Genomic DNA, 72,089 nt, shown 5'->3' with positions numbered 1-72,089 from the left:
TTTTTCATTTAGTCCATGAAGATACTGATTCTTTTAAATGAAGGATTTCTAATATACATAGCACCTAAATACATAATATCATTTTACCTTTTCCTAAAGACTTTCATCGGGCCTTTCAAAACTATTGCTGATTAAGGTTTGTTTTACATCGAGCCAAGTGGCTATTTCAAAGGCACAGACACCGCAGTGTACTTCCCCATTGCAACTGTCAAAAACTGTGAAGAGTCTAAGAATTTACCCTAGTTTAAAATAACAAGATAAGCTGCCACAGTTTTGCAGAGGATGTGCGACTCCTAGGTTAGATACAAAGGACCTTATTACTCGTAGTACAGCAGGTGGCATGGGCAACATGTTTGCTGAGATAGTACCAGTAATTCCCTAAATCCCACAGGGGTGATGAAATTAGATCTAGGTGGAGGCATGCACCCTTGGAGGGTTTATAGGACAGGATTCATGAATTTAAAGAAACTAAATTGTTTATAGTGGACAAGAAGCATGCCTGCTTGTTGCTCCAGAAGGAAGCACTATTTTTCCCAAGGCAATTTGCTATACAAATACCTTGAAAAGATAGTCAGAAACTAAGGGCGGTCAGTGCCTCTGCTTACAAGATGTCCCAAACTGTGAGAGACCCTGTGGAGAATTATCTACCCCCTGTTTCTCCATGGTATTGTTTCCTGGTGAATTTTCCCATGAATATGCCACTTCACTGTCCAGTCTGAGTGCTGTGACCCACAGAGGTTGGGACTATATCCCTTCAAATTGCCTCATGTGGGATGAGGCCAACCTGCGGCAGTGACTTATCCAGGCCCCAGCATCCTGGGTCCAACCAGATGGACAAATCACATAAACCAGGAGTCAGCAACCTATGGCACATGGCCTCACAGCCATGCTTATTACTTTAGGTACATGTTTTCTATGGCTGCTATTGTACTATAATGGTAGAGGTTGTGGCAGAGAGCCATGGACCACAAAAGTCTAAAATAATTACTCTCTGGCTCTTTACAGAAAAAAAGTTTGCCAGCCCCCACCAAAAATCTTCAAGATCTACTATAGAAATACAGGTAGATTTCTACTTAATTTTCTATATTGCCCCTTTTTTAACATGTTCTGAGACATTAATCCAAGTATAGCAGCATGTATTAGCAACTGCATGGACTCCATCTGGCCACAAGAAAGACTCCAGGCCAGTTCTATTATCTATATCTGTATCTATATATATATGTGCATCTATCTATCTATTAACTATATCAATATCTATAGCTACAACTCTGGCCAGTTGAGTTGAGCCTGACCTGAATGCCTTCCCAGGTTTCATTGATCACTTTAGTTAAAGCACAGAAGAATTCCTTAGCATTTTTTTAAACTGAAATATTTCTCCCTGCATAGATAACAGTCTGCAGGGCATGCTTAAATAATTGTCTGTCTCTCTGGGAAACTCTCTGAGTAGTCAAAGGTAGCCTCATTTTTGAGCAATCTCCACAGTCATCTGAGAGTCACATTATCTACTGGTGACATTTCTTTAAACTCCTGAAATAACCCCTAGGGAGAAAGTTACTGTTTGGGGAAGGAGGCAAATCATTACCTGGATTCCACACAAGTCTAGTCCCTGAGGTACAGGTTGAGAGTGCTTCCAATGTGGCCTTCCTGCCTCCTGGTGGGTCTTAGAGAACCCAGCTCAGTTCTCATAATTGAGTCTGCTTCTTGTTTTTTGAGGGACTGACAGAGTGTTTTGTTCAAACTGTCTTGTTTGTCTATACCACCAGCAAGATCTCATTCATCTACCCCATGAAATGACTGAGAGATAACTATAGGAATGGTGCAGAATACACAAAGTTGTCACTAAGTGCTTTACATGAGTGGTTGTGGGAGTGGGGCTCTTGCCTGCTTTTTCCAACAGACTTCTCATGAAGATAAGGGGAAAAGCCATCAAATAGATGTCAGAGGCACCTAGCAAAGGGAATTTTCACTAAGATAGGCATGGAGGCAGCACTGAAAAAGGAAGAGCACTATTTTTTGTCAGTCTTCTGGACCTCCTGATATCTAAGCTATTCCATCTCCAGCTTCCAGGGTTGTTGTTATGGAAACCAAAACCAAATCCATATATCTCATTCCAGGAGCTATAACTTCACCTTTTGTCCAATCATTCCCTACTAACATCTAGATTTTGCTCAAGAAAGGTCAGGTGCAAAGGAGCAAAAGTGTTTTATAATTACAAAGCCTCATGTACCCCACTTTGTCTTGTCTGGCCACTGTAGGACCTCAGTGACCAGTGTAGTCAAATGGCCACCATCCTTGCGGTCTGGGAACATGTCAATTCATCAAGGGAATCCAGGTTACTGAACCAGAATTACATTTTAATTCCATAAGCTCCCTTTTAGTCAGATTTCCATCCAAAGATATATGAACCAGGCCAACTTAGTGATTATTAAGGAAAAGGTAGAAGTATGGTACATGAGAATGGTCGGAGTGAAATCTCAGATTTTCAAAATAAGTTTATAAACATTCTTTCATCCTGATCATTACCTAAGAAGCAGCTGAGAGGAGCATGGTTCCTTCTGGGGACCAGCTGTGTTCTATGACCAAACTGCTTTCCTAAGATGTGCGGAACAGGAAGAGGTGATGAAAGTAGAGTAAGAAACATTTCTGAGTCATCCTTTAAAGAGGCTTTCCAATAATCAAGGATACCAAGAGAGTAGATAAGGAGCATGGAAGGGCTATCAAATATCTTGACTGTTGGCCCATTATTGAATGGTTTTTCCTATAAAAGGTACATCTTTGTCAAACTAGAAGCACACCAGAAAGATGAAATGGCCCAGATTAATTTCAATCTGGTATTTAACTTCAGCATAGTATGGCCAGACCTAGCTGATTGGACTGGAAAAGAAGCACCATAATCTGATAAAGTATCATCAGTGTTGAAGCAAAACTGACATCCTTGGAAAGAGGTCTAATATTGGATAGAGTCACTCTTCCAGGAGCAGTGGGGACAAGAATCCATGCAAGGTAGCTTCCTTCACTGAGAGACAGTCAGGCTATGGCAACAGCCCAAGATTCAGAAAAAAATATAACAGGTTCCATCAATGGGAGATTTGGCCAGAGTTATGAGAATGGCTTTGAGTTTTTCCCAGTGAACAGAGTGACTCTGTTCATCTTGAGTCCTTCTTGTCTGAGGCAGGTGCCTCTGACTTGCCAATCAATAGTGAAAACTTGGAACATCAGAGACCATAGACACTTGCACTCAATCCTGATCCACCCATTAGTGACGAACAACCAGGGGAATTTGTCCCACTAGCACTTCTCTACCTATGTCTCTTCCTGATTATGAAAATTCCCTTTGGCATGTATGAGACTGGGAAATATAAGCAAGCATATAGTACTTTGATTCCTACAATACACTCAGATATAGAAGCAACAGCAACAGAAATGGCCCAAAGGCTCCCACCCACAAGATCATTTTAATAGCTCAACCTCATAGGACCAGGTAGGGTGGAGACTTCAGAGCCTATACCTATCAAATGGAGCCATAGAAGTTTGAAACTTTTCCCTTACTTTTCCATGAAGTACTGGTATAGAAGTGTGTGGTCTTCAGTCCCTCCTGGGGATAGGAAGACCTATCACCTCCACCCCTAATCATCTTAAGATGGATGCTTTAAATGCAGTCAACACTCTTTAGTGATTCTTTAGATGATTTGTAGAAAACAAATACCTCAATATTGACCAAAATTTTAAGTAAATGTGCATAACTAAAGACAGATATTTTACACTTCTATATCTCTAAGGACTTTTTTTTTCTTCATTAATGATGATAGGGACTTTTTCATTAGGGAAATTTATTATCTTAATGTAAACTATAAGTTCAGTGACATCAAGGGATTGATGACTTTGAAGATGCATACACATTCAGGTTCTAAAACTCTCTGTTCTTGGGTCAAAAATAAGTAAATATCTGACTTTAAGTTCCCATAGGAAAAATTAAGGGCAATGCTATGTCATAGGGATATAACAGGTCAATGGACACCACCCTGCCTCCCCAAAAAAGAGAGAAAGTTTCAACAAATTTAACACTTCATACTCATAGGGTCAAATATATCTTAAACATTTGAAATCAACATTGTTTTATATTTGATGAATTCTTATAATAAAAAAACAGTTTTGGTTGCAATATATTTGAGGTAGTGGTGAGTCATCTAACTTTTCTCTCCTATCTTCCTGCTTCTTTATCCCCATGTTTAGAAGGGATAGAAATATGTTGAAGATTAAGCAAAGCTCTAGTTAAGTACATTAATGTAAAAGTCTAATTAACATTTTTCTTTGGGCAAGACTAATTAAGAATTTAAATGAATATAACTAACAATGTTTTTTTTTTTTATAAGTTATGCTCCAACTTTCTCAGGTTATGTCTTTTTTCTTTATAGAATTGTTAAATTCTGCTTTTTTTATAGTGCTTGTCTGAAATATGTTTTTAAAAGTAAATTTTTCATACTATTTTTGTTTCAAGTTGGTGTTAGCATGTAGCCCAGTTTATTACTGTTCTTTGAAATCAGGTCTTTCTTGGTTAACATAAGTGAATAGGGAATGACTAAATTGGCTAAAATCTGAATCAGACCATAGGTAAGGATGTTTTAGTGAGATGAAAATTGGCTCTGCTGACAAGGATACTAAAGTATGGCTTATGCAATCTTCTCCTAATAAAATAACAAATGTAGTTCTGCACTGTTAAAAAAAATTATTCTGTGATCAACAAGGTAAGACCTTAATCCTAGGGCAATCTCTTTCCCAGAGATGTTCAGACTTTTGTGCCTGTCAAAGTTACAGTAGATTTCAGAGAGCTAATGGCTATAAACCTGTAGCACAGCACATTCCAGCCTAAACCCATTCAGCCTTTATTGCCATCGTTCATTTGACCTCTTTACAAATTATTTTTTCCACCCACTTGCCAATATCACCTTGTTCTTTTGTAGGCTGTGTTTCAACCGTCTTAAACCTTACTAACAAATGAGGTGAAATCCATATCAGGAGGAATCCAAGGCATTTTGAATTGAAATAGCTTGCCTCAGGAGCAGCAAATTAGGTGTGGAACAAGAAATAGAACTCCAGAGTGCACATTTCCAGTCATTTGCTTCAGCAAGGAGCCAGCATCCTTCAATGAATCAATCAACATTTACTTAGCCGTCCCCTACAGCAGTCTTTGCAAATCGTTTTCAAAAATCATTGAACCACTAACAGTTTATCCACTCTGCAAAATATAGACAGTGTCTTCTAATATCTACCCTAGTAAACCCCTCTCAACTACAGTCAAGTCTTTTGATTGCTCCTGATTTCAATAAACAGAGAATATATACATCTGCCTAGGGAAATTACCCTTACCACAATTGCTTCTCATTTTAAATACCTATGAACACCTCTCAAAAAAAAAGAGTGGAAAGGATGAAGCATAGGTTTCCCCTCAACTTAAAAATAACTGTCTGAAAAAGGATATACCCTTGGAAATAGTCAACACTGTTTTTGCTTCTTCTTTAGCTTGATGCCTCTCATGATTCCACTTTCAATGAAATCACTCACAGAATCTCTATCCCTACCTGAGCCTCTACCCCAGCCCCTCAAATGCATTGAGGATCCTGAGAAGTGCTTCCTTCTCTTCACTTTAGTCTTGAGCTGAAGCAGGTAGGAGGAAATCCTGAGCAATGCTGAGCTTTTAGGCTTGGTTCTCTCTTCCTCAGCAGCACTGGGACTTTGTGCAAGTTTTCTAACAGAGCTCTACCTTCAGCTGCAAAATGAAACTGATATTTCCTGCCTCACAGTGTTCAAATACTAACTCCTTCCCATTTATCCACTCTTCTTTACCTTTCTACTATGTTGATTTATTTGCATGAGGAACTACAGATAATCTGTTATTTTGTGAATTAGCCGAATGAAATTGGTACAGAAGGCCAGCCCATGCATTTAAGAAGTGACTAAAGGCCATGGTTCCATTTTGTAAGCTGACTAAAAAATATGGCTGTCAGCAATAGTCATATCTTTTGATTAGTTATGGCAGTCACAAGAGGATATATGGGGATGTACATATATACATATATATATTGTGTTATAAGGTCTTATACAAAATAAATATGCAAAAGTCTGACATCTATGTTTTTAACATTTTTATTGTGAAATATAACATGTGTACAAAAAACCAATAAATTTCAAAGTACATTTAAACGAATAGATATAGAACAGGCTTCAAAGTTTGGTATGAATTACAGTACCACAGTTTCAGGTTTTTCCTTCTAACTACTCCCAGACACTGGGAACTAAAAGAACTGTAAGGATTCGGCAGTCATACTCATTTGTAAAAAAAAAAATTGTAAAATCCTACCTTGTGTTATAGCCCCTCCTTCTTCTCTGATCCTTCTCCCAATCTTTAGAGGTATGTGGGCTATGCCCATTCTAAGTTTTTTATGTTCAAAAGAGGTGCCAACAATATGGGATGGGGGATGGAACCATTTGATTTTCCTGGAAAGACTGGCACCTCTGAGTTTCAGGACTTATCTGACCTTGGAACCATCTGGAAACTTCTGGAAGAGGTAGGTCTCAAGAGAGTAAACTTAGTGCATGAAACTCTTATAGAATCTCAGATAGAGTCCTAGGTTCTCTCTAAGTTTAACAGAAATGATGTTGGTTGGGGTTTGGCAAACTATCCAATTAGCAATATCTAGCTGAAGCTGAAAAGTAGCCTCCAGACCAGTCTTTTGAATCTATTTTAATTCCCTTAGCCAGCGATACTTTCTTTTGTTATATTTCTGTTTCTCCTTTTGGTCAGGTAGGAATTGTTGATCTCACAGTGCCAGGGCCAGACTCGTCCCTGGGAGTCATGTCTCATATTGTCAGAATGACTCACACTCCTGGATGTCATGTTTCACTTAGTGGGTGGGTTTCTTTGGACAGTTGAGTTTAGAGAGTGAGAGGCCATATCCAAGCAATAAAAGAGGTTTTCTGGAAATAATCCTTTGCAATAATTATAAGTAGGTTTAGCTTCTCTGCTTCAGATATAAATTGCATAAGAGTAAGCCTTGAGATCTAGGGCTTGGCCTATTATCTTGAGATGACACATCCATTTTCTAGGATGCAAGCACAAAAACAGTCACAGAATCTGTTTATGTAACAAAGGCTAATCCTTATTCTCTGCCATCTAGTTCTGCATCCAAGCATGTGGATACAGAAACATTCTTTTGGTAGGACCAGCCTCCTTATGTAACAGTGTGGCAGTCATCTGTGAAGTAGAGACCCATCAGATTAAGTACACCCTAGACTGCACTGAAGGTTAAGGTTCTGGAATGTCAGGTGTTTATACAGTCTTCCTAAGTAGACACTATCCCAAACATCATTTGTTTTACCAGTAAAAATATTTCTGATATCCCTTATGCTTTTTTAAACAAATTTTATGATACACATTTGCATATTTGAATTGCTGAGAAACAACTTCTGCAAGGTCCTTGATTAGGGCACTTCGGGATGTGGAATAAAGTTAACTTGTACACAAATACATATATCATAGCATTTAGGCTAAAATATTTTTAGCATTTCAGCTGACAATGACTCTGTCCCATGCATTTCCAGCAGTTCCTTGCTGATAAGCACTAAGATGAGGCAGATGAAAGTTTGACTTCATTATAAACTTATGGGAACTGTCTGGTTTAGGAGTAGAGCAAAGAAATCAGGAGCTTAAAAAGAACATTTTTTTGTGACTTTGTGGTAATAAAATCAGCTTCTCCATATTAAAACAACATTAGAAGTGATTAGTTAAAGAAGAAAAATGAATTTCAACCAAATGATGGGTCCTTTCTTTTATGTGACAGATGTTTTTGATATCCCTTGGCATGTTTTAAGTAGTCAGCTTGACATTTAATTATGACACAGAAACCTTCGCTTTCCCTGCTGTGTATCATGAGATCTCATTTCCCTTTCTTCAATGTCATGAGACCTCTTTCTCTTCTGTGTCCTAAAGGTAAGTCTAGACAGGAATCTGTCTTTGTTTTATAGGATGTCGTAACAAAGTGTCATAAACTAGGTGACTAAAAACAAGAGAAATGCATTCTCTCATGGTTCTGAAGCCCCTAAGTCCAAAATCAAGGTATCAGCAGGGGACACACTCCCTCTGACACCTGAAGGGGAGAAATGTCTTTGCCTCTTCCAGCATCTGGTGGTTTGCCAGCCATCCTTGTTATTCCTTGGCTTGCAGGTGAAGCACTTCAGTCTCTGCCTTTGTCCTCAAATGGCCATCTTCTTTCTCATGTCTGTCTGCCTGTTTCTGTGCTCAAATTTCCTCTAAACCTAATATTGGATTAAGACCCATCTTAATCCAGTTTGATTTCATTTAAATTAATCACATCTTCATAGACCCTATTTCCAAATTAGGTCACATTCATGAGGGCAAGAGTTAGTACTTGAACCTATTTGTTGGCGGGTGGGGTGGGGGACACAGTTTAATTTAAAACAGGATTCTACATTGCACATGAGTGTAAAAGTGACGGTACTTTTGATGTCTTAACGAACTGTGCTGTGGTTCTTTTCATTGCCCAGCTGATTAGGACTTTCCTCTTTCCTTGCAGAAGTAAGTTTTTATAAGTGTCAGACTCTTTAAAATCCTGTATCTATGGTCATATCTTCCATAAACACCACAGAATTCCAATCAGAACATGAACTTTATAAAAGCATTGATCTGGGACTCAATTTATCAGATGATTCGAGAAATGTGTCTAATGATGAGCTTTAAGTTGTTTTTCTAGTGATCAGTTCTCAGGATCTTCATAAATCCACTGATGTCCGGCCTTCAATAGCTACCATAGACTGAGAATAAAGTAGACGGGGTTTCCCCAGATTAGAAGTTTCTTGCATTTCTTTTCTGTACATTCAGAGGCAAAGGTCTGGAGGTTCCAAAGTGAATCTGGTAGTGTGGCTCTGGCTGGTCTGATGCTACAATAAAACTAGGATCACCTGCCAAAACACATGAAAAGTCTACTACTGCAATGTGGAGAATGAGAAGTAGAGAGGAGAGATGAATCAGTGGGACTCTACTACCTGCTTACAAGGACAGCTAGTTCCTAGAAGAGATCTGAGTGTATTCCTTATTGCTGTAAATGAAAATTAACATCAATAGCATTCTTAAGGTAAACTGTGACAGCTTGGAAATTGACCCATACATTAACATGCTTTCTCAGGGTTCCCAATGTTCTACAAAATGTGTTTTGGAAATTCCTCCATTCAAAAGAAGAAATCTGATCTACATCTTTCTTCCATAAATTAATTTATTTAAAAATAAACCTCATTGAAACATAGTCTCTATAAAATTATATGAATTACATATATCACAATCTATATTATCTATAGATTATAAATATAATTATATTAAGTAAAAGCACATGTTTTAAATGTGTACATTGATGTGTTTTGACAAACATTATTACCACCTTGTATTAATTAGGGTTCTCTAGAGAAACAGAATCAACAGGGAACACATGCAAATATAAAATTTATAAAAGTGCCTCATGTGACTGTGGGAGCACAGAGTCCAAATTCCACAGGGGGAGCTGTGAAGCCAACAATTCCGATGGAGGGTCTGGATGAACTCCACAGGAGAGGCTTGCCAGCTGAAGCAGGAAGAGAGCCTGTTTCTTCTGAATCCTCCTTAAAAGGCCTCCAGTGATTAGATTAAGCATCACTCATTGCAGAAGACACTTCCCTTGGATGATTACAAATGGAATCAACTGTGGATGCAGCTAATGTGATGATGACTTAATTCTATGAAATGTCCTTATTGCAACAGACAAGCCAGCACTTGCCCAACCAGTCAAACAGGTACCACCACTTGGTCAAATTGACACATACATGACACACCTCAATCCAGATATAGAGTATTTCTAGCACTTAAGAATGTTCTTGCATGTCTGTTTGCATTCAATTCACATACGCCATCCCCCAAGGCTACCAGTGATCTAGTTTCTATCACTATCACTTTTGCATATTGTAGAGCTTCATATAAATAAAAGATATTACAGAACTTCATATGAATAAGTCTGTTGTGGCTGACTTCTCTCACCCAGTTTAATGCTTTGAAGATTCATCCGTGTTGAATATATCAAAGTTTGTTCTGTTTATTGCTGTGTAGTATTTAATTATATGAGTACACCACAATTTGTATACTCTTGTATATAATTCTGGAAGAAATATATACAGGCATGTATTGTATCCAGGATATGTTTTTAAAACCTCACAAGTCAATAATGAGAAAACAAGTCGTGCACGTCAATAAAAAACTAGGAGAAAGATTTGGATGATTGACAAATGAGGATATTCAAATGGCCAAAAAGGATATGAAAAGATGTTCAACATTATTAATCATCAAAGAAAGATACATGCCTGTATATATTTCTTCCAGATACATATATAGATATATATTTATATACAAGAGTATACAAATTCCCTTGTGGACATTTGAGTTGTTTCCAGTGTTTTGCTATTCTGAATAAACTGCCATGAGCATTGGCATATAAGCCTTTTGGGACCTGTTTTTGTTGTGTTTATTGTGCTGTTGCCTGAACTTAGGTGAGTACATTGGGATGGAATTTCTGGCTCATACAGGGATTTAGTTTAACTTTATAAAATACTGCATAATTGTTTTCCAAACTGGTTGTAGGAGTTTATACTCCCATATGGAGTTCCACTTGTTCTATATCCTCATCAACATTTGGTATTGTCAGCCTTTTTAATTTTAGTCCTTTAAGGATTGCAAGTGCTATCTTGATTTTAATTTGCTCTTCCTTTGGTTAATAATGTTGAACATCTTTTTCATATCCTTTTTTGGCCATTTGAATATCCTCATTTGTCAATCATCCAAATCTTTGTCCTAGTTTTTTATTACGTGCATGACTTGTTTTCTCATTATTGACTTGTGAGATTTTAAAAACATATTCTGGATACAATACATGCCTGTATATATTTCTTCCTGTCTATGGCTGCTTTTTCATCTTCTTAAATGTTTTGGGAGAGCAGAAGTTTTAAATTTTAATAAAGTCCAATTTATCTTCATTTTCTTATTAATTCACACATTTTGTGTCTTTTCTAAGAAGTCTGTGCCTATCCCAAGGTTGCAAAGATTTTCTCCTGAGCTTTCTTTCAGATTTTATAGTTCCATCTTTGATCTATTTTAAATTAATATTTGTGTATGATGTGAAGAAAAACTTGTGCTTCATGTTTTCCTTTTATATGCCAACATATTCCAGCACCATGCATTGGAAAGATTATACTTTTCCAATGAATTATCTTGACATTTTTGTCAAAAATCAATTGACCATACATGTGTGGATCTATTTCTAGACATTTTATCCTTTCTCCTTAAATTTCATGTCCATATTGTCTTGATTAATTTAGCATTACAGCAAGCGTTGAAATCAGGATGTAAGTTCCGCAACTTTGTTCTTTCCTTTAAATTTTTTTTTTGGTTATTCCAACAATCTTTTTTTTTTTTAATTTATTATCATTCAGGTGGAAACTTTAAGGAAAATTTTTTTTCATTTATTCTTTGATACGTGGGTTATTTGTAAGGGTGTGAATGTTTTGAGATTTTCCAGATACCTAATTTTCCAATTTAATCCTCTTGTAGTTAGAGAATATATTCTACAAGATTTCAATTGTTTGAAAAACATTGAGTGTCATTTTAAGGCTCTCTATATAGCCCATTTTGATGAAAATTACACATACAGTTGAAAAACACGTACATTTTGCCTTTTGAGGGTGTAGTGTTCCAAAGAATATATCAACTGGATCAATTTAATTGAAAGCGTTGTTCAGATTTCCTATATCCTTAAAGGTACTTTGTCTAATTATTTTATCATTTACTGATTGGGAATTTGTTTATTTCTCCTTTTAGATAGTTTCTGCTACATGGAATTTGAAGCTTTGAAGTTCTGCAATTAAGTATATGTTTATTTAAGATTATATATTATCTCGAAAATTCCCTCAGCCTCTTTAATACTCTACATTTAGAAGTCTATATTCATAATACTATAGATATGTAAGTTTTCTTATTTTTTCTTGCTTGGGGGTCTTGTTTTCCTAATAACTCAACCTATTTGCATCCTTATATTTAAACTGAATTTCTTCTAGAAAGCATCTATTTGTGTCTATTTTTTAAACCAGTCTGGAAAATTCTGATTTTTAAAGAGATTTTTTTAGTCCATTTGTGTTTAATGAATTATTGACATAGTTAGGTTTAATTGTGCAAGTTTGCAACTGGTTTTTCATTAAACTTTTCTATTTGTTTGTTTTTCTTCTGTTGCTCTTTTCCTGTTTTCTTTTGGGCTAAGTAGTTTTTTTTTTTTTTAAGTATTCCATTTTATTTGCTCTATCATAATACTTTGCTATTTCTTTTTAAAATCATTTTTAGAGATTTCCTCAGGGCTAATAATATGAATCCTTAATTTATCAAAGATTATATAAAGCCAATATTTATCCTTTTACAGTTTATACTTTTTACTTTCCAATTCACATATCATAATGTATGCTTACTACATCTTACTTCACTCCTGATATTTATTGCTCCCCATTTTAACAAAGTAAAGATCCAAGAATATCTTTCTATTTACCTGTCCACCTATCACATATGATATCTTGTTGTATCTTTTAATTTTAGACATATTACACACCTCACTTTATAATATGATCATTTATAAGTTTTGAAAACAACTTAGAAGAAAAATATTTTATATTTTCCAATACATATAACATTTCCAGTATTCTTCATTCATTTTTTTGCACATCCAGGTTTCCAACTGATATCACTTTCCTTTATTTTGCAGAATATCATTCAATATTTCTTACAGTTCAGATCTATTTATAACACATTATCTCAGCTCTTATTCATCTGAAAATGTCTTCATTTCATTCTTGGTTTTGAAGGATGTTTGTATTGGATGCAGAATTCTGGGTCATTGCTTCTTTTACTTTTTAGTACTTAAGTATGCCATTTCTCGACTCAATTGTTTCTGTTAATTTAACAGTAATTTATATCATTTGCTCTTGAATGTCATACTTCATTTTTCCTTTGTCTGCTTTCACATTTCCTCTTTATCTTGGACAATGATATTACTGGGTGTGTTTTCTTTGTATTTATTCTGCTTGGATCTGAATGTTTTAGATAAAATTTGGGAAATTAAAAACCTTTATTTCTTTGATTATTTTTTCTCCCATTTCACCTCTCTTTTCCTTATAGGACTCAAAATGCACATATGCTGGTTTTTTAATGTTTTCTCACATGAACCTGAGGCTCAGTTAATTTTTTCTTCAAATTTTCTTCTTCCTTTCTCTTGTCCAGATTGGATAAATTCTATCAATGTCTTCAATTTACTGATTCTTTTTTTCTGCCAAGCTCATCTGACAGATTTTAATTTCTATAAATGTACTTTTAAATTCTAGAACTGCTATATGGTTCTTTTATATGCTTTCCATTTCTTAGCTAAGACTCTATTTACTCATTGATACCACATCTTCCTTTAATTCTTTGAAATTATTTATATCTGCCTTAAATTCTTTGTTTCCTAAATCAAACATCTGGACCACAAAGTTGGAGTTGGTCTATTTTTAAGAAATTATTGCTTTTCCTTGACTGTTGGCTATAGTTTCTTATTTCTTTGTATATCTAGTAAGTTTCTTATTGTTTCCTGGCCATCATGACTGATACTATGCACAGCCTCTGAATTCTGTTCTCATCCAATGAAAACCATTGATTTTTGTATCAGTGCTAATTCAGTAACTGGTTGATCACCATGAACGTATATAGGCTTGATTGAACCTTTTCTCAGGGTGATTTGTAGAAAGGCATGTCCCAGGGCTCTCTAGCTTGGGCAACTCAACTTCCGCTCTCTCTCTCTCTCTCCCCTAAGATCCTATTGCAACATTGGTTTAGACTTTGTTAAGGGGGCAGTAGAGCAAGTCTTACTCTAGGATGTGATCTTCGCGCCTAAGGTAAAGTCTTTCTGGTGTGTCAGTTTTATGCCAGGCATGATGATGAGACATTGTTCCAGTTTGCTAGCTGCCAGAATGCAATATACCAGAAACAGAATGGCTTTTAAAAAGGGGAATTTATTAAGTTTCAAGTTTACAGTTCTAAGGCTGAGAAAATGTCCCAATTAAAACAAATCTATAGAAATGTCCAATTTAAAGTATCCAGAGAAAGATACCTTGGTTCAAGAAGGCCAATGAAGTTCAGGGTTTCTCTTTCAAGTGAGAAGGCACAATGGCAAGCACAGTCAGGGTTTATATCTCATCTGGAAAGGCACGTGGCAAACACGGCTTCATCTGTTAGCTTTCTCTCCTGGCTTCCGGTTGCATGAAGCTACTCAGGAATCATTTTCCTTCTTTATCTCCAAAGGTCACTGGCTGGTGGACTCTGTACTTCATGGTGCTGCGGCATTTTCTGCTCTCTCTGAATCTCTCGCTGTCTACAAAATACTTCCTTTTTTGTAGGATTCCAGTAAACTAATCAAGAACCACCCAAATGTGTGGAGACACGTCTCCACCTAATCCAGCTTAACAACCACTCTTGATTGAGTTACATCTCCAGGGAGGTGTTCTAATTTCAGATTCAAATGTATAGTATTAACTAGGGATTTTTCTACCTTTATGAAATGGGATTTTGATTAAAACATGGCTTTTCGAGGGTACATACATCCTTTCAAACCAGCACAGATGTCTACAGTATCTTTCCACACCTGCTGGACTGGAGTTCTAATGCCCCTCAGCATATCTCTATCTTCTCAGCCCTGTAGCACTCGGGTAAGATTTAAGCAGTCTCATTCTGAGTATGTTCAGTCCAGCCCACAACCAAGGATTCATGAGGAGCTCCCGTATGGACTTCTGCAGCTCCTTACATTTCCTTCCTCTGCTGCCCCAAAAGAGCCCAGCATCTTCAGCTTTGCCAAGCTCTGACCTTTGCCTTCTCAGCTCAGTCTGGTTCTCATTCTGTACTTGAACATCAACATCCTGCACTTATTTTCACAAAAATAGCTCATTCAGAGTGACAGGGTGATCATGGGACTCACTATATATTTCCCTTCTCTCAGTGACCATATTCGTATAATGCCCCCAATACTCACTTAACATATTTTGTCATATTTTACTTTTGTTTGCAATGTTAGATTAATTCAGTAACAATTACATTTTCATAGTAAGATAGATTTAGAGGTCTTTTAAACATTAATATCCTACAAGACACAATAGTTTATACATAGTGCATATGTTTTATGGGCAAATTTTGTGTTAAACAATTTCTTAGCCTCATCTCATTAAATCTTAATATCAACCTCAGAAATCAGGTTGTCTTACTCTCCACATTTTAATGATTAAGACTAAGACTGAGACAAGATGGCTTATTCAGTATTGTACGGTAATAAGAGGCACAGAGTTTATTTAAAGCCCATTTTAAATAATTATAAAACCCATGCTCATAAGCATTTAACATGTGTCCCACTCCAAATATGTATGCATACATACTTTTTACAGCTAAATATCATGTAATGAAACAGAACATGTGAGCTTGTGAAGATCCTTTACAAAAATGCTCCAAAAAAACTTTCTGAAGCTGTTTTGGAAGAATTTCCTAAATAATTTTATTCTTGAATTCATGATTGCCAATGACTGATTCTCTACAGAAAAGTAAATATATAAAGACAAACAAAAGATAGGAAAATTTTTCCTTAAGAATCTCCTAGAAATGAATATATAATTCAGAATAAGAGTCTCTAATCATTTCATGAAGAAATACTCATATCAGTTTTCTTGAAGCTGAAAATGATTTGGCATGGTTGTTATATCAGCTGTGGGAAACAAATCAGCAGTCCCAAACAAAGAGCATGGGACTGTAGCTCAGTTACAAGGCACCTTATGAGTTCTACAATTCTAAACTGATCTCCAGAATTTGAACTACAGGCCCCAGGCTGTCAGTTGAGTTCAGGCCTACTGCATACATTTCCTAATTTTAGAGCCATGGGCTACCTGGAATATGCTCTTCTCATGGCACTTCCAAGAAATGCAAGATGCCTATCAGACTTCCAAGAAGTTCCTAGATTTTTGGAACAATCCAATCCATTGGCTAAAGCAATTTCCATGACCAAATCAAACATCACTAGAGTAGGGATGTGTACTCTGCCTATTCTGTTGCACTGAAAGTTCACACAGAGAAGGTAAAATGTAATGGAAAATAATGACAATGATTCAAATTTCTCCATGGGATATTACTGTTTATTGATAGAAATTCCTTTGGTAAAGCTAGGTAAAGAAATCAGAGTCATGTCTGTTCAACTCTTGATTTTTTCTTTAATTTGGAAATATGAAGAATGGTATCTTGAAAACCTACCAAGTAATGTTTTGGGAAATATGAATTAATGCCAGTTCCATTAGTTATTCTGGGAAAATTGATGCAGTACACTAAAATTCAAATATTCTGTGAACAGATCAATAAGATTGTTTTTACTCTTTCAATCTTTTTTCTTTATTTTTAAAATCTTTTTTCAGGATTTAAGATGATTGCAGTAGAAAGAGGATATGGAGTAGTTTTCGAAGTTGACATTTTTGAAAAGTGAATACAGCTGCATTTTAAAAGCTATAACTAAAGCACATTACAATTTGAGGCATTGTTAAATTAGATTAACAAATGAACTCCTGCTATATTTGCATTTTATAAAAAGTAGGAAGTAGATTTGATCTTATTTCTTAAAAAAAAAGAAAAAATATATTCATTTTTAAATGTTTAGAGAATAGTAGCACATACTTTCTATTTCTTTATACTCTGCATATTTTAAATCAGAAATTTCAAGTCCAATTGAATTGTCTAATTTCCTGCTAAAATGAAAAGTCCCCTTCCCACATCCTTTAATCAGAAGGCGATAATCTATTTAATTTCTTTCCTACATATGAGTACAGCTTAAAAGTAAATGGTTTAATTATTTTATTCATGCTTAAATGTGTCTAATATCTGATCACTCCTAGGAACTTTTATAGTATAAGCTACTAGTTCAAAATATCATTCTATTTTAAATAAGGTAAGATATTTATTGAATATAGGCAACAGTTCAATAATTCAAGTCTTATATTTCTCTTCTCAGAGTAAGTTGATGTCAGTAAAGGGCAGATTTATGCATACACAGTTAACGAACAATAGTGTATTTCAACGTCTTTGACTCATTTTGGAGGATTCTGTAATTCAAGGGAAACACTTTCAATATGAAAAACTTCTTTTAACAGTGTATATGTACTTATCCAAGACTTTGTTGACAATTTCATGTCTTTTACATAAATATTAAGAAAGCTTTAATAGAATTTTTAAAGACTTTAATCTTTACCAGACATTCATACAGTTTGGTTTGGAAAAAAAGAGAAATAATAGGATCTGTGTTTTTTGGGCATCAGCAAGATAATAATGAGGGAGGTTAGAACAGAACAGGAAGGGCCATTCAATGAGAGGCAAAAATTCCTTCTCTTGAGAAGAGAAGTGTTTCTACTTCACTCTCAAAGTTTAAAAAAAATGCTCTCAGATGGAATGCAATGTACAATTCTTCAGAATGTTAACAAATCATAAATCTAATAAGCAGATTTTCTTTCTTCAAGAATAGAGAAAAACCTTAACTTGGATATTCAAATGAATTAGAACATTATTTAGGTTCTTTTAAAAATCTGTTTAATATTTTAAACTTGAGAGCTTAATAATGCTAGAGATATTAACTTATTCAATAATTTAATGAAATATTCTTTTTAGTCTATATCTTAGTTTCTCAGTGGTGATCACAAATTTCACAAAATGATTTGTTTTAAACAATGGGGATGTGATGACTCATGGTTCTGAGGTTAGGAGAAATCCAAAGTCACGGCATTGGAAAGAGAATACTTTCTCTCTGAAGACTGCGGCATTCTGCAGCTGGCTGCTGGTGATCCTTGGCTGGTCCTTGGCTTTTCTGTCACATCTCGACTCAGTAGGGTTAAGGCATAGCCTCACTTAGTTGGGCAGCACCCTCACTAAAAATAACATCTTCAAAAGGTCTTATTTACAATAGGTTTATATCACAGGAATGGATTGAGATTAGGAACATTGTTTTTTCCTGGGTTACTTAAGACAATCTACCTCAGTCCAGAAATGTAAATAATAAATTAACTTGATAAAAATAGCTTAGAAATATTTTGCTTTATGCGTTATGTTTTCTTGTCATACTGCCAGAAGTTAAAAATGTAACCAATGACAGGAGATAAGCTTTTCTTGATTTCAATACCTCTTTTCTAAGACTTGATTCTTTTGGTTATGCTGATCTCCTCTATGAATCTTCAACCAGGGTAATTTTTCTTTTGTCTTCAAATAGATTTTGTTATATAAGAAAAGACTGAGCAGCTTCTGGTATATATTCTCAGAACACAGAGTTTATCAATGATATTGATATTTTCTAAATTTATTAAGTGCATTATATTGATAATAGTTTCTTAATTTTTTAATTTCACTATAGTGAGCACTGATCTACATGGTTTTTGTGTATCAATTCATGACATTACTGTGCATAGTGGATATCCCTTTAGGACAGAGGTCCTCAGTCACATAAATTTTAGGAGTGAAGATGTTGACTTCTCAAAACTGGGCCCATCTCCAGGAATTGCCCCAGACCTGAGAAAGCAGCCTGTCTCACGGTTACACTTTCTCCATAGGGCAGTTCTCATCCAATGATGCACTGATGAAGAAAACAAAAGCCTGAACCTCTCACCTCAATTAGAAAGATCTCTGAGGGGCTATGGGCCATCCCAGTTCCAGAGATCCTGTATTTTAAGCGGAGGCACCCCAGTTTTCTTTCCTTTCTCATAAGTGTTATTTCTGAGAATTCTCCCTAATAAACATGCAGTTGTGTAGCCATCATGAAATCATCTTCCTGGAGAACCTGACCTAAACAAAGCCTGACAACATATTCTAAAGAATATAGATTTCTTTTGTCTTCTCAACGGAGAGAATTAAGAGCAATTGTTGGAATTTATAAAGAATCAGATCCGAGGGTAGCATATGCTTACAATTTCTAGTAATTGTATTTATCTCAAAATGGTAAGAACAGTTCTACAAGAAAATCAGCTTTCTGTTGTCTGGAGGGATCAGTGATAACAAAAGGGGATTAATGAACTCCTAGGAGTAGTTAAAGCTTGTCAGAGTTATTGTAGCTGTGTCAAGAGTTTGAGAATCTACATGTATTGAGATTTGTACATTTTTTAATTAAAGAAATTGTGGGTTTATAGAACAATCATGCATAAAATACAAGATTCCCATATACCATTCCAACACAAACACCTTGTATTGGTATGAAATATTTGATGAGAGCAGTTTTCTGCATAATTTTACTTTTTTTAAACAATAGTTACCATTGTTATGGTTGACAAAAAATTATTAAAATGCTACTATTAACTATTGTCCATAGTTTACATTAGGTGCATTTTTTCCATATACCACCTGATTACTAACACCTTGTAAAATATACAAAACTAAATTATGTATTTTAGGCAGAAACAGTACACTTTAGTCAGCAGTATTCTTATAAAGTAAGTCCTCCTCATATCATTTATATATTTGGAAAGTTGGGATTGAATTGGTGCTTCTGCCTGTCTCATCCTAATAATGAAAAATTGTCACTCACTTTTATATGAATTGATTGAAAAAATTCCAAGTATATATCAATACTAGATACATTTATGAAAATATTTTACTTTTTGTTTACTAATGATTTATAAAAATACTAACTTAAATTTAAAGCAAAATCAAATGTTAAATTATAACATTTATGCTAATGAATTAATTCTGTATCAATAAAATACTATAATGGTATGTGAATCCAGAAGAAATTTTACCCCTTAGAGGCTTATGATAACAGAGACTTACGGTAATGGAAATATGCATATGTGTTTTTATGGTAGTGAAATAATAGAGAGATCCCCAAAGTTTTGTGTGTGTGTGTGTGTGTGTGTGTGTGTGTGTGTGTGTGCATGGTCCAGGAATGGAACCCTGGTCTCCTGCATGGAAAGTGGGCATTCTAACCACTGAACTACTCATGCACCCTCCACATAGCATTTTGAAGCATAAAAATATTTATATTAGCTTTTAATTCTGTGGGAGATATGAAATAACCATCATATTCAAGGACTAGGAAAAATGACGTAAAATACCAAACAGTTGTTTGAACATGCTTCTGTATATTTTTCAATGAACAGTGTACAATACAAAATCTTTATTTTTTTAGATTTTGTTAGGAAAATTTAAATACATGGAATTACTTTTTTTATTGGGTCCTTTTATTTTTAAAACTCCAACTTTGCTGATCTGGAAATGATATCCTTTGATATTATTTAACTAATGATGACATCTTTTAGTTGCAAATTAACATTGTGTAAGGAGACATATGTTTTTAAAATATCACATATGTATACACATAAGTATATATGTATACATATGTATAGTTATTATTAATAATGGAAAATATAATATCACCAAGAAAATCCATAGGAGATAATAAGAGAAGCTAAATCTTTGGAAGAAATACACGATTAGTTCAGACAGTGGGGCAATTTAGGAATGCTCTCTCCCAGGTCATACTCTAAACCTTTCAAATCCATAGGAATTCTGCAGCACCCTTCTGATCGCTTTTGACAGTCCTGACAAGATACAGTGCAAAGGTTTGATGAGATTCATATAAATAAAACTAATAATGAATTAAAAAGCTACAGAGTATTATATGGTACACTGCTATTTTATGTATACTTTGACATCAAGTCTTTCCCTTGGTTTAGAAAATAAATAAAAGAACTGTTTAAGAAAGTCATGTTTTTCCCCTGTCTTAGAGATGAGGCAATTTAAGTAACCTGATGCCTCAAAATGTCGAATTTGAGATCTAATTTCAGTATTGTGGATTATGAATGTCATTCTCTTTCCACAAACAATTCTGAACTAGTAGTTCTTGCTTCATTTTTCTCTCATTCCATGTCCTATTAAATCTGAGGATCTATGATGCTAATACCACAAGCTTTAGTCTCATGTTTCCTTGGTATTTGCCTTGCTAAACGGAAAGAACAAGGAAGGATTTTGTGAGATATTTGCCTTAGACCCAAAGCTCCAGCTCAACCGTTCCTTCCCAACCATTAGGTGACTTTGACTTGAACTGCGGAACATGCCTTCCAGCAGGTGGACGCTCTCTGTTCAGTGGAAAAGTCCATGAGAAACCTGCAGAAAGCAACCCTTCAGGTATTAATGCATGTTACGCTCAATTAAAACCGACAATCTGGCATTCTGTGTCCTTATAACTGACCCTACTCAGAAAAACATCCTTTAGCTACAGGCAAAATATTGCAGGTTGCTTTGTGAATCATACTATTCTTTTTATTATTTGACCTCCCACCTTCTTGAGATACTTATTTGTTGGCCTTGATTACTTAAAGGATATTAAATATTTACAAGTTTTCATAAAATAATTTTATTTTTCTCTAAAATGAAGCATTTTAATTCCCATTACCATTTTAGCTGAGATCTTTCTAAAGTAAATGTGACAGTGGAAATCAATTTCCTGAACATATCTTTAAGGAAATGAGAAACACAGGTAGAGTAAATTTCTTCCCACAAAATTGGGAGGTACTTTAAATCAATATTTTCCAAGATAGGGCCAGGAGTGATGTGTCCAGGATAAAGGAGGCAGAGGGAAAAAGGGAAGCAGAAAATAATTCCATCCTGATACAGGACAATGAAAATTTTGATGCCAAGCCTCTAACACATCATTCTTAAGTCCAATCAGGAGGAACCACTTTTGCTCCCTGTCAAGAAACATCATTGGGGTTTGAATTAAAAATGATTTAATCCACTGCAGAATTCTGGAAATCCATTTATTGTCAAGAATGGGCCAGTGACATTATTTGATGAATTGGCATGATCATAGGATTCTACTGTTTAACTGGTATTTGTGGCAATAAACACTTAAAACATTATCACTAGAGTATTTCTTGTGGGTTCCCTAAGGCTTCATACTATAATATTTTTGTTCTTACTGGCTTTGTAATTTTATCAGACCAAACTTTAAAGCTGAATAGACATGTTTTTCTTTCTTCCACTCTTCCAGCTGGAATTGTTGTGGGAGTTTTATTCATATGCCAAAACTTAAATTGGCAGCTGTATCTTCTCAAGAGAGAATAATAATAAGAATCGCATCCAGAACAAGAGACAAAACAATGACTCATACTTAATTGTTATAATGAAGTTCTTAAATAAGAGTTAGTCAATATATGCATGCATGAAAAGAGGAAAAAGCAAGTAGGATATGACACATAGGTAGACATACTATCCACTTCTGAAAGCAAAGGAGTTTAGCATACCCAAGTTGATTTGGAAATAATTGATGTTAACATTTAGAGCAAAGACATGGCAATAAGAGTGGCAAATATGACCAATATGAGAGTGTAAATGAATTCAGACAGATGATAATCAAAGGTTAGGAAGCAGTAATAACAATGATAAAAGTAATCTATTTGTTCTCTTACAAGGATTTCAATCCTATGTGTTTCAAAATTCAGAAAGCAAGCCCTTACAGATGTTTGGGTGAAGATATTACCATAAGGTGATTAAAATATGCTTTGAGTTCATAATGGAACTTATATTTAGAACGAATAGAAGAATGCATTGCATGCAATCAGAACTCACCTGTTCTAGTTTGCTAGCTGCTGGAATGCAATATACCAGAAATGGAATGACTTTTTAAAAGGGAAATTTAATAAATTGCAAGTCTACAGTTTTAAGGCTGAGAAAATGTCCCAAATTAAAACAAGTTTATAGAAATGTCCAATCTAAGGACATCCAGGGAAAGATACCTTGATTCAAGAAGGCCAATGAGTTCAGCGTTTCTCTCTCAAGTGAGAAGGCACATGGTGAACACAGTCAAGGTTTGTCCTTCATCTGGAAAGGTACATGGTGAACACAGCATCCTCTGCTAGCTTTCTCTCCTGGCTTCCTGTTTCACGAAGCTCCCCAGGAGGTGTTTTTCTTCTTCATCTCCAAAGGTCGCTGGCTGGTGGACTCTCTGCTTCTCATGGCTATGTCACTGATCTCTCAGAATCTCCTGGCTTTCTCTCTTGCTGTTCTCTTTTATAGGATTCCAGTAAACTAATCAAGACCCATTCAAATGGGTAGAGACACATCTCCACCTAACCCTGTGTAACAATCATTCTTGATTGAGTCACATCTCCAGGGTGACGCTCTAATTACAGTTTCAAATATGCAATACTGAGTAAGGATTAGGAGAAATGGCTGCCTTCACAAAATGGGATTAGGATTAAAACAGGGCTTTTCTAGGTTACATACATCCTTTCAAACCAGCACATCACCTGATAAGGCTAGATTTATATATAATGTTTTATCTAGCCAGGTCCAAAATATGAACTTTTCTTACTTCCACTGTCACTAAGTGTAAATCTTAACTTGCTATAAAACTAGAACCTATGCCTATAGAAAGCTCTCCTACTCTGTAGCAGAGAGTTTTCTCACACTTGCTTAAGTGAAGATTCATTTATTTTTAAGATTTGAGATTTTTCTTTTGCAAAAATGCATTATAGTTATAACATTTTCCAAGAAGTAATTATCTTAGCATATATTGGCTACTTCATCTGGGACCGATAATAATCTAAGTCATATAGTCAGATATGTCAGATATAAGAGTTTGTTCTTTTTTTTGTCTGTTTTTCTTTTAAACCTATTCTAATTAGTGTCAAATTGCTAATGTACTAAAAATGAACTAGAATGATTTTTTTCTAAATTGACTTCTTCATATTTCAAAATTTTCACAAATGGTACCTCAAACAAATGAAAAGTGCGTGCACTGGAAATGCTTATCTTCACATAATTGTTATGTAATCTTAAACAAAATAATTTCTAAAAGACTTAATTTCTGCAAAACATCTTAAAGTCACAACAAAGAATAAAAGACCAGTATTTTATGGGATAACATGCACAAAAGGTCCAAAGAAAACATTAGGAATTCTGTTGAACAAAGCAGTTGCTGTTCAGAGCTCCAAACTATTGGGTGCCGTAAGAAATTAATTTAGATTAAAATTTATTGATAGCACAATCATTATTATTATTTTACAGTTGATGAGGCATTCCCCTTGCTGAAAAGGAAACAGGTTGCATATGGTAGATTTGGTTTTATTTTATAGTGTCATGCTCAATTAGTATGCAATAACTAAATCGATAGCTGAAAAGGATTCTGAAAATATATTATAAACCATTCTTGTTAGATTTCTACAATACTCTCCTCTAGTAGACATTGTATCAGTTTGAATTTGTTCTAGAAACCCACATTTCTAAAGATATATGAGATAGCACAAATGATGTTTTACATCTTGTTTCCTGTCAAATTGATGACATCAACAACCAATAATGCTCGTTGACAATTATAAAAACCTGACATTTGTTGATATGAATAGAATGTAATATCTATCCTTCTCTTGCTGCACCTAATATGGGAACATCTTGGTCTTTCTTCTCTCACTATCTGTACATTACCTGTGGAGACTTCCTTAATCACCTTTGTCTAAACAGATCTCAATTGCTTCAAGTCGTTTTTTCAATTCAACGTGTCTAAGTTCATAAAAACTCAAAAATATGTCAAACATGCTACCCTTTATGTGTTTCACAGAGAAATTTTCATAGACAAACATAAAGAGTAACTTGTACAGAATTACTACTTTAAGCTGATGATAAATAGGTTTAGAAATGGTCGGTGGTGATGGCAGCACATTATTGTGAGTGCAATAAAAAACATTGAATGATAAGGTGAATGTGGTTAAAAGAGGAAACTTTATATATATGTTGTTTTTGTTTTTATGTATGTTGCTTTTTACATATGCATATATATAACAAAAATTAAGAGATAAAACATAGAACTGTACAGCACAGCAAACCCTATTGTAGAGGATGGACTATAGTTAATAGTACAAGTATAAGAACACTCTTTAGTGAGCTATAGCAAATGTATGATATTAATGGAAGGTGGCAGTAACAGAGTGGTGTGCTGGTTTGAAGCTATTATGCACTCCAGAAAAGGCATGTTTTAATCCTGGTCCAATCTTGTGGAGCTGCTGTTTCTTTTAATCCTGATTCAATATGCAGGGTGGAAATTTTGATTAGATTACCTTCGCAGAGATGTGACATGCCCAGTTATGGGAGTGACCTTTGGATGAGATGGAAATGTGACTCCAGCCATTCAAGATGGGTCCTTATTAGTTTACTGAAGTCCTTTAAAATGGGGAACATTTTAAAGAAACCTCAGAGCTGACACGGATGCAGATGCTTAGAAATCAGTTGCTTCAGAGCCCAGCAGAAGTGCCTTCCCATGAGATGTTAAATAAACCCAGATTTATGTCCTGAAAGAGCTAAGTGAATGCCCACTTAGAGTGGAAACCACTGGCATCAGAAGCTGGAAGTAATGGGACTGGGAACAAGGACCAGCAGATGCCAGCCGTGTGACTTCCTAACTGACAGAGGCGTCCTGAACAGCATCAGCCTTTCTTGAGTGAAAGTACTTCGGACATTTTCTCACTGGTGCCTTAATTTGTTCATTTTCACAGACTTGGAACTATAAACTTTTAACTTATTAAATTCCCTTTCTAAAAGCCATTCCATTTCTGGTATAATGTGTTCTGGAAGTTTAACAAACTAATGCAAGTGGTATATAGGAAAAATATACTTACTGCAAATAATATAAATAATGAATTGTAGATAGAATTATTTTAATAATCTTTCATCACTTGTAACAAAGATAAAACAGTTATAGAAAATAGTGCAATTATTTTGAAAAGTGCTATCTTAATAGTAACACACATCCCACACCAGTGCATGGTGGTGCATTGGAAACCTGTATTTTATGCATAATTGTTTTGTAAACTCACAGTTTTCCTAATAAAAAAAAATCACCCAGAAACTGGCAATATCAGGAACTTGTTACAAGCTTCATGCCTAATGGGGTAAGAAAGAAAGAGTGGTTGCTGGAGCCCAAGTGCAGTAGTGAGGCAGAGTGCCAGGGGACAAGAGTGTGGCCTCCTGGCATTAGGGTCTCCAAATTCCTTGAACCCAAGGTCACAGGAATGGGAAGCAACATTTTTTTTCAATTGTTTTATAAGGTGTAATAACGAGGGGGCCTCTCCCACCTCTATCCTTCCTTTGGTTCCCAGATATGCCCATTTCAGGTGTGAGGGAATTGATATCATAAATTGCTGATTTAAAGCACATACTGCATTCTTGTAGGACAGCACCTTAAAAATGCAGGGTGCTGTCTCCCAGGTCAGGTGCCATAAGTGAGTTGTCAGCAGGTTTTTTTTCACTTTTTTATGTTTCTAAATGATGAAGCACATAAGAAGACCACTGAAATTATATTTGCCTATTTACTCATCAGTTTATGGTTGGCTGGGAAATTCTGTTGATGTGGACTGGGGATAACTATTCTCAGCTGGGCTGACTCATTTCTCTGCGGTCAGCTCATGGATTGTCTGTGAGCCGGCTGGTCTACTGCGGTCTCCTGCTGAGATAATTCAGTTCCCCTTCACATATCTTATCCTCCAGGGGCTGGTCCAAACATGTTCTGATGGCAGTTCCTGGGGCCCAAGAAAGAGTGGATACACACAAGCATTCTTCAAGCCTCTTCTTGCTGCATATTTGCTTCTGTTCCACAGGTCAAAGCAAGTCAAATGGCCAAGCCCACAGTCAGTGTGGGAGGAAACAAACCATGGGTATGGACACAGAGATATGAGATAAATTAAGACAGTTAATGCAATCAATCTACCATAGGTATGTTGGCTTCAAAAATCACATTGCCAGTTTATGGAATATTTCTAGCATTTATTTCTTAAATGCTTGAAGTAGTCATCAGTGAAGCTATGTAAACTGGGGTTTTGTTTGATGGAATATTTTTCAATTATGGAGTCAATGCATTTAGATAAAGAATAATTCCAAGTTTTTATTTTGATAAATGTTTCTTTTTTATGAATGCTGTCATCTATTGTGCAAATATTTGCCATAAAGCTATTAACTTTTTTGAAGTTATCTAGGATTTGTAGTGATAAGCTACTTATCTTTTTTAGTATTTTGAATATTTGAATTTATATTTTCTGTGTTATTTCTTCATCAATCTTGCTAGGGTCTTATCAATTTTATTAATCTTTATATTTTTACTTTTTTGGGGTGAAGTAAGGCCTTGAAGTATAAAGGGGGATGAAATTAGGATTGAGCAGAGAAAATCAACAGATTTTGATGAAGATGAGAAACCTTTGAAATTGGTTGAAAATAAATTTTACAATGATAGGTATAAACTCAACTGTATCAGTAGCACATATGTATAAGAAGGTTAAAATTAATTATTAGGAAGAAGGATTGATTAATGAAGGACTGTTTGATGTGGAAATTTAGAAAGACTTGAAAGCTATCCTGAAATAATTGAAAAGCTTTTATACAGAAGAGATATTAATTTTGTTCTGTGCTTTCCCAATAAGGGTAGGGTTTACTGAACGTATAGGGAGACAGATTTCAACTTAATTGTGGAAGACCATCATTGCTGTTCCAGGACGGGTGTCTTGGCTTAAGGCCAACATGCTGGCCACCTGCCTAGTGGAATTAAGAAAGAGCAGTGGTTCTCAGACTGTGGTATCTCTGAGATCTTTCAGGAATTCCACAAGGTCAAAACTTTTTGTGATTATACTAAGACATTGCCTTTTGCGTTGCCACTTTCACTAGTGGTAAAAAGCAATAATGAATACAGCTACTGATGGCTTAGCACAAATCAAGGCAGTGACACAAACTATAATACCAGTCAATTCTACTTTTCACCATCAGCACAGTGAAATAAAATAAAAGCACCGACTTCACTAAAGAAAGTCCTTACAAAGCAGCAAAAACAAATTAGTTTTATTAAATCTCGACCCTCATACATGTATTTTTAATATTCTGCATAAAGAAAGGGAAACTATACATAAGGCACTTCTGCATACCAAAGTATGGTCTTGAGGAAAATCACTTGTGTGATCGTTTGAGTTATGATCTGAAGTAGTTAGGTTTTCATGGGACATTGTTTTGACTTGAAAAAATGACTAAAATAAAATCTTTATTTACTCAGCCTTGGATATTTGGCAGACATTTTCTTGGATGGAATAAACCAAGCGTCTGTCTTCAAGGAAAACAAGTGACACTACTTGTTGACAATAAATGTTGAGCTTTTAAGTGAAAGTTAGAATTTTGGGAAGCTTGTACCTGCTACTGTGGTCTTGACAACTTAACTGATACTTTTCTTATGATATTAGAGGTAATAGTATAAATATGGATTTTTGATATTACGTAGTTAATACTTTGTATATATGAATTTCTTCTTTATTAGAGAAGCTGTAGGTTTACAAAATAATCATGCATAAAATAAAGGATTCCCATATGCCACCCCACTGCCAACACCATGCATTGGTGTGGAACAATTGTTAAAATTGATGGTAGCCCATTTTTATAATTGCATTATTAATTAAGGTCTATGGCTTCACTTAGGGTTCACTGTGTAATGTTGTTTCATGGATTTTTAAAAAAATGTGTTGTTACCATATATACAATCTAACATTTCCCCTTTTAATCATATTCAGATATATATTTTGTGCTATTAATTGCATTCACAGTGTTGTGCTGCCATTACTAGCATCCATTACCAAAACATTTCCATCAATGCAAATAGAACTCTGTACCTTTTAAGCCTTAGCTTTGCATTTCCTAACCCTATAACCTGATAACCTATATTCTAAGTTCTGACTATATGAGTTTATTCATTCCAATTATTTCAAACCAATGAGATCATACAATTTTGGTCCTTTTGTGTCTGGCTTATATCACTCAATGTGATGTCTTCAAGGTTCGTCCTTCTTTTCATGTGCATCAGGATTCCATTCCTTTTGATGGCTGAATAATACTCCACTGTAATATATACCACATTTTATTTAACCATTCATTGGTTGATGGACACTTGGGTTGCTTCCATCTTTGGGAAATTTTGAATAATGCTGCTATGAACATCAGTGTGCAAATATCTGATAGAGTCCCTGCTTTCAATTTTTTAAGTATAAACCTAGTAGCAGGTTTGACAGATTATATGGCAATTCTATATTCAGCTTCTTGAGGAACTGCCAAACTATCTTTTACAGTAGCTGCACCATTTTACCTTGCCACGAGCAATGATGAGTCTTCCTATTTCTCTGCATCCTCTTCAACACTTGTTATTTTCCATTTTATAGTAACAACCATTCTAATGGGTGTGAAACAGAAACTTATTTTGGTTTTGATTTGCATTTCCATGATGGCTAATAATGTTGAACATCTTTTCATGTGCTTTTAGTGATCTACTACCCATTTTTAAAATTGGGTTGTTTATCTTTTTGTTGTTAATTTGATGGATTTCTTTATATATTCTGGATATTAAATTTTTATCAGATATGTGGTTTCTGAATATTTTCTCCCATTGTGTAGTTTGTCATTTTACTTTCATGATAAAGTTCTTTGAGGGACAAAAGTTTTTAATTTTGATGCGGTCCCATTTACTTATTTTTTCCTTTTGTTTCTTGTGCTTTGGATGTAAAGGTTAAGAAACTATTGCCAAATATGAAGTCCTGACAATGTTTCCCTATGAGTTCTTCTAGGAGTTTGATAGCTCTGTCTCTTATATTTAGGTCTTTGATCTATTTTGATTTGATTTTTATATATGCTGTGAGGTAGGGATCTTTTTTTATTGCAAATGGAGATCCACTTTCCGCACCACAATTTGTTGAAGAAACTGTTCTTTCCAAACTGAGTGAACTTTGCAACCTTTTCAAATATCAGTTGGCCATAAACGTGAAGGCTGATTTCTGAGCTATCAATTTGATTTCATTGGTTAAGATGTTGGTCACTGTTACCTGTACCATGCTGTTTTAATTACTCTTCCTTTGTAACAAATTTTATGATTAGGAAGTGTGAGTCCTCCAATTTCATTTCTCTTTTTCAAGATGGTTTTAAGTTACTCTGCTACATAGATTTGATGAATGGTTTTTCCATTTCCGTAAAGAAGGCGTTTGGAATTTTTATTTGGATTGCATTGAATATATAAATTGCTTTCGATAGGATTGACATCCTAAAGATATTATCTTCTAAGCCATGAACATGCAATGTCCTTTCATTTATTTAGGTCTACTTTAATTTCTTTTATCAGCGTTCCCTAGCTTTCTTGTAGAAGTACTCTACATCCTTGCTTAGATTTATTCCTGGATATTTGATAATTTTCATTGCTATTATGAATTGATTTTTTTCTTGATTTCTTTTTATTATTGGTTATAGTTTCTGTACAGGAACACTACTGATATTTGTGTGTTGATCTTATACCCTGCCACTTTGCTGAATTAATTTACTGACCTTAGGAGATTTGTTGTTATTTTCTCAGGATTTTCTGTATATAGGATCATATCATCTGCAAATAAGGAAAGTTTTACTTCTTCCTTTCCATCCTGGATGCCTTTTAATTCTTTTGCTTATCTAATTGCTCTAGCAAGAACATCCGGTACTGTGGCTGGCTAACAGTGGTGACAGTGGGCATAATTGTGTTGTTCTCTGATCTTAGAGGGAAAGCTGTCAGTCTCTCACTATTAAGTAGGATGTTACCTGTGAGATTTTCATATATACCCTTTGTCACGCTGAGGAAATTTCCCTCGATTCCTAGTGTTCTAAGCACTTTTAACGTGAAGTGGTGCTGGATTTTACCAAATGTCTTTTCTGCATCAATTGAGATCACGTTTTGTTTTTTTTTTTCTTTCATTCTGTTAATGAGGTGTATTACGTTAATAGGTCTCCTAATGTGGAAAAAAAAACTTTGCATACCAGAGATGAGTACAACTTGATCTTAGTGTAAAATTCATCTAATATGCTGTTGTATTCTGTTTGCTAGCATTTTTTTGAGGAATTTTGCATCCATATTCATAAGAGATATTGGTCTGTGGTTTTCTTTTCTTGTGGTATCATTATCTGGCTTTGGTGTGAGAGTTATATTGGCCTTTTAGAATGAATTAGAAGTGTTCCCACCTCTTCAAAATTTTTGGAAGGGATTGAGCAGAATTGGAGTTGTTTTCTTGGAATATTTGGGAGAATTCCCTTGTGAAACCATCTGGTCCTGGGTTGTTCTTTGTTGGAAGATTATTTTTTAAATTCCTGATTCAATCTGTTTACTAGTAATTGGTTTGTTGAAATCTTGTATTTCTTCTTGAGTCAATGTAGGTAGTTTGTGTATAGACATTTGTCCATTTCATCAAGGTAACCTAATTTATTGGCATACAGTTGTTCATACTATCCTCTAATAGTCCTTTTAATTTCACCAGAGTGGTTATAATGTTCCCCCTTTCGCTTCTGATTTTCATTATTTGTATCCTCTCTCTTTTTTTCTTTGTCAGTCTAGCTAAAGATTTGTCAATTTTATTGCTCTTTTTAAAGAACAAAGTTTTGGTTTTGTTGATTCTGTGTTTTGTTTTTGTTGTTATTTTCTATTTCATTTCTCTCCACCCTATTCTTTGTACTGCCCTTCCTTCTGCTCACTTTGTGTTTGTTTGCTCTTTCATTTTTAGTTCTTTCAGTTTTGAAGTTGGGTCTCCCATATGATGTCTTTCTTCTTCTTTAATATAAGCTTTTAGAGCTATAAATTTATCTATCACCTTCACTGCATCTTATAAATTTTAGTATTTCATATTTTAGTTTTAATTTACTGCAAGATATTTCCTAATTTCAGTTCTGATTTCCTCTTTAACCTATTGGTTTTTTAACAGTATGTCATTTAATTTCCATATATTTGTGAATTTTCCATTTCTCCCTCTTTTGATTTCTAGATTCATTTTATCATGCATGGAGAATATATATCATATGATTTCAATATTTTTAAATTTATTGAGACTTCTTTGCTCACCCACAATATGGTTTATCCAGGAGAATGATGCATATGCATTTGAGAAAAATGACTACCAGTTTTTGTTGGATGAAGTGTTCTACATATACCTGTTAGGTCTATTTGGCTTACAGATCATTTAATTCTTATACTTCCTTATAGATATTCTGACCAGAGTTCTATCAATTGTTGAGAGTTGTGTATTAAGTTTTCCTACTATTCATGTAGAACTGTCAATTTCTCCCTTCAAGTCTATCAGTATTTGCTTCATATATTTTGTGTCTCCATTGTTGAGTAGATATATATTTATAATTGTTACATCTTCCTGTTGAATTGTCCCCATTTCATAAATAATAACCATCTTTGTCCCTCATAACTGTTTTTGACTTAATATCTATTTTTTCAATATTAGTATACCTGCCTCAGCTCATTTTTCACTTTTTTTTTTTTTGCCTGGGCAGACACCTCAGCTCATTTTTGATACTAATTGCATAGTATTATTTTTGCAGTCTTTCACTCTCAACCCACTTGAATTTAAGGTGAGTCTCCTGAAGACAGCATATAGTTGGGTCATACTTTTTACTTTTTTTAACCATTCTGTCACTCTCTGCCTTTTGACTGGGGAGTTTAATTCATTTTCATTTAATATCACTATATATTGATTCCTGGCCCACGCACTTCCCCAAAAAACAAACAACCAACAAAAAGAAACAATCAAAAAAACAAGCAAATAAAAATTCAACAAATGGTACTGCACTAACAGAATACTCACATAGAAAAATAATGAAGTGTGACCCTGCTGTACAGCATACAAAAAACAAACAAACAAAAAACAACCTCTAAAATCACTATATAATTGCAGGACTTTCTTCTGCCATTTTGCTCTTTAGCCTTTGTTAATTTTATACCTTTTTTGTCACTCACTTCTGTTAATGTCTGTTTTTATATTTATTTGATTATATTTATTTGATTTTTTTTTCATATCATGTAAGTGCCTTCTCATTTCTATTTGGGTATATTTTTCATTTATTTTCCTCATGGAAAATTTAACATCCTAAATATATAAAAATCTTGGTGTGACACCATCTTAACTTCAGTAGCATGTACATATACTTTTCCTATACCTCTCTGTCCCCACATTTTTTTTAACTTGATATGACATATCATTCTACACTTTATGCCCCAAAACATAGATTTAACATTATTTTTATGCATTTGTATTTTAGCACTTGTAAGAAGAAAGAAGTGAAGTTATATTCCAAACAACACAAACAATAATCCTGGCACTTGTGATTAGCCAAACAGTTACCTTTACTGCAGGTCTTTGTTTCTTTATACCACTTTGGACCACTCTCTTTCATCTTTTCTTTTCCTTTCAGTCTGAAGAACTACCTTTGGCATTGGCTGTAGGATGGGACTAGTGGTGAGGAACTTCCCTAGCTTCTGTTTATCTCACTTTTTAAAGAAAGTCTCGTCAGGTATAAACTTCTTTCTGGCAGTTGTTTTCTGTCAGTACATTAAATATTTCAACCGACTGCTTTCTTGCCTCCATAGTTTCTGATGATAAATTGACACTCAATTTTATTTGGACTCCCTTGCACATAACACATTGCTTTTCTCTGGCAGCTTGCAGTACTCTCTCCTTGTCTTTTGCATTTGAGAGTGTAGCCAGTAAACGATGGGGTACATTTTTCTTCATATTTATCTTGTTTGGTATTCTCTGAGCTTCTTGGATGTGCATATTCAGGCGTTTTGCTAACCTTGAGAAGTTTTCTGTCATCATTTCTTTGAATATCCCTTCTGTCCCTTTCCTCTTTCTTTTCCTGCTGGGACTTCCATAATGCATATTTTGGTGTACTTGATGGTATTCTAGATGTGTTTTAGGTTATTTTCACTTTTAACACATCTTTTTTTCTTTCTGCTTCTTAGCCTGCTTCATCCCAAGTGTCTTGTCTTCAAATTCACTTAATCTGTCTCTGTCAGCTTGAATTCACTCTTGAAAACGATTCTGGGCATTTTTCATCTCAGTTATTGTGATTTTCCACTCCAGTTATTTGTTTAGTTCCTTTTTAAATTTCTTTTTCTTTACTAAGACTCCCATATTGCTCAGTCATTATTTCCCTGATATTCTTTAGTTCTTTCTTTGCATTTTTCTTCATCTCCTTGATCATTTTTAAGGTCTTTTTAAAAAGCCTTGTTGCATATGTCCACATTCTTCAACTTTTTTGTTGGTGTATTTTGTATTTTTATCCTCTTCATTTTGATGGTCCATAATTTCCTGTTTCTTTGCTTGTTTTGTACTCTTTTATTGCAAATTATACATTTTAATATTTAACATGTTAACTCTGGGATTTACTTCCTGGGATGTCTTCTTCCTGTTTTTGTAGCCAGCTGGTGATAAGACACAAATATTTTTGCACATCAGTCTGACTAGCAAAAACGTCTGCCCAAGGTGAATGCACTGTGCAGTTTTCCCTGTCTTTCTGGGCAGTTTTTGATCCTGGGCTTTTGCTTGTTAGTTGTTTCAGAGTTCTCCTGTTCATGGGAGTTCAGTTGTCTCCTCTGTTGCCTTGGAGACAAACTTCCCCCTTCCAGGTGTTTGAAGCTTGTAGACCTTTTTTCCAGACCAACCATGATTCTGTTTGCCAATGTCGCTAGAATGTAATATACCAGAAATGGATTGGCTTTCGTAAAGGGAATTTATTAAGTTATAAGTTAAAATTCTAAGGTCATGAAAATGTCCAAAGTAAAGTACCAACAAGAAGATACCTTCTCTCAAGAAAGTCTGATCATGTCCAGGGTTTCCCTGTCACATGGGAAAGCACATGACCATGTCTGTTGTCCTCTCTCGGCTTCTGGGTTGAAACAGTTCTCTCAGCTGCTTCCACATCTCTAGACATCTGTGTCTTGATTTCATCTCTCTGCTCTCTGTGTCAGCTCTGAGCTCTCTCGTTTCCCGTCTTTTTTTTTTTTTTTTTTTTTTTAAAGGAAAGACAGAGAGAAGGAAGGAAGGATAGAAGGAAGGAAGGAAGGAAGAAAGGGAAACATTTTTAAACATTTTCTTGTTTTATTGTATTCTGTTTCTCCGTTTTTGTTACATGGGCTGGGGCCGGGAATCGAACCGAGGTCCTCCGGCATAGCAGGCAAGCACTTTGCCCGCTGAGCCACCGCGGCCCGCCTCCCGTCTTTTATACTCATCATAGAGGGCCCTGGTAAAAGGATTAAGACCTTGCTTGAATTGGGTGGTTTACATTTCCACAGAAACAATTTGATCAAAAGGTCTCACCCACAAGAAGTGTGCACCCACAAGATTGGATTAAAAGAGTACATAACAGTTTCCAACCAGCACAGTCCACTTGTATAGTTTTAACAGTTCTTTTGTGGTCCTAAGCTACCTTTGTCTAAAGTGGACGAATCTGGGAGGAGGGACACTACAGAGAAGACTTTCCCAGCCCAAACCAAGCTGAGAACTCACAAAGTGAGCACAGATCAGCTCCAAAGTGTCCTGTGGAGGGGCTAGGGAAGGGAGCCAAAAGCTGAACTTTCCTGTCCTACATAGCAAATGCAGCCCTTCAATTAACTGTCCACTGCAGCCCTAAGGAAGTGCCACATCCTTAGGACTCCACCATCACCCCTGTTATCTCAGCTGTGTTGAAACAATGGCTGCCGTAGACTTCATCCAGGCATGTTGGAATGACAGCTGTCCTCAGAACAGTGCCCCAGTGATCTGAATACACCAATCAAAAGTCGTGATCAGTGATTAGTTGTGCCCACCCCTGGTCTTAGGAAAGAGGATTTTTATGTCCCTGTCTGTCATCAGTGAGCTGGACAGATTCTGGACCCCATGATGGCCTGCTGCGAGAGGCGGGGATGGGCACTGGTAACCTTTTCTTCTTGCTCTTCTCTAGATGCTGAAAAGCATTTTTGCTTCTAGAGGACCAAAAAAAGTTTATTTTTTTCACACAGATTCTGCCTTTTCAGTAGTTGTTTTGAGTCCTGGAGCTCCCTACTCTGCCCTCTTCCCACAATTCTGTATATATGGATTGCTGATGTTATAAAATCATGCATAGGTAAAAGGCCCATCAAAGCGTGAGATAAAACAATAGATTTTAATATAATAGAGTATGGAAAGCTCATTGAAATGGTTTCAGATTTCACATTGCACTTTTCACACTGAAGCTTCCTCTTGTTGAATTTTGGTGTAGTATCTAAGAAGAATAACCATAATTATTTGAAAAGGCAATTACAATATTTCTCCATTTTCCAAGTACATATCTGTATGTGACCATTTTTTATCATATACTTCACCTAAAACAACGGATTTCAGTAGAATAATTGGTAAAAGCAGATATGAAGCTACGTTCTATTAAATTAAGCATTACAGAGATTTGGAAAAATAAAAAACATTGCTTCTCTTCTCACTAATTTTATTTAGAACATATAGTCAATATTCTTCAAAAACATGTTAACAGACTGCATTATTTTTAATTAATTAAATAGTTTTTTCTCAATTTTAATTTTGAATATGCTTTATTTTTATAAATATTATTCATATAAACAAAAAGCTATTTGGGATCCTTTCTAAACCTTGAAAGTGTAAAGGATTTCTGGGACCAAAAGTTTTCAAAATTACTCTTATAGATCATATTGTTGAACAGCCCAGGACTCAGTCCTAAAATGCTGTTAATCACTTTTGTGAAATTACAGTATTTAAACCTCAGTATTCACCTTTTTGGTCTAGAATATCTTCCTGACTTAGTTCCTTCAGCCTGAATGAATGAAATTCTAAATATTTTTGTGGTAGCCCTTCAAAGTGATTGGGATAAGGGTTAAAATCCTTTAAACTCAATATGTAGACATGATTTCATTTTAAAATAAAAAGGATTTCATTTCTTATACTCAATATAAAACATTAGCTTATATCAACTCTAAGTAATATTGATATTAGTCCAATGAGAGATCAACTTCAGGAAATAGCAATATGCCAACTGGTACCAGAAGGTGGCAGTCAAGCTATGACTGTCAATACTGTAGCTGAAAAAAAGACTTAAAGGGTCTTTAATTGTGTGTGATGAGGGCAGAACAAGTGTCGAAGGTTCTCCCTTAAAAAGAAATTTAGAATGAACTCCAAGCGGTTTTAAAATGTGTAGTATTTGTCTTACTTCATCCCTTTGCTATGTTTTATGAATTCCTGGAAGGCATATTATAGATTGATAAATGGCTGATTTTCACATGGTTTTCCATTCGCCTTAATCTTTCCAAATGGCAGAAACTCTCTTTATGTGTTAAATTTAGAAATGTGGGTAGCATGCTTCAGTGTTAATTGGCTAATTGAGTTTTTCCCCTTGAGAAATCACTTCTAATAAAGAGTATGAAAAAATTTCACCTCTCAACCTATACTTCTAAATGGTAATTTCTCATATTGTTATATACCAAGTACATAATTACATACAACTATACCCCACAATTGGAAATCTTCTTCCCTAAAAAGATATCAACTGTCTTGAGGAAAAATATGGACCTAGTAGTAATGCAATTTATAAATAAGTGTATTTAACAAAAATGCTTTAAAATATAGACAGTGATTCTCAAGATAATGAGAGGAAATATTTTCATTCTTCTTTTTAACACTCCAGGATCAGCATCTAACTTTGCATTTTTAAAAATGTGTTGTAACTTACAGGCACAGGTGAGAAAATAACAGGCATCCTTGGGTCATCATTTGTTTATTTATTTAGGCAATTATTTACTGACTGTCATCTAAGTGCAGGAACTTTGCAAGGCCCTGGCATACAGTGGCAGTTAAAAAAGACCTATATGCCTATTAAGTAAAACTGTTCTTGTTTCATGGATATCTAGTACTGAATGTGTCTGTAGTTAGCTATTCTTGGATCCATCACAACTATTAATATGTGCCATTTTTCCATTGCTGATGCAAGGTGGCTCATGAATTGCATCAACATTTAGCACACATTCTTATTAATTTGTACAAAAAATTTTCTTGCATCCAGTAATTATATTGCTTTCAGAAGAATAGTATAATGTAGGTTTTTATAATCACCTTTATTTTCCATATTGATGCCTATAATATTGATGTATATAAAACATATTCAAGTTCAACACATCTAAGACACTTAATGTTGTGATCTTACAGTGTAAGTTCCATGGAGGCATGAATAATATTTAAAAAAATTATCTAAGTTAACGAATAACATTTTTTCCTTTATTCTGAAGGTCTATGACATTTATAAGAGCATATAAAACAGACACTTCAGACCATTACTCAAGAAGAACCAGTAATTTCTATAAATCACCTATCAGAATACAAAACCGAGAAACAATGTCAGTTTGTTAGGTCATTAAAGCAATTTTAACAATCAGTGCACTTTAAGTAATTTCCTGGCACAATTGGCTAAATGACTTGGAAATTCTTCTCATTCATATATGGATATATTACTTGGCTTGGTATTTATATGCAATAAGTGATGAGAAAAATAAAATGTATAGAAATATGTCTGTAATGCTTTTAGGAAAGATATTAAATCATATTTGAACTTGAAATGAATTCTGATTATGATTTTGATCTGTGCTGGCCAATGCAGTAGCCCCTAGCTTCATGTGACCATTGAACACTTAAAATGTGACTAGTCCTAACAGAAATGTTCGAGTGTGAGATGCACAACAGATATGAAACATTTAATACGAATAAAAGAAGGTAAAATATTCTCCTTATAATTTTCATATTCATTGCAAGTTGAAATAACATTCTGACTATATGGATTTAAGTTATATGTATCATTAAAGTTAATTCAAGCTGTTTCTTTTTACTTTTGTAAGGTGGCCCTAGAAAATTTAAAATTGCATATGTGCTTCTCATTATATTTCTATTGGTCAGCACTGAAATAGGCAGCTTATTAGAGAAAAGTGTGGATTAACACTACTTTATAAAAGAATTGCTTGTAAAATATGTTAATACCATATCTAGTATTAATTTTTAATATCCTTCAAGTGTATTTCCAAATAACTAATTTTTTATCATTTAATATAATTAATTTAGAAATTTGTTGGCAGCAGCATGTTACAACTACTTATTGAAACAGCTTAAATTTTATTTCAACATCTATTCTGATTTCAACCTTCAGAATCATCATATTTTTAATAAATATTAGAAACCTTCCTTTGAAGGAAAGTTGGTTGAAAATATCAAGAAAGCTTAAAGCATTTGAACAAGGCAAACAACTTCAGACCCCATGGAAACACATTCACGAACACATAAATTACATATAAAATCTGTAGAATATATATGGCATCTTTTTTGAAATCCCTTTTTGTAAAAAGAAAAAAAGTCTATTAAGAAAAATATTTACCACAATCAGTACTTCTGATGAATTGAAATGGGATTTATTTCTGAACTGATAATAATTTTAAGATTTGAAATTAATTAATTAATAGTTGAAATGATGACTTTTCTGATTTTCTTTTTCCAATCTGCATTTTATTTTATTTCTGCCTCAGTAAAAAAATCTCCTTGCAGCCTTGAATTCACAATAATTATAAAGTGATCCACGTTGATTTGGATTGGATATCTTTCCTACTCTTGCTTTCCTCATGCTATTTCTCTGTTTAAATCCCGATTTCAACCTGAAATTCCATGAAAATCCATCATGAATTCAGTGCTCTTAAGATATTCCATTTGATACTACTTGTCTTAATACTCAATACTCTGTTCTATAGATTTTCTCTATCTTATTCCCATAATAAAAGCACATCTGAGCCAAACACAGCTCTGCAATGGGACCTTGGGGACAGACGTAAAAAAGTAGCTGTTGTAAGCATAATTGGAGATGCACCTGACATTGAATATTGTGACTCCAGGTAACATAATTATGATTTAACAATGATCTTCTCAATATACCACTTAAATAATAATAATAATATAAGAAATGCATAAATGCAATATCAGGGTAGAGAAGCATGTGGTTACTTTTGAAGCTATCCCACTTTCATATTACAAAGCAGTGATGGATTTATTACTAAGCTTTTCTTTTTTGTTTTGGGAGGGGGCATGGGCAGGCTCCGGGAATTGAAAGTGGGTCTCTGGCATAGCAGGTGAGAATTCTGCCACTCAGCCATCATTGCACTGCCCTTTCAGCTTTTATAATGTATAGAAAAATATTTCCATGTTCACATAGACTAGTTTGTAATAGAAGTAAAATTCTAGCAGATTTTCTTATTATAGAGTCTACACTTAATAAGAATGCTCAATTTTTGTGTTCTTAAATCTCGCCCCAAGAACAATGCAAATAAAGAAAAAGTAAAAGAAATGAACAAAGCTCATAATTTTTATTTTGTTTTTAACAAATCATTGTAATGAAATCACTGGAAAATTAATAAATTTTCACCAAATTTGTAGTGTACGGTTGGAATTATTTGCCTTAGAATATACTCCATATGGCAACCAGAAACTTTCTTACTCACTCTAGAAGGGGCAAAGGGAAAGGATTTAAAAAAGATTGGGTCATAGTCTAGAAAAGCAAAAACTGAGGAATAATTGTCACCAAGTTGGAAAGATTTGTTTTGGATGGTGAGGTTATATGCTGTATATAGAATTTGCTTTGGGGAATCCTAGCTAGAGGATGGGGGGCTTAAATAGCCTTACCCTCTTTCAGGGAAGCTAAAAAAGCCAGGCTTAAGAGCTTGCTTATGAGAAGAATGCTATAATTATTAAGTTACCATGAACAGCAACAACAACCCATACTCAAAGCGAGTGTCACATGAACAACGGCAAACGGAGGGCAGAACTCACATCAGGCCTGTTGAAACAGCGTCACTTGGAAAAATTCAAGTGCCAGGAATGGTACCAGGTGCTCATTTATTCTAGGGCAGAACACAGAGATATAGCAGGGCCTGAAGCCAGACTCAAAGAGAATTATCTATCCGTGGTATATGAGTCATTTAAAATGTGATTAGTGAAGCACAGATACCTCCCAGAACTTTGACTCCTGACTTTTCCTGCCATTAAACTTTAGAAATGAAAAAGGTCCAGGTGTTTACCCTGGTTTAATTGAACACTGAAGGGCAACTGGGGATTTGGGTCCAAGTCTTCCAGTTATAGCCTCAGGTCATGGCAAACTAGCGAGAGGAGATGCCACATGGATGTTCATGGTTGGAAAAGCACCAACCCCCATTCTCACATTATTTGAGAGCTAAGGTCGAAGCCTTGGGAATGGCCTGCATTTATGAAACCCTTAGCCATAACTGGTGCCCATGGAGGTTTGCAGGAGGTTAACTCCCTCTTGGAGAGGCCAGACAGTAGTGGATAAATGTGGACAGTACATCTTAACACTCCTAGTTGTTTCACATATGGGCACCATTTTGATAATTCAAAGGCAAAGTGCCAGGAAATGAATGTGTAGATGTCTAAGTTCCTTCTCAAATGGGCAGCCCTATATTGCATATTCCAGCCTCAATAGAAGTTGGATTTTATTTAACAATGGCTAACAATTTTCTCTACTGAAACTTAGTAAAATGGTGATAAAAAAATGTTCCCTTAAGTACTTTTTTAAATACCAGGTCTGTTTAAAGCTTTATAAAGACTCTTAAAAATGTTTTATTAATTTCTATAGTTTAGGTTTACATTTCCAAGTTCAAGGATTAAACATACCTTGGATCTATATCTACTTCTATCTGCTTGAAATAACACTCAGACTACTGCTTATGACTGAAATTGATTGTGACATACTATTTGAAAATTTTCATGATAATATGTACTTGTTAAATAGCTCAGAAGAAAAGGAACAGACGTTTGAATATCTATCCCAAATATGAAAGCATTATTTTAAGGCAAAGCCTCTAATTTTTAAATTTCGATTGGCAGCACTACATTTACTCAAATAAAATATGAATAATATTTTAATCAACAAAATATGTTGACTTGAAACCATCAAGAAATGCCAAGAAGTTTTTAATAAACAATGTTACTTACGTATTTCCTAATTATTTCTTATCTTTAAGATCCATATCCTGAGTTTGGAAACAACAACTTTTGGATTATATTGAAATGCATGGTAAGTTTATTGACAGTAATAGTGACAAATTTTTAGGATTTATCTGAATTACTATGTTACATTTTATAATCTTCAAATCTTTCTCTGATTATTGAAGAGAGAATTTCCTTTCAAATATATTATGAAAACTAAGAAAATGCATATGTATTTTATAATATTATGTATTATAACAATTATAAATTCAGAAATGCAAACTTAAATTGAAAATCCTGAGACTTGCTATGTATGAAAATATAAAGTTTTGGAAATTTATTTTTAGTGTCACAAAATTTATTGAAAAATCAATAACAATTTAATGTTTCTAATTTATATTATTTTTATTATAAGTGCTTTCTATTAGGATAAAATATCATTGTGGGCTTTGACATCTTTGCCAAAATTCACTAGATATATTTTTATTATTTATTGCAATTTGGAACTCCAAAAGTTAATAGATAAAATCAATTACTTTCTTAATGCTTAACTCCCTGATGTTTCTTCAAAAAGAGAGACATTTTTATCTGAATGCTCTAGAAATAAATACAGTCCAAATCACAATCTGCCTTCTGTTAAAAAAAAAAAAAAAGCTTTTTTGGCCAATGGAGTTTATTGTGTGTTTTTCATCTTTTTTTTAATCCAAATACAAAGTTACTTGCTTAAATACCAAAGACTTGGAGAAGGACCAATTAGAACAAACTATGTGTTACTATATGTAACATACATATTTGTATGTTACAAAGAGAAAAAAAAAATTTTGCATCAAAAAAATGTGTATATGGGGAATTCTTTGGTTTTTGCATTCTATAAAAGTGTTTTGAAGAATTATTAAGTAGACAGAACAGTCTATAGAAGATATCTATTTTTAATTCAGCATTCAAAAACAGAACTTTTTGTGAAAAAGATAAGAAGTTTTAATAAATTTGATTAAAAACCCATAGTATAAACTCAATTGTATTACCATATTCTTACCTTTCTCAAATACACATATTTATTTCAGTGGGCTTATAGAAATAGGTTGAAAATAAAGATATTCTACTTAAAATTGCTTAACAAAGATATACATAAAACTAATGAATAGAGGAAACATCTTCAACAGTTAAGAATATTTGAAAAAAGGAGGGTAAGAGAAAACTTTACCACCAAGAATTAAAACACTATTAACTGGGCAGGCCACGGTGGCTCAGCAGGCGAGAATGCTTGCCTACCATGCCAGAGGACCCGGATTTGATTCCTATTAACTTCTAATAATGATTGCTTTTCCCAGTTTTGATCTGCTAAATGAATAAGACAACAAAGTTGAGAACCCTAAACCACGTATACAAATTTTATATGAGATAGCATTGCACTACAAATCAAGGGGGAAAAGTATTGGTGCATGAACTCATTTAAAAATATATGTGAAAAAATATGTATATGTGAATTATATTTTCACCTCACTTTATACTCTCAAAAATACTATATGGACTACACATAAATATAATGAGTAAAGAAATGAATGGGGAAGAATGAGGACATGAAAAAGAAGGAATTATACAGGAAAGATGGAAGAGGATGAAATAGAGGGAAATTAATGATGTAGTTTGAGTAGGTTTAAAAGCAGAAGGCAAAAAATTAAATTACAAATGAAAATATTTTAGATTAGACTACAAGACAAGTAATAGTTTCTGGATATTACAAACATAACAATCAGGTCAAAAAGCAAAATAAGAAACACTGACACATATATAAACAGGCACAGACCTATGTATTAATGTATGTATACAAACCCAACTTCAAGACAAAGGGGTAATGAACATTAGCAGACTTGACTAGAGAGGAAATGCAAATGAGCCTATCTTCATTAGTAATCAAATAAATTGAAAGGGTAAGATACATAGTGATATTTTTTCTTGTTATATATTTTGAACAGGCTACAAATGTTTGAGGTGGTATAATGTGATAAGATGGGCATTGTGACTTTGTTTTTGGGTATGCAATTATTTCTGAAAATTAACTTTAAAGTGTCTATCAAGACCCTTAACATATGCCCATGCATTGTGATTTAGTGATTCTATTTTTTAGGAATTCATCCTAAACTATGAAACATTGCTCAAAGTATCTCCAAGTAGTCTTCAATAATAATAAGGAAAAGTTAAGTAGAGTGCTGAGGAATAGTATCCTGTATTTTAAAATTATGTTTTCAATCAAGTTTCAATGAATGACCTGAAGAAAGCCTTATAATATAAACTTAAGTGTAAAAAAGCAGGATAGTACATTGTCTAGATGGTTTCATCTCAAAATGAAATAATAGAAAGAGTGGCAGAAAGTAAACTAAAATAGGATTTTTTTTTCTCTGAAGTATGGACTTGTATAGCATTTTTTCCTTTTTTTCTATATTTCCTATCTCTATAGTTCTTTTGTTTTCATACACTTCTTTTATGGTCAGTAAACTATCTTAACTCTTCTGAGTGATCACTAAGTGCTAAGAAGGTGAGACCAGGCCAAAGAGCATTTGGTACTAACTTGCCTCAGTGCAGTTATTACTTACCTACAGTCAGAAAGAGCTGTGTCCAAGGAGCCAGCAGGTTTTCCTAGTAACATTCATTGTTAAAGTATGCCTTATATTAACCAGGAGAGATATGTGCAGATTATAACGTTGAGTGCTTAGGAAAATTTAACATCAGCTTTCAAGAGAAGTATTAAACAAAATTTCTATTCTTAAAGAATGACAAATGGGAGCATTAACTGCATGCCACAGGCCAAAAACTCAGGCTTTCTAATGAAAGGGGGAGAGCTAAAGATGGAAACTTCATGAATTATTACCTATCAAACAGTTAACAATACAGAGAAATTATTTTCAATTAACATATTATTTAACTTTCCGAGCATCAAATCACACATCACAAATTGTCATGCACCTTCTCTTCATTGGGGATATTAAAATGTTTTGGGAAGTTTGGGGTCAAAATTTTCCTTCTTTTTTTCTTAGAAAAAAATTTAAGAATGTTCAAGTATCGTTGATAAAAGCAAGCTGCAGAATCACAGGTGAAACACTTATTTTAAAGTTATATATATATATATATATATATATATATATATATATATATATATATATATATATATATAATATTGAATATTTGCATGTTTACATACAAATGCAGTCAAAACTAGAAACATGGACAGAAAGTATATGTACCAATATCAGCACAGCTATTGTTCTGGAAAGAGTGGTAGAGGAATAGGATGCAGGGTGTTTAAGAGATTCTGATAAATGGACCTCTCCTTCACTCACTTCAGGACTAAGTGATAAATAAGAAAACAAAAAAAATCAGGCAAATGGAGATTAAAATTTGGCCTCTAATGTGGTTAAGTCTAGGTTAAGGATTGTGGCTTAGGAGGGCAACAAAATGGGCTTTTGAATCCTAAAACTCGACTTGGTTACCTGGAGCGTCACAAGCAGATCCGGAGCATGGCGGACCTCTCCAGTGGAGGCAAACATTTCCTCTGTCGAATCCAGCAGGTGGCGCCGGGGAGCATAACCATGCACTCTGCAGGGTGCCCAGCTCCTTCCCCTAAACCCACCCCCAAGATAAGTGGCGGCTGCTCAGAAGAGACAGAGGAAGCCAGACCATTCAGCGGCGTTAGGCTAATGGGCTTTACCTCCATATAGAGGGAAACATCAGGAGTGGGCAATAAGTGGTTCTCCCCTGCGTTCAAAAATAACTAATAAAAGAATGCGAATGTCCCGAGAGCAGGACTGGCGTCTGTTTTGTTCACTGATATGGCCCTTAGACCAAGAAAAGAGCTTGATGAGTAAGTAAAGTGCTCAAAAAAAAAAAAAAATTGTTGAATAAATGATTACTTGTTTCCTGAAAAAATAATCTGAAGAAAACACTACAGAGTATTAACACTTTTATTTTGCATGAAGAATACCTAGGTATTTTAAATCGAGCTGCAGTTTTCAGTAACTTGGGAGTATTTCAGTGCAAAACCAAAATTTTCAATTTTGAGATCCAGTTATGGTCCACTATTTCCAAACCCACTTCCCTCTTAAACTTAACGCATTGCTAAAGAAGGCAACGAGGGTTTGATTTTATTAAGGAGACTTCACTAGCTGCAGATCAAGAAAGACATCTCTGGAGAGCATTTTGACAATTTCATTTCTAATCCATGTTCATTTTGCTCATAGTAGATTAAGGTAAATGGTGGACCAAAAGCAAAGCATCAAAATTGCTATAAAAGCTACTTGCTCTCTAATAAAGAGAAAAATGATTCAAATCACTAGAACAATCCTACCCTCCAGGAAATAGTCTTTTCTCTGCCATTCATTCATTCATCATTCACTCGTTGAATATTTTAGAGTTTAGGGCCAGGGAGAACACTAAGAATATAAAAAATAAATAAAACAAAGTAACTATACCTTGATCATTTATATTCTAATAGAAAAGCGCCCATCAATCTCATATTCATATTGTGTTCTTTTTCCATACTACCACTTTGCAACTGCTGACACAGCATCACTGTGTTGCGCTGATGCGACCATACTTGCTAGAACGTATATACACATAGCCTGCATTGCACAATAAGAGGGCATGAGAAGTGTGATTTTGCCCAAAATCCGATTTTTTTTCCATTTTTTAAAAATAAACTGTAGCTAAATTTTAAAATAGAAATGTTCACAATCTATTTAAAATGTTTTAGTGAAACAAATAAGTTTGTGTGTTGCGTTCGGAAACATTTCTAGTATACTAGCAGATATTCCTGTATATAATAATAAGTTCCAAATGTCAGCTCCTGAGAGACTGGGTAAAAATAAGACTCAGACTCCTTTGTGAGTCACTTGGGGATTGTGAAATAATGACTGACCTTTGTATGGAGAAATAGTTATCTAACACACACCTGAATACAAGCGTGTGACTGGATGGTGCAGCCTTGGCTGTAAAACCAGTTTTCCACTTGGATTTGTTTGCTGAATGAGCTCATCTTGTGTTTTCTCATGATCTCACTATCAGCATGGCAACAAAACCTGGCTGGTGACTTACGGCCTCAACCTGACAGACATGCTGGGATGGTTTATTTGCCAGTTTTTGATTTTTGTTTTTTCCTTGTTAGAAAAGTTGTGAGGTTTACAGAACAATCATGCATAAAACAGAGGATCCCCATATACCACCCTTTTAGTAAAACAGTTTCACTGGTGTACGATATTTGTTATAATATATGATAGCACGTTTTTGTAATTGTACTACTAACTATAGTTCTTGGTTGAACTTGGACTTCACTGTTTGTATGGTGTTCGTTCCATGTTTGTAGAGTGTTATTTGTATAGTGCAGTTCCAAGTTCTTTTTTTAATTTCCTCTTTTAACTACATTCAGATATATATTTCATTGCTGTTAATTACAGTCTCAGTTTTGTGCCACCATCACCATTGTCCACTGCCAAAACATTTCCACCCTTCCAAATAGAAACCCTGTACACTTTAAGCCTGTTCTTGTTTGTCTGTTTTTCTTGGATTTCTCATACAAAACTCATGGAGTCTCCCAACAGATCATTTCTCAGACATTTTCCTAGTTTTACTTCTGATTTTTAGATTATATTAATTTGAACTTCTTACATCTTTCAGAGTGCCATATCTCTACCTGTCAACTGTTGTCAATTTGTAGAATTGGTTTATATGATCAACATTTCCGATACTAATAGCCTTCCCAGGTATTGCGTTTGCACTTTGGTGCAAGTTCAGTACTTGGTGGATGAGCTGTGACACCACATATGGGCTACTCATAATGCCTATGTTTCCATTTTATTAAACTCTCTGTAATTGAAAGCTACAACTCAATGCTAAAGCAGCAGAAAACAAACAAACAAAAAATTATTTAGCACAGCCTCTTGAAATAAAGCTATAACTTTACTGGTTTCTCCATCCTCACCGACATGATACTTGTTGATGAAGCGCTACAGTAGGACCTTGTCCAAGTGAATACTTTAAATTTTTTTGTTTTCTAAACTATGCAACAAATGAAAACTTACAACATCTAGGGGCAATATTTAGTTCCATTTCCTTAATGATGAGTGAGAACTCTCAGTCTATCTTGAGAAGATGTTTCTGCATGTGTTCGATGGAGTGAAAATGTGCCAAGAGAAAAGGGGTTTTGTAAAAATAAGGAGGGAAATACCCCTTCTTTTATTCTCCCCTCTTGTTGGAACTTTGGTGTGGCAAATGGTGAGGGAAGAGACTGGAAAGTCATGTTGGACACTGCTCGGGAATGGACGACAGTCACAGAGGTCATGAGAAGGATTTGCATGCTGAAGCAATGGCAAGTCATAGGGTGGGTGAAGGGGTGTTTGCAGCCCAGTGACAAGATTTTTAATTTGGAAAGATCACACCCTAACAATGTGATGACTGAGTTGGAGGACTTGATATTGAACCCAGAGACACCGGTTAGAAACCTTTTGTAGGGAAGGAATCCAGAGATGATGAAGCCAATAGTCAGGAAGATAGAAATGAAGGTGGGATTTGAAATGGATTTAAGGAGGCTAGATCCATCACTTTCCAGACTTCAGTATTGGCATAGTAATATGATATTTAAAAAAAAATAGCCTTGTAATATTGAACGATTCACAGTTCTCTTACTGGAGGTTTTTGGAAATTGTATTGGTAATTCTCATCATGAAAACAATTGTAGAACTCATTTTTGTATGTGTGGTAAAAAACTTATAGGATGGGGTGGTGCAATGGTTGCTCAGTGGCAGAATTCTTGCCTGTCATGCTGGAGACCCCAGTTCGATTGATTTCCGGTGCTTGCCCATGCCCCCCCCCCAAAAAAAAAAACTATAGGATGATCTTTGCGACATTAAATTATTTTCATTAAAAGAGCTGTGTGTTAGTAGAGAGGAGTCTTTAGTCTAAGGAATGATGGAAATCTCCACCAGGAGCAGGTCACACATCCCTAAGAAAGCCCCATGCTGCAAGCCGTGGCAGCAGTCACTTTGACACAAGTGCAAAAATGCCTGCGTAGCAGCAAGTGAAGGCTGATCACTAGGCGGGGCCTGCTGTCTGCACAGAATCAGGGTACTGTAAAAGAGTATTCCAAGGAAGAAGAGACCAGAGAGGTTTCATCCATTTTCATCTCTCAGATTTCACCAAGTCTCTGCCATGGTCTTTGGCAAGGTTATGAGAATGTAATTTCAGCCTCTGGCAAATCATCTTGGGGTTGCTGACAGTTTTTAGATGTAGTAATGTGGAGTCTGCTAGGTTAAATTTTTAACTTTAAAAATTATTTAATACTACATTATTCTTTGTCCTCTTAAAAATTGAAGTGTGTCAGTGACTTATGTTAAATTAACATGTTCTCTAAGAAATTCCTATTCAAGAGAGACAAGAAGACACCCTCTGGCTGAGGTTCAGCTGATAAGAAGTTAGGCAAAACACATTTAAAATTTTTCATTTCTTTGAACTAACTCAACTAATTTTGGAATTAAGTTCCTTTGAATTTGATTATCTTGGGATTCAATTTTCTTTAACTTACAGTTTAACGTGCAAGGAAATTTTAAAGCTTTGAACTTTTATTTGAGACGAGGCTTGTATTCACATTTTACTTTTGGACCTTCTTAATATTGTCATTGAATTTCACTGCAGAATCTCTAAGTGATCATATTAACAGCATGTGGATAAAACATGTGATGTGAGATGGACTAGGAAGTAAAGTTTGTCTTGTTTACTGACAGCCTCGATATGAATTTAATCAATGAATAGCTCTCACCTATTTTTGGAACCTTTGGGAGGAAAAGGACATTCCCACTTGTAGTCTTAGGAGGAGCCTGAAATTGAGTTTTGGGGAAATGCTCCCCTGAAGGAAGCAAGACTGTGTTAATATACATATCCTTGATCTCCTCCCCAGAAGATTTTTGGTACAATACAATGCTGGTTGATCATAGGATCAGTGATTAAATCCAAGGGCTAAGGGAATAAAAGGCTGTGGATTGTAAGGAGGTTTGACCCTCACACACCTCCTGATGTTTTCTGCCATGTGGAAGTAGAAATATTAGTGTGACCCTACTAGCTACTTTCCAGCCCCACAGGACCACCTACACAATTTTCAGGGCTCAGTGAAAAATGAAAATGTGGGGTTTCCTTGTTCAAAAACCAGGGAAAGTGCTGTTAAAGATAGTAAAGTATAGAGCTTTTTCCTTTTATCTGCAGTCTCGCTTGGGTCATAGTGTTTTTTATATGCTATTTAATGTCATGGTCCTTTAACCAGGGGGATACTTTCAAGGTAAGTGCAAACGCTCACAGACACCTGGAGGTTCTGCCCTGTGACTTTGCTGGAATCAAGTGCATGGCCCTTAGACTGTTGAGTTTTCCTTCTACCAGCTGCTGGCCTGATATGCCATTTCCCAGAAATGGACTGGGAATTCAATCCATGCATCTCCCCTTCCCATCGCTCATAGCAGATGGATATCCCTCAAAGACTTCCCAGTCTCCATTCTGGGATGTGTTAGGTACCTGGATTACAGGTGGTTAGAGGATTGCCACCACCAGGTCACCTGCCAAACCCACTCGCAAACCAGCCAAGGCAAGGACTGATCACTGCCATGCCCCAATTCTAAGATGCTGAGGGCAGAGGGAAGTAGAAGTCACTGGTTAAGGGTGGAAAGGGATATCTGGAATTGGGTGGCAGGACCTGGGGTGCCGGGATTCAGGGTAGTAGACAGCTGAGAGCTATCCCAGGGAAGAGGGTCGGTAACCAAAATGGGGACCACCTATAATCCAAGACTCCAAGCCCTAGCACCTGCTTCATTGTTCCATCAGACTTCACTTACAAAACACAAACTCAAAGACAAAATTATTGAGAATTTCAAGATGGTAGCTGCAGAGAATTAAATCCAAGCATGGGTCACTTCCAAGCATCGGACCCTATGAGGCCGCAGTGGTGAAAGTCCATGGAGCTAGCTCTTCCCGCCCACCACACCGGAGGTGCAATAACTGCCTCTGTTGACAAATTACTGCTTGTGGCTGGTGGGAGGGATGTGTTTACCTAATTCTGGGAATTACTACTAGAAAGGCTACTTAATCACAAATATAAGCCACATTCTCCACTGTCAGCTTTATTACAGGTAATATTTTGATCTCTCATCGGCCTTCTTAGTTTTCTGTGTTTTAGATGTTTTAATAAATTTCTCAATCAGATCAAAGATTGTCCAAGAGTGAATAGTGTTATCAATCAGGCCCCCTATAATCCCAATATGAATATGGTTGGTTCTTGCAAAGGTTGATCATGTGTTAAATGATCCTTGGCTAGTATTGAGGAAAGGACCTGACTAATATTCCTGATTCTTCATTTTCCTGTTGCTTTCTACTTCCTCCTTCCTCAGTTTCCCCAGCCAGTGTTCAGTTTCCACCCCCTCTGTCCTTTATACCCCTCAGTATGCAATACTTCAGGGCAATGCAATCATCGCATATGAGGTTGAATGACACCCTCTATTTCTTCCCACATGGCAAAGGGCTTATGCTCTTATACTTGACACTCAAAAGGAGAGGAAATTCTGAATTGATCATTTGCAATGCATGTTCCCTTTTACTGTCTCTTAATAATGAATGAGTAAGCAGAATCAATAAAAGCATAGATATATTCAGAATGTAATTACAAGAGTTCATTCAGCATCTGGCTCATACCAACCTGTCCAGCCTCATATTTTATGTTCTCATCATGCTGGTTGGCCCACCCTTATCCTCATCCATTCCATAACTGCTTTTTGCTTTCATACTTTGCTAACATTATTCAATATGCCTTGCTTACCTGGCTAATTTTTATGTTTGCCCCAGAACTGAGCTTGAAGATCATTCACTCTAAAAGAAGCTGTCCTTTGTCTCCAGAATCTCCTTTTTTGCTTCCTTGACATTCTATAGTTAGGGTACCAAGCCGTAATTTCAAGTATCATAATATATTGATGTATTCTATTTTGATGTCTATCTTTTCCTACTAGACTGAAAGCCCTGTATAAGCAGGAATGATATCTTATTTATCTTTTGTAAAACCAAGCCGAAGGTCAGAACTTTGGCATAATCTCAAATAAGTTTTTTAACTGAACAGAGGACATTTCAATATATATTTACTTATGTTCTCATATTTTATAAGTGACTCAGAATAAAACTGATAAAAAATTTATAAATGGATATCTGTGTTTTGCAAATAATTTGTATTAAAAAAATGACTGACTGGACACTAATAAAACCAAAACTGCTTTTTTAACCCTTTAATTTAATGTTTTATGATGACCCAAATAAACTTCACATGGCCTGATGTGTGGACTTTGAAGTATCAGCTCTCAAATAAACTTCTTCTATGGCCTTGAGAAAGTCATTCTATTTCTCAGTTACTTTGCTTGCGAAATTAGATATAACGACTGCTGCTAAGCAATATTGATAAAAGATCCTTGATTAAAATGTGTCATAATTGAATGCTGCCAAATAATGATTCCAAGCACATTTTTCTAAGCTTCTGATGATCATTTTAGTGATCAGAGAGAGGAAGGATAGATTTTCTATTTGACAGTTTGGAATTTCACTCCCTCAAATCAAGCTAGCTGACTTAAATATTCTGCTCATATTTAACTCACACCTCTTGTTTCCAAATTATTCAACTATACCATGGAAATAATTTTTGTTTAATGTTATCTTTAGAGAGTATGTTGAGGAGCTTATAAAATTATATGATTTTTCATTTCAGTAAACTATATTTAAATCATCATTGTATTCCTTATCTATCTACTTGGGTGGTAAATTGGTTTACTGCTATTAATGTGAATATATATTTTCTGACTCTTCACTCAAAATTGCTATAATCATCATCCCTGAATAAAATTCTAAACTAAGAGATGGTAAAATATTAAACAGCAATTTCTAAGCCACACATATAATCTATGACAATGGTGAAAGAATTTTTTGAGGATAACACTAAAGTTGGACGTGTGCCTCACATTGGAAGTGTTTTACCACATCATCTGTTTTTAAATTTATCATGAACCTAATATACCCTTGGTCACGCCGTTTCTTTTTTCCACTTTTCAGTTTCAATGCTCACTTATATGCAAATAAATTCTGAATTGCTAGCTCTGATTACTCAATCTATTTCTAACTCCTATTTCCTGTGGCCATCTCAATTTGGATATTTCAACTTTTCAAGTTCCAGTGAACTAGACTACATAAAAAATGAGGATCTGTGTTCTAAGTTTTGGGATGGATATGGGTTTAATTACATTCTCCAAAGTGGTATGTTGAAGTATTAACTCTCATACCTCCAAATGTGTCCTTATTTGGGAATAGGATCTTTGCAGATAAAATTAGTTGAGGTCTTAGTAGTGTAGAGTGAGCTACTAATCCATTGTGATTAATGCCCATATAAAAAGTGGATAATTCGGACAAGGGATAAAAAGACAAAAGAAGAGAAGGCCATATGAAAGAAGAGGCAGAGACTTCAACAGTGTTACTACAAGCCTGGGAACACCAAAAATTTCTGGCAACCACCAGAAGCTAGAAACGGCAGGGAAAGATTTTCCCTTAGAGATTTCTGAAGTTGCATGACCCTGCCCATACCTTGACTGCAGACTTCTAGCCTCTACAAGTCTAAGATCATAACTTGCTAGAGTTTATGGTCATTTGTTATGGCAACTTTAAGAAACTAATATGGGGACTAAAGTTGTTTATTAACCAATTAACATAGATGCAGAGCAAATTGTATAAAAGGTAAGATTATAAGAGATTGATTGAGTGAATGCAACTTCCACTTGCTTCCTAAATTTCTCAAGGAAGTGTAAGGGAGGTTTAGCAACCAGTGCCATGGTGAACCTGACAAGTGTCAGGTAGGGGGATCCCAGAGTTGGCACTCCATGTCTTTTCCACCACGGAATGATGGAGGGGCCTTTGCAGAACCCAAGGCCCACAGCCTCAGTTGCACACTTCCCTGGGCAGTTGCTTACTGGATCAAGGTATGATAGCGGGTCAGACCATGGCTCCCTACATCTAATGGAAAGACTGCATCAGTCATTTTCTCCTCACTAACAGAATCTTTCCTTCTCTATGATCAGTGGAAACACCATTGCCTTGAAACCTCTGTCATAGTAACTTCCTTGTTTATTCTCCATCAAATCTGCTCTCATAACAAACTGCTTTCAATGACATGTCTTAGGTGTGCCCTTATCATTTCAACAAATATATCATAGCCAAGAATTTTTATTGAAACCATCATATTTTCCTGGTTTTAATCTCCTTTTCTCTTTTTAACTCATTCATTAAAAAGTTATTAAATAATCTTCTTTAAATATTACTTTTATTGCAACATTTTCTGACCAGAAATCTGCAGTGACTCTGTAATTGCTTCCACGAGACTCATTTTGACCATTTAGTCATTGTCTTGGTGTCCCTCTGAGCCCCACCACTAATCTAAAACTAATTGCTCACAACTACTAGTAACATGCTAATGTCTTAGTAACCCCCTGAACTGAAGGGGCTTGCAGCTGCACTGCTGAGCTATTGTCCAAGATCATACCTTGACAAGATGCTTTCCTTCCTAGCTGCCAGTACAGGTGATTATGGCAATGTCTTCTGTTTTCTGTTAAACGTTTGTTGGTTAGCTCATCAATCTCTGCACCATCTCAGGAGCACATTGGCGCAGCTTTTGTTTTACTGGTCTCAGTAATGGGGATAAAGCAGGAAATACAATCATTCCCTTGCATTGCCAAATAAGGTTTCTTTACAAATGCAAACATGAGTCAGAGTGTGAAAAAGATTTCTAAGCAAGCTGGTATGTCAGTTTGAACTCTATTCTAGTGTGATAAGAATGCAAAGCAGAAAAATCAGATGGGTCAGGAAGCCCATTCCATTCCTGACTCCTAGAGTGTTGGTCAGGGCAACACTCTAGGTGCTAAATAGAGTCTGGAATCCTGAGCACTCATCTCCACACCCACTTGGGACTGAGACCTCAGTAAGACAATTAATCCCAGACCTGACAGAATATATTAAGTGTAAAGTCTTAATATACTTCCAGTCCTGCTCAAGACTGATGAGAAATAGAGAAGGGCTGAGCCTGCAGAATGAAGATATCAATGGCTGATATTTGGCAAGGCTTACTAAAAATTATTTTCAATAAATTTCATGAACATGCTGATTATGATAAGACAATATAATCAAAATAATAAAAATCAAGGGTATTTTAAAATTTTAAAGACACTACTTTTTTGGCATTTGGAAATGTTCATTGTTTCTATCTTTTGAAAACAAGAGCAAATCTCATGTACTAATAGTGGTCTATCAATAAGAAAGAGATGCTTTTCTCAGTTGTACTAGAGTATTTTATTGAGGAAGAATCTATCTTTTATTGGTCAGTACTATAACAAATATACACTCATTCAATTTTTGTAAAAAAATTCAAAGTTCCAAAGACATAACTTTTGCCAGTTAAAGGCATTACTTTGTATTTTAAATTGTAATAAATATAAAATTGGGGGGCAGAACATTTTTATCTTAACAAATGTCTAACTTCTAGTTCAAATTCTATTTGGAGCTGCTTTCAGGGCTTTTTCTTAAATTTATGGGGCAAAGGTTGCAATTCAAGGAAGAAGGCAAATTTTTTCAGTAACTAATTGTGCAACAATAATAAACACTTTCCCTTCCCGAGGCAATAAATGACTCTGGCTTTCTGTTCCAACTGCCACAGTGTAATGGTTTCCTCACCCACCTCTGGGATCAATTAGGCTAGTGCTTGAAGTCTGTTTTTGTTTGTTTAAGTATGTGTGTGTGTGTGTGTGTATGTGTGTGTGTGTGTGTGTGTGTGTGTGTGTGTTGCGTATTATTTTCTTTAGAGACCTAAGTATTTTATGAGACTGTGGCCCATATAAATAATTAAAATTATACACTCCATGTTTATATAGTGTTTTGTACTTTTTCAAACTGAGTTTATTGAATAACAGATTTAATTGTCATTACAGCACTTCTAAGTACTCCAAAAGATATACCTATTTCATCAATGAGTTGACTAAGTCTCAAACAGGTTAAATGACTTGCCCAAGTCCACCACTTATTCTGAGACCAGTGTGCTTCCTTCAATCCAATCCTATTTCATTCTTTCCAGAAGCTGACTATTTGAGGAAACTCTTGCTTCAGAAATGCTGGAACTCCTTATGTTCCTTATTAGTAAGGAATAAAACACTTCAGACCATTATTTATGGAAGAAGAAGGAAATAAGAAGGCTAATAGATAGCCATCTTAATTTCCAGAATTCAGGAAATACTGACATTTAATTACACACCATTTTTAATTACCCATTCTATGATGGCTGGATGTAATTAGGAATGGTATAAAGGTGGAGGTAAATTAATATTTAATGGGTTTCTACCATGTTGTAGACAGAGCACTAGCTACTCTATTCACACTTTCTCTTTGAACTTAATCTTCAAAACAATCTCATAAATACGATATTAGATTCTCTCAATTTCCATTTGAAGAAACAGTAGTCAGAGACATTGAACAATTGATACAAGATATACATTAGTAAATGGCAAACATAGATTTGAACCCAAACCTTGATTATCTTAAATTCATAGTCTTTCCAAGGGCACAATAGTTGGGACAGCCCTTGCTGACACCTATCCCCTTCTCTCAACTATTTCCAATCCACCTGAAATCTCTGTTCTCCCTGGCATATTAAAAAAAAAAATTGAAATTTCCTGTATTAGAGGGTATTGAAAATATAAACATTCTAACTTTCTTTAAATCTTTGAACTCTTTGGAAATGAGCTCATTATCAATCATTTGGATTTTTATGATATTCTAATTAGGAATAAAGAGGATGTTAATATTTCCTTCCTGAAATCTTTTAGTTTTCTACATCTTTATGGTCCTTCCAAATATAAGCTTTCTCAAGCCTATGTCTACTTTGGTAGACTTACCAACCAAGTATGCTAAAATACATGACAGCTGAGGAAGACTTCTGCTTCCTGTGGGGTAAGCCACTAGGATTTCTGAACTTAACCAACCCACTGAAAACAACTAGAATGTTGGTCAAAATACAACACATTATAGAGAGTAAGAAAGAAGAGGAAAAAGAAGGCAGATAAAGAAGAAATGAAAGGGAAAAGATATGGAATAGAAACAGAATGCAAATATTTTTGAGGAAAATAAACTTTGAAATTATTAAATAATTAAATCTGTTTTTCCCTCCAAACAGAGTCCTTTAACAATAAATAATATTAACTTGGCTGTCCAGATCTCATGTTGAGTTTGTTTCATCCTTCCCCGTATCTCTTTTAAAATCCAAAATATTCGTTAGACAATTAAAATTACTATATAAAAACCTTAATTTATTTAATTTTTGAGTATGAGAAACTTGAAAAGTATGTAGATTAGAGTATCTAATGTCACAAATACTTTTGGATCTGTCACATAACTTCAACAACATCCATTCCAGGCCAGTCTTTAGCATTCGCTTCTTTTTCCCCACCTGGTGGATTATTTTGAAATAAATCCCAGTCTTCATGGTAACAAGGAATATTTAATTCATATCTCTAAAGATAAGGTTTTCAACAAATATAACCACAATACCATTATCACTCCTAAAAATTTAATAGTAATTCCTAAAATCTTCAAACATCCAGTCAGTGATCAAATTTCCCCAAAAGTATCCAAACAATTTTAACTCTCTTTTTTTCACATTTTACAGTTTCAACCAATTGGTTAAGATGTAAACAGTATTCCTTTTGCTTCTGGTTCCTTTGATATTATTTCCACTGAAATACCTGAGCAATCTTTCCAAGTTCTTTACTGCTTAATAATTCTCACTCTGGATCAGGGCAAAACTCCCAGGAAAGAGTTTGGTCAAATGTATATCAGAGATTGACCACATCCCCACAGATAAACCTTGAGAAGAGCAGTTTGTGCCACAAGACCTTGCCAGCACGGTCTCACATATTGTTTGGGAATCAAGGCGTGCAATCGTGCATAAACTTAGCTTCCTCCCAGTTCACTGCCTCCTGTTTGCCAATTTTATTTTCACGATATTAGCCTCCTCTTGAAAGTAAACGCCCTTAATCTATTTTACAGGCTGCTTGGCAGCATTTACATGTATTCCTCAATTTACTACACATGCAAAAATCTGTATCCCTTCAGACTGTTGATGGTACTTTTATACCAACATTATGTGACCATTCTAAAAGGAACAAGAGCTGTGCAAAACTATTATGCATGAACTTGAATCACAGGATATGATTCAATTGGGACAAGGGAAATAACAAGAACAGTTTAGATGGGCTCTTGTAAAAGCAGTTAGCAATTGCTTTTCCCATTTTCCTTTTATTAATGGTAATTCTTAAAATCTTAAGGGATGAATCTTCTGATGTTACTAAAGATTTCTGTCACAATAATAACAATAAGTATAATAAATAAGTTATTAAAATTTGATGTAGAAACTAAACTGGAAGTATGCTTGTGGTGAGCCATGCTTCATAAACCATGCCCTTTTGGGGTCTGTAACAGTTGGTTAAATACTCCTGAAATTAGAGAGACAAGACCACTGCCAAATATAAACACAGGAAAGTTACAAAAACAATTCATGAGAAGGATCTATAGAGAAAAATTCAAGGAAGCAGACAAATACCATTATCCTTTAACCTATGTGGGATTTGCCCACAAAATACCCATCTGTTGCTTCTAAAGCCTATTCAATTAGGTAAGCTGAGAGAATAATCTGGTTTTCTGAGAAGTGGGCTGAGTTTATGATACTGTTAATAACAGCCATTTCCCTTCCATACCTCCCCACCCCATGATTTCTGTGGTGTAAGTATTGGTGGGCTTGGTTCCATTTAAACGCAGGAAGCACTTAATTGGTATTTGGATAAGGAGAACAATAATTTTGAGCTGTTATAGAAATGCAATATTAATATGAAATCCATTAACAGAGATGGAGCTGATTCTAGAGATCATTAAGAGCAGTCCATTAAACAAGTTACCTCCCTCGGAGGTGCTTCAATAGCTATGGCTTAGTTATTTATTCAAACTTTCAATTAGAATGGGATGTAATTCTGCTCTTCTATTGATTCTGATTCCCAAAACTTGATGCATGGATATGTCAATGGATAAATAATTATAGGATATACAGAATCCATAAATTGGGCATGTTTTTTCCAGACATGCTCTCATTCAAACTAGTCATTTTCTAATACTATCATTTAGCTTTAAAGAATCCTTCAAAATGAATAAATCCTTTTTCCCTGAGAAATTACATAAAAGTATTGATGGCAAATGATGTTTGCAAAACAGGTCATTACTAAATAAACTGGTATGGTACACCTTCACGTGCATTTTGCTCCTTTAAGAGTTGGCTTAGTGCATCTGCTTTGGGGTCATCCAGTTCCTTTCTAAAGCCATAGGGAATTCACTTGAATCTCTCATTTACTCTTTTGAGCAAAACACTCAAATCTTGAATCATAACCTGTCCTGTTGATGTTTCCCACCTTTTTCAAACTATGGAGTTTTAGCAACCCAACTCAGTCTCACCGTGAATTATCTGCACAACCACATTATTACTTTCTTGCTCTCCCTGCGTTAAGTGATGCTTCCAAAATGTCTTCTCAATAAAATCATATTATCTGTATTTTAAATAAGAAAATGCAAACTAGATGCATTGAAAACCGAACAGGAAAAAGAAACAAACTCAAACCAATCATCCATTTAAAAAATTAATAGCATATATGGAAGTGACAAACTCTCCTTTTGAGACATAGGTCTAAGCTTAGAGAAATATGGCAGAACAAGTCCATGGATATATCCACAAGTCTGGATTATTTTTTTACAGTCTAAAATTTTAGAAATAGTTTTTTTTCCCTTGAGGTTAAAAATATTTCAAGTAGTAGAAATATCCCTTTCTATAAAAATATTTTATTCCTTTCTATGAAAATATTTTGTCATTTTATTGCTTCAATTTTAATGAGCATGACTTTTATCAACATTATTATAATTGAGAACTTTTTGAATTATTTTAATACAAATATATTGCATATGGGTTTTTTGATTGTTTATATTTGAGCAATTCTTTGTTTCCACTTTCCTTGTGCTTTGCAAATATAACTTTTCCACACAATTTTAGCAAGACTGTTGAAGATGAGTATGGATGTGACAAAGTGTTGAATATGGCTAGAGATAGGCATGTATGAGGATTATTTTTAATCGGAAAAATGTCAGTAGGCTAGACTTAGTGTTTCAATTAATCAATAATATCCAGCAACTGGCCAGGCAGATTGTTTCTTGCTTGACTCATACACCTTTCTTTCAACTGTCAGCTCCTGGTTGAAGCACTTATTATATCCTGTCTGAAACATTAAAATAGGTTTCTACCTAGCCTCATTACAGTTCCTTTTTTTACTCAAATCCATCTAAAATACACAAAGCTCATCAATTCATCTTCCTAAATGTATTCTTTAAAGCTTTTGTTTAAATTTTTATATTCATATATATGAATATGTATATAATATGCATATGCATATATACTTGGACAAATTCACAAAGGCAACCATTTGCATTTGCTTTTTGTTTCTAACTGCAATCATTTTCCTCCCTCTGTTTTGTGTACATATACTTCCATACATATATAAGGGCTTTATTTTTTAATGGGACAAAATTTAAAACTCTCTGATGCTTGTTGTCTTTTACAATAATTCATGAAACATTTGAGTTAAATTTGCATAAAGGCAATGATAATTTTTTTTTTTTTTTTGTATGCTGCATGGTTGGGGAGGAAGCCACATTTCATTCTTTTTCCATATGAGTATCCCCTTATTGCAACACCATGTGTTAAATTTTTGTTTGGTTGGTTTTTCATTTGTTTGCTTTCTTGTTTGGGAAGTGCAGGGCTGGGAATCGAACCTGGGTCTCCTGCATGGCAGGTGAGAATTCTACCACTGAGCTACCCTTGCACCCCTTAGATTGAATATTATTCTAAGGTAAATTCGATTTATAATAAATTTTAATAAATCTATACATGAAGGATATTTTTTGACATTTTCTATAAATTTAATTTTGCATGCAAATGCAGAGCGATGCAAGTGCCACCATAATCAAGATACAGAAGAGTGCTCTCCCATCACTTGATGTTTTTCAGGTGACGGCATTAGAAGTCAAACATTCTACTCATCTTTATCCCCCAGTTACCAATGATCTGTTATTTGTCCCTATGTTTTTTTCTTTTCCAGAATAACATATAAATATAATCATACAATATATAGATTCTGTCTTTTGTATGCTGTGTGGCGGGGTCACATAGCATTATTTTTCCATGTGAGTATCCTGTTATTACAGCACCATTTGTTGAATTTTTGTTTGTTTTGCCTGTTTGTTTGTTTTTTGGGAAGTGCATGGACTGGGAATTGAACCCAGGTCTCCTGCATGGCAGATGAGAATTCTACGACTGACCTACCCTTGCACCCCCACAATACATAGATTTTTGAGTCTGATATCTTTTTCTTAACCTAAAACATTTGAGATTCGCTCAAGCTGGTGAATGTATCAACATTCTGTTCTTTTTTGTTATTGTATAGTGCCCCATTATAAGGATGAATAACAGTTTATTAATACATTCATCAACTGTAAGATTTGTTTCTGCACCATTTGTTGAAGACTGCTCTTTTCCCCATTGAAGTCTTGCTGCCCTTGTTGAAAATCAATATACCATAAATGTGTGCAATTTCAATCTTCTCAATACCATTCTATTTATCAATTTGTCTGCCAGTATTCCAGTACTGCACACAAACTATAGTTTGTTAATTTTGTTATCAAAAAAAGTGTTGAATTTTGTCGAAAGCTTTTCCTGCATTTAATGATAGGATCACATGGGTTTTGTCCTTTAATTTATTTATATGGTCTATTACATTGATTAAATTTCAAATGTTAACCAAACCTTGCATTCCTGGGGTAAATCTCTCTTGATCAATGTATATAACCCTTTTTGTATGTTGCTGGGGCTGGTTTACTACTGCTTTGGTTGAGAATTTTTGTATCTGTAGTCATAAATTACATTGTTCTACATATCTTGTATGACTTTGCTATCATGGCAATACTGAATAAAATAATGCCTAAAAGAATAATATCTAATAGAATGAATTTGGAAGTGTTCATTCCTCTTTTATAATTTGGAAATGTTCTGGAAGGAATGGTATTAATTTTTCTTTAAACATCGGTAGAATTTACAAGTGAAGCCAACATGGCTTATGTTTTTGTTGTGTGTGGACAGTTTTTGAATGAAGACATTAGTCTCTTTACTTGTACTATGTCTATTCAGATTTTTTCTATTTCTTTTTGTGCCCAATTTTGTAATTTGTGTCTTTCTAGGAATTTGTTCATCCCATAGAGGTTAACAAATTTCTTGGAATACAGGTTTTCATAAGTTTAAAATCATTTTGTTTGCTGTAAGGTTAGTAGTGATGCCCCCACTCTTTCCCTTATGTTCTTAGTAATCTGAGTTTTCTCTCTTTTTCCTTTGGTCAGTGGAGCTAAAACTTTGTCAATTTTATAGATCATTTCAATACACCAGCTTTTGGTTTTGTTGATGTTCACTATTGCTTTACTAGTGCCTGCTTCATTTATTTTTGCTGTCATTTTTATTATTAACTTTATTTTGCTTGAGTTGGGGCTAGTTTAATTTTCTTTTTTTAGTTTCTTAAGGTAGACATTTAAGTTAGGGATTTCAGGTGTCTTTTTTCATTTATAACATTGGCATTTACAACTATAAATTTTCCTCTGATTACTGTTTTAGCTGGATCCCATAAGTTTTGGTATAGTAAATTTAATTTTCACTCATCTCAAAATATTTTGGAATTTCCCTTGTGATTTCTTCGTAGATCCATTGCTTATTTAGGACTGCATTGTTTAGTTTCCACATATATGTGAATTTCTCAATTTTCTTTCTCTTACTGATTTTTAATTTCATTCCATTGCAGTTGGAAAACCTACTTTGTATAATTCTAATCCTTCAGAATTTATTGAGGCCTGTTTTATGGCCTATTAGTAGTATATTCTGGATAATATGCCACGTGCACTTGGGAAGAATGTGCATTCTGCTTTTGTTGGATGTTTTATACATATTTTTTAGATCTACTTGGTTTATAGTAAGTTTCAAATTTTCTAAGTTCATCTTCATCTTCTGTCTTCTATTCATTATTAAAAACACTGTGTTCAAGTTTTCAAATTATTATTGAATTGATTTTATCTACATTCAATTCTGTCAGTTTTTGCTTTAGGTATTTGGGTTCTGTTGTGGCACACATATCTTTATAATTATACCTTCGCGATGGATTGACCCATTGTTCATTATAAAAATTTCCTTGTCTTCAGTGAGAATATGTGTCTTAGCATCTGCTCTGACTGATATTAGTATAGCATTCAAGCTTTCTTTGATTGCCACTTGCCTAAAATATCTTTTCCCATCCTTTTCCATTCAAACTATTTGTATCTGAGAAGGAAGGACTTATGTCATCTTGCTATTTGCTTTCATTATACCTTATGCCTTTTTTTACTCTATTCCTCAGTGACTACCTGCTTCTGTGTGGAGTAGATATTTTCCAGTGAACTATTTTCTCATTTCTTCTGTCCTATAGGTTTAAAATAATTTTTGAGTTATTTTATTAATGGTTACCTTGAGGCAATTATGATCAAAACGTTAGAAATGGAATACATGTGACATATTTCAGAAATGACACTCTTGTCTTTTTGTGCAATACTTTTCCCCTTATATTAACATTAACTCTTTCGCTTAAGAAATACATCTGTTAGATATCAAAGTGGATAAAAATTAAATTATCCCTGATGGAACTTACTTTAGTCATCATCACCAAGGGGTATACATTTCAAAGCTTATGTCAGGATCTTTAAACAAGTGTCTGTGAATGAGCAGTCACAGATATTTTCTATTTTTTATTTTTTCCTAAAAATATAACCAGGACATTTTTCTTTTAATATTATTAAATAAAAAAAATAATGAAAGCAGTAATGAATTTTGACCCTGCTTTGTTGTAAAGCTAATGTTTTATTCTAAACACCTTTGCCTATAATTATATTGAGATTCACTTTGAGTCAACATGTGGCAGATATGTTTTAGTACTTTGTACTACTAGGCCCAATGGCCATTCCCCCGTGTTGTGCTTGCCTGTGCATCCTGTGCGGGCATCACAGTAAAGAGGAGCGCAACAATTTGAGTAGGTGGATCTCACTGAGTGATCAAAGACTTAATATTATCTTCAAAAGGAGGAATTCCAACAACAGCCAACTTTTGGTCAAGAAATTTCAAATAGGATAGAAGGGAGTGGAAGGAAGATCTGAAGTTTCCAGGGTCACAAATCAGTTGACTTGTTATGAGAAACAAACCTAATAAAAGCTAAGAGAAGAAGAACGATAACTGAACCAGGCACTTTTTCCCTTTGCTCCTTAATTTCTCCCAGATTTCCTGACCTCTCTTCTTTATCTCCTGTTGAATCACAGTCTTTACAATGTTCCGTAAATCAATAAACAAAATATTTTCAGGAAGAGAGAACATTTGATATGAAAATAGAGGCTCTGATTTCTGGTCATATTTTTCCATTAACTAGTTTTGTGACATTTGACAATTTTGGGCTTGTGTTCATTTCAATATATATGCACGCCATGCATATACATACATATTTATATATGTTTATGTGTTAATGTGGCCTTTCTATTTTAATATTCTATGAATTATTTTTTCTATAATTCAAAAAGAACTTCTTTAGGGCTCATTAGAGTAAATAATTTTAATATTTTTGATGACTTGATGTATAATTTTTCTACTGAAAGAAAACATTGGCTTATCTTACACTTTTCTATATTCTGCCATGAAATTTAAGTACATGCAATTTGTTAATTTTGTTGGATCTTCTGATGTTAAAATAAACTCAAATAAGATATTTTAAAATTGTACCTGACATGTAGGTCAAGCCAGAATATGGGGAATTTATAATTTCTCCATACCTTCTTTCTCATTAGTACTGTAAATCTAACATAAGTTAACTTTAATAAGCTACATTTAGGTAATTTGATTGTGCTTTAATGAAACTGAGTGGTTGAAACTGTATTTAGTCAGTATTTTATTCTTGGCTACATTTTTATCAACAGTTTGGGAAGTAGATATATTGCTCCCCCCCTAGTCCAAGAAGACAAAATGAGGGATTTTAGTAGAGTTATAAGCACCACCACCCCCCCAAAAAAAGGAATGTAGAAAATTAAGGGTCCAGTTGGCACTCTTGTAAAGGATTTGTTTGTATTTATAGTTTTTATTGTAAATAAAGTTGCAGCTATTATTTCATTCTTCTTAGTTGGTTACTAATTTCAGGAATTCATTGTGCTTTAGGGAAAGCTTTCCCAGAATCTATTCAATCAAAAATAGGTGTAATGGGCCTACCTTGACACTAACAAAATGAAGTGGAAAGTTGAGTCTATTAACAAACTAACCTGGAGGGTAGATGTTCCTCCAGAATAGATACAATATGGAAACAGATTTTATAGGACTATGTGAACTGTGGAACTGGTAGTATGCTAAACTGTCCCACTGATAAGCATGTGAGACAAAAGAATGGCAGATCTCCTTTAGATAAAAATGTGTGGGTTATCAGCCACTCACATTCAATTCCTGAACCAGCCTGAAATCTTTGGCAGCTCCTTGCTGCTGAGAGAGACCACTCATGCCCCATTCTCTTTGCTGATCAATCAGTGTCTTCTTCAGTGTCTCCCTGTTTTGTCACCTGATTGTGGCCTGGGTGACAGCATCTACACTGTGAATTTGATTTTGTGCTTTTTACTTGACTCTGGACTGTCTGTTTAGCTTCTGAGCTTGTCTTCCCTTGGAATGCTGTCTTTGATCAGCTCGTGTTATATCTGAAGATTCATTGGTTGTGCCCTATGCAAGGCCGGCTCTTTCTTCCCGGAGCCCTAAACAGCCATCATATACTCTGGAAGTAGAGTTCACTTATTTAATGTTTTTAATATCTTCTGTGACTTTTTCTGCAACTCTGTGATGAATGGAAGGCTTCTCTTACTGTTTGCATTTTCTACACAGAGAAACAGAGGTTGGCAAAAGTGATATATTCTGCCCCAGGCCTCTTATCTTAAATTCAGGTCTCCTGCCTCACATCCCAACACATTCTACAGAGCACAACATCACCTCTGATTTCAGTCCTGAATGAAGAGTTTTTGACCATCACAGCCCTTTCTCTAGTTTCCTACAGAATTGAATATAGGATCATTCCAACCACTGTGACTTTTTTGTTTGTTTGTTTGCATGGTGTGGTAGTTAGATCAGTTGTCAGCTTGGCCAGGTGAAGACACCTAGTTCTATTGCTGTGGACCTGAGCCAATGGTACGTAAACCTCATCTGTTGCTGATTACATCTGCAGTTGGCTAGGAAGTATGTCTGCTGCAACGAATGATGTTTGATTTAATTGGCTTGTGCTTAATGAGAGAGTGCAGTGTAGCACAGCCCAGGCAGCTCGGCATACCTCATCTCAGCACTCACAGCTCAGCCCAGGCCTTTGGAGATACAGAAAGGAATCACCCCAGGGAAAGTTGTTGGAACCCAGAGGCCTGGAGAGAAGGCCAGCAGAGATTACCCTGAGCCTTCCCACATAAGAAAGAACCTCAGATGAAAGTTAGCTGCCTTTCCTCTGAAGAACTAACAAAATAAATCCCCTTTTATTAAAAGCCAATCCATCTCTGGTGTCTTGCATTGCAGCAGCTAGAAACTAGAACACATGGTCAGGCTCTGGGAAATGAACTTGGGTCTCCAGCATGGCAGGTGAGAAAATTCTGCCACTGAACCACTGTTGGATTGGTCCACCATGACATTTTAAAGTCTGTGTTATAGCTATTATATCTGGGTGTAAAATGAAGACTCAGCCAGCATTATGCATTCCATTTTTATTCCCATGATTCAGTTATTTTGATTAAACTGGTCTCTTGGTAAATCAGAGAACAAGCACTAAATGACAGAGGGAAGTATGTGGAAAATGACAACAGATCATGTACTTCCAGACACAGTAATATAATGTTCTTATAAATTAGTGAAATGGAGCAGCAGATGGAGAAAATAAAGTACATGGAAGAGACTGAATTACAGGATATTTCAGACTTCTGAAAGAAATATGAATAAAATGGCAAACTTAAGACATATGCCAAAGAAAATGCAGTTTTTGTATTTGTTTAACCACCAAGTAATCAGAATAGGGTCCTAATTTATTACAGATACTCAAAGTTTATTTTCCAAAATTTTCATGGTAATTTTCTAATATTTCACTGTGCTCCTTAGGAAGCTGTTATTTAATAAATTAATGTAAAAAGAAAATATGTATTATGCGAATATTTTTAAATACCAGCCTTTTATTTTTCATTTGGCCTTGTAGTAACCTTGTTATGTCAATATTAAATTTTAGGTAAGAAGGATTATAAGTGAATTTAATGGAATTATAGCTTACTTAAAATATTGACTCAAGATACTAAATTTCATATCAATAAAGCTGAGACTGGAACTGACATCTCTGGATATGCCTGCCCTTGCTATCTTTTCTAGGATCCTTTCTAACCTTTCTTACTTATTAAATGTTACATATACTGTTTACCTTATGTTAGCGATTAACATTGACTAGCCCTGAACTATTACTTCTGACTTATTTAGTCATCTTAAGTCCGTGGAGGAGGGGGTAAAAGGTACTTGTGGGTCCCGGGCACTTGCTTTTATCCCAGTCTAGATAGGAGGGTTAGGGCATTCCTGCAGATACCGCGGATTGGAAATTTCAAACTACATGATGTGAAAAGCAGAAGCAGCAAGGGTCATTTGGAGTTGCTGAAGGCAACCTCTCCTCACCCATGCCATATGGAGAGGTAGGCCTCGCTATCAAATTATGGGACACGAAAGGATAAGGGATCATTTTGAGAAGCAGCAGCTGAGGATCAACAGGAGATCAGCAAGAGATGCTAAAGGCCATTCAGAGACACTGTGAGCTGTTCTTATTATCCAGATTAGACCCTACTAGTCATGTTTATTATGTTATTATGCAGAGCAAGGCTAACTAGGATGGTTGTTCAAAGGGAAACTTACAACTAAACCAGGCAGAGGGAATATGAAATGAATAATGGAGGAAACAGGTTACAATTATCATCTGTGGGCATGAGGCCTGATACAGAAATGAGGAGTGTAATAGGGTTGAATAGTTTCCTTATTTTGATATGAATATATTTACGTACAACATATTAACAACTTCTTTTCTCTTTTCCTTTCTTCTATTCCTGTACAACCTAAAATAAGATATGTCACTAGGAATTAACCTTACATCTCAATATTTAAGTTATTTACAGATTATCAATGGAGATGAGGAAACAGCTAGAAGAATGGGCATCACCTAATGATGTGTAAGACTGTTTATGGTAGAATGATCGCATCATGTTAGACAAAAATATTCTATCTTTTTGGAAGTGAAGTATGTTTCGGAGCATCATATATGAACGGCAATGAACAAGAATGGACTCTGGTCATATATACACTGTATCAACTTTGTTATGGTCTGTGGGACAAATCTGATCCACATTTTATTTTCTAAATAAAATTTTATTGGAACACAGACACATCCATTCATTTTTGTATTGACCATGATGCTCACGCATGATAATGGCAGAGTTGAGTAAATGTGATAGAGACCATGTGGCCTGCAAAGCCTAAAATATATACTCTCTAGCTATTTACCATAAAGCTTGCCACCCACGAACCTAGTATTGAAGTGCGAAAATATTGTTGTCTCTATGGCTTTGGTTTAGAGTTGGCCCAAGAAAAGCAATAACAAGATTTTGATATGAAATTTAAGCAGCCGCCATTATGCCCTAAAGTTCAGCATAGGGTGACAGGTACTTACAGAACTTGTGCATCTTATCACTGATCTGTTGTTTAACCCTATTGGATTGGAACAGCAGCCAGACCCTAAGATTCTCTTGTTCCCTCTAGATATCCTTTTTTAGCTTCTTCAAGTTCAGGGCCAGGACCACACACAACTCTACGGGGGAAGGAGTGCCAGCTTCTGCAAGCCACCACCATTGTTGAGACTGGAGACCAGGAGAGACAGGTAGAACTTTCAATTCATCTTCCTGGGATCCAATTTCCCCATAAGTCCAACTTTGCCTTCACACATCCCCACATAACCTCCAGCTTTGCTTTCTGAATGTCAGACTGCTCACCTCCAGAGATTTTAGGTCCCACCACCAGACACAGAGGCAACAACCTTCAGTAGACTTCACTACCTACCAAAATTGCATAAGGTCCTTATTCCTTATTAGTCATGCTGTTTCTGCTTTCCTAAATGGACAGCAATCCTAACTTAATCAATTTCACCAAATCTATAAATACTCAGTTGCTAAAATTCTCTTTGAACCAATTTCACCACCTGGCATGTTTCCCTCATTAATAGTAATAAGTAAAATACATCTTTGACATAGGTTGAATATATATATGAAGATCACATTCGTAACTTTTGGAAATTATATTTTAACAATGTCTAAGTTCTTCACCAGCATCTCTTTTTATCTACACATAGGTTAAAAATTATATCACAAACTAATAAGTCTTTTTCTTTCTTCCTTTAACTGAATGGTTGATAAAATCAACCATGAAGTATACTATAGGAAAGACGGACACTTCATTTCCAGTAAACACATCCATCAGTCAGGAATTTTAATTATCTCCCTGAATTCCTTTTGTAGTGCTTTTTTAATATAGACATGGTCCTGGAAGATGTTACAAGTTATACAGAGTGACTTGTTTAATTTTCCTCCCTTCTGGAAGATTAAATAGTGCATAGCTAAGAAGACAGCTTTTTGTTTTGTTTTGTTTTTAATGTGCCTTACCTGGTGTCATAAATGGAAAGTTCAAAAGCATTAAAGAGGAGACACAATAATAGTGACCCATGTGAGTTTCCATTGGCAGAATGAGACAAGTATAAAAATTCTCTTAATGAGAAAGGATTGGAGAGTCCACTCACGATATGGTAGAAGTTACACCATCTGTTTTGTATGATGTTGTTAACACCTATTCGATTGTTAAAATTTGCTTTTCCATATGTTCTATTTATCTATTGCTGTATTACAAACTACTCCAACATTTAGTGGCTTAACTGGGTTATTATTCTGCTCCCTGGTTGTTTCTCTTCCATTTGGTATTGGCTGGGTTCACTCGGTAACATTCAGTTGACAGTTCTTCTTCCTGGAGATATCATGACAGCTTCCCTCACATTTCCATTATGCCTGGGGTTGGGATGGCTGAGAGGTTGGACTCAGCTGGACCTTCTCCCACATGATTCTGGCCCAAGAGCTCCCTGATGGGGTCAGATTGTGGTATAATAGCTCTGCAGGTCAAGAGATTCAGGGGTATATACTGTCAGTCTTCTAAAGACAAGGCCTTAAGGATTGAAACAAGTTTCCCTCAAAGACATATTCAAGTCCTAATCCGAGGTCCTGTGAATGTGTAAACAGGATCTTTGAAGATATTATTAGAGTATACCCTAGTCCAATATGACTGGAATCCTTGTAAGAAAAGGATGTATGGATGGAGATACAAGAGACAGCCATGTGAGGGAGGCAGAGATTGAGTGATGCCACACTAATAGAACATGGTGATAGCCCTCCATTCCCAGAAGTAATGGAATGGAATGCCTCCTTGAAGAAGAAGTATGGCCCAGCTGACTCCTTGATGTTGGATGTCCAGCCTCCAGAACTGTGAGATGATACATTTCTGCTGCTTAAGCTAATTTACCCATACTTCTTTGTTACAGAATCCCTGGGAAACTTAGACACTAGGCCTGGAACAGACATAACATCATCTCTGCCAGCCTGGATTCAAAGAGTGAGAAAATAGAAATCACATCTCATTGGGAGGAAAGCCGACGTAATTCACTATACCACCTTACTTAACTCATGAGGCCCATGGTACTATAATCTTCACAGTGAAGGAACCTACTGCTGTAAATCAGTCCATGAGACTATCAAAGGGGACTTTTCTTGAGTTAGTCTTACATTTCTTTAATAGTTACTAGTTTCATGCATCTCAACTATTGTTACGTTTTATCATCCGTGTGATTTGAGAGTGCTTAAGGGATAAACAAAATTTCAAATATCAAATAGTTAAAAAAGCAATATTCTTGGTTCAGTACTTCATCTTCTCAAAGATAATTATTTTAAATGATTCCTCAGAGTCTTGCACCATTGGAAATATTATATTGTATGAGCATATTAAGAAATCTGTCTAATACAAAAGGAAAACCAATACAATAAAGGTAGGGAGCTACATTCATGTTTCTTACTGTAAGCTTAGATATGTATTGATATGCACATTTGTTTATAATGCCAATGGTATTTATTAGCACAGTAAGTTTTAGTTATTTTGCAACCAAGGAATGAACACAAGTCTGAAATCTTTGGCTTCTGATTTTATGTATGTATTAGTAGCTTGTTTTAGCTGTGAGAGCCTAATTAGTTCAGAATCATAATTTTTGTTCTAGCTCTTACAATATGTTCATCTTGGCACTTTTAAATATTTATATTTAAAATGTTCCCTCTACAACTATAATGACTTCAAACATGAGGATACATTTTAATTCTCTGATATTTTATTGCCCTCAGTTTCTTACCCGTTAAACTATAGTGTTCAGCTTTCTTTATAAAACAATGCTAACATAATTACTGAAAAATGTCATATTAAGAGAGGAAGGACTATATTTATTTAAAGATATTGATATTCTACACATTGTGCTAAACAGTATACATAACTAAAACATCATACGAGGTAGGTCTTATTGTTAGTATTATTTGCATAATATAGTATTAAATGGAGACATCAAAATATTAAGAAAGTTGCTCAAATTTAAAAACAAAAAAGGAGTAAAATTGGAATGTGATCCCATCTTAGCTATCAAACTCTCAATCCCTGAGTATATTGTTAAATTTTAAATTACATGGATTAGAAAAAAAAACTGTTAAGATGGCAG

The 72,089-nt window shown here is 35.0% G+C and overlaps 1 long non-coding RNA gene across 1 annotated transcript; it reads left to right on the top strand.

Annotated features, from left to right (window-relative positions):
- Positions 1–21,197: 21,197 nt before the first annotated feature.
- Positions 21,198–69,170, top strand: LOC143688071 (uncharacterized). The gene is made up of 3 exons (XR_013177813.1): positions 21,198–21,286; positions 26,642–26,866; positions 69,059–69,170. It is a non-coding gene; the product is annotated as an uncharacterized LOC143688071 (long non-coding RNA).
- Positions 69,171–72,089: the final 2,919 nt, after the last annotated feature.

Source organism: Tamandua tetradactyla, chromosome 1 (assembly GCF_023851605.1).
Source record: "Tamandua tetradactyla isolate mTamTet1 chromosome 1, mTamTet1.pri, whole genome shotgun sequence".
In the NCBI taxonomy this organism is placed as follows: Eukaryota; Metazoa; Chordata; class Mammalia; order Pilosa; family Myrmecophagidae; genus Tamandua; species Tamandua tetradactyla.
This window is presented reverse-complemented; position numbering and strand designations above follow the sequence as displayed.